This window comes from Nansenia antarctica (assembly GCF_963989245.1).
Source record: "Nansenia antarctica genome assembly, chromosome: 16".
Lineage (NCBI taxonomy): Eukaryota > Metazoa > Chordata > Actinopteri > Argentiniformes > Microstomatidae > Nansenia > Nansenia antarctica.
The window spans coordinates 9,057,119-9,128,523 of record NC_137686.1 but is presented as its reverse complement, the minus strand read 5'-3'; the positions used below and the strand labels follow the sequence as shown (position 1 = coordinate 9,128,523).

The following is a 71,405-nucleotide window of genomic DNA, read 5'->3' as shown; positions in this document are numbered from 1 at the left end:
GATCAACAGAAACCTGAAGACTATGATAGCCTCATATGTCGGGGACAACCACAAAGGCTGGGACAAACACCTGCCGGAGTTTCGGTTTGCACTGAATTCAGCTGTCCATGAATCAACTGGTGTGACACCTGCCGAAGCTAATCTGTGCAGACCGATCCGAGGACCCATGGAGGTCATGCTGCTGCCAAGGACTTGCACCCCTGATGCCCCAGCCTACAAGAAGGAAAGTCAGCTCCGTGAATTGCATGACTATGTGGATGGCAAGCTGAAGCAGGCTCGACAGAAGCAGAAACAGCACTACGACAAACATCGGAGGGAGGTGGCGTACGTGGATAAAGACAGGGTGTGGATGCGCTCTCACCCCTATTCAAAAGCCGCACGGTCCTTCTCGGCCAAGATCGCACCACGTTGGAAGGGACCTTATCGTGTCATCCAGAAAGTGGGCCCTCTCACGTATGAGGTTGTACTGGAAGAGACAGGAGAGGACCATCGAGTGGTCAATGTTGCCAGACTTAAACCCTGCTACCCGTCGGCTGCTGAAGTGGAGGAGGAAGAGCGTCGTCGGGTCCTTGAGCTTTTTGAGGACGGCAGTGATGAGGAGACCTTCATAGGTTTTCCATCCGAGGACTGTCCGCTACCAGACCATCCCTCCAGCACTGCTCTAAGCCACGTGAAGACTGACCGTCAGCGGATTTTGGACATCTTCGCTGAGGAGAGTGAGGAGGAAGACTTCAAAGGTTTTCCATCCGAGGACTGTCCGCTACCAGACCATCCCTCCAGCACTGCTCTAAGCCACGTGAAGACTGACCGTCAGCGGGTTTTGGACATCTTCGCTGAGGAGAGTGAGGAGGAAGACTTCAAAGGTTTTGAGTGAAATACCATATCCAAAGTGGATTGGAGTACGCCTACCCCATGGTCCGGCTTTTTCTAAAGGGGAGGGAGTGTGGCGATTCTGCCATGTCTCCGCCGCCGACTGTCACTTCCACGTTTTTTTCACACGCTGTCACACGTCACACGCTGCTGGGATCCAGTCGTAAATCAGCCAATCCCCGTTCTCGACAGACGACGGGAAATGATAAGGTGTCTCTCACCGAGTGCTGAGGGCAGAATAATCCCGACAAACCAGGAAGTGGATGATTCCGTCCGTTTGTGTTTGTGCCGCAGTTGGCGTTCGCTGTCTGCGTCTCGGTATGTTTTAGCCTACTCGGACCGCGAAGAGCTGGATGATACTTTTTGATACAATGCCCCGTAAGGATACACCGTAAGGATACAGTTGGATATAAGGCCGTGGAATGTCATACGCTTACACCGGAGCTGGGGAGAGAGCAGTAGAGGCTCATCTTACGCAGCGGGGGTAACCCGACACCACTAAGCTATCGGACTGACAGACTGTTAAAACTGTAAGTCTTGCGTTCGTTGTGTGGGAGCGGGGTGAGATACAATTGACTGTGATTGAGCTGAACGGAACTTTTAGGGCTTTGATGAACTGTTGAGTTGATGTTTTGAGAGTTCTTTGTTTATTGTGACAATACAGTACCTCCTGAATTGCAACACATGTCCTTGGTGTACTCATTTTCGTCTGTTGTGCAATGCTATAATATTACAATATTCTATTCACCTGTGTATAACAAAAAAGGGTTCATGTTTTGATGCATGTAGCGCTTGTAACGGTAACTTGACTAAAGACTGACTAAACCAACCCCACACTAACTAAAATTGTCAGGCCTCGCCCTGACTGGCACCCCGGACAACGAAGTCAACGAGCAAAACCGTTACAGTGTGTGTGTGTGTTTACTGTCTATTTTGTAATACAGCCTTTTGTCCGCTTTAAGGTGGTGGTAAGTTGAAGGTTGAAGGCAAAAAAATTCACATTATACTCTCCCTCTGGGCTAAGCCCCGGATCTCCTACAATCCTAAATCCGCCTCTGATGGTTACGACACCATACTTTTTGAAATAAGGGAGAGAGAACGAATTATAGTGAGTCTCAGTCGGGATATTCTGTGAGCCTTGTTTGAGTTCAGTCACGCGCACACATTTAATTGCATTCTTTTTGCTCATTTATTAATTATTACTCTGCCATTCTTTGGTGAGGTCTTATAGAAGAGCGTTTTACAGATTGTTAACATGCATTACAGGCTCCAGTATCCATGTAGATTATACATTTGGACTTTGCACAGTGGCAAGTTACAGGGGAGCTGATTGGACACTGCAGGTTGATATGCAGTTCTAAAGTGTGTGTGTGTGTGTGTGTGTGTGTGTGTGTGTGTGCACGTGTGTGTGTGTGTGTGCATGTGTGTAGGTGGAGCGCTGCGCTGCCTTGTCAGAGAAGCTGAGTTTATTCCAGGTGTTACTGGACCACCACGATGCTCTGGAGCGGCTTAGGAAGAGACCACTGAGAGACGGACGGGTGTGGCACGTTTGGCTCAAAGTGGACTGTGCCAATGGAAGAAGTGAGGGGGGGCGGGGGAGACCAGAGTGATGTGATGTCGTGGGGGGGGGGGAGACCAGAGTGATGGTATGTCGTAGACGAGTGTGTTCTGCAGGGGGTTTCAGAATGTTCTGTGGGGTTCTGTTGTTACATAGCGGGTGTGCTGCACTCTGAGCCTGAGGCTCTGCGATTGGCCCAGGCCATCTCCGCGTCCGAGGGAGTGGAGCTAACCGGCGTTTACGTCCACTGCGGGAACTCCTATAACTGCAGAGGGGCGGAGCAAATACAGGGAGTCGCCCAGGCAACCACCACACTCACAATGCAGTTCATGGAGAAGTAAGAGAACACACAATACAGGCAGATCCAGAAACAAGCATACACACACCAAATAAGGACTCTATGAATGAATGAATGAATGGTCTTTATTGTCATTGATATAGTACAGGTACCAAACAACGAAATTTGGGAGGGGGGGCTCCCCTGGTGCTAGGAAAGAAAAGAAAAACAAAAAAAACAAGAAGGGAAAGGAGCTGGTTTACATAAATAAAGGCTATACACTATCCACTATACTATACTGTACAGGCATACACGTTGTGTTCCAATAATAATTGGTTGCATTTGACCCCCCAAAGCGCTTTACATTGTAAGGGGGAGAAAACTCACCTCATCACTACCACAAAAGAAAAGCACATACACACACTTACACTTACACAAACACTCACCCTGTCTCTCTCTCCAGGCTGAAGGGCGTCGGCATCACCTGTAAGTCCAGTATAGGATCCACCCCCTCCTGTAGCCAACCAGTTGCGGACATGGCCCAACTCAGCGAGGTGCATCCTGGGAACTTTGTCTTCTATGGTGAGTGTGTGTGGTGAGAGTGTGTGAGAGTGTTTGTGTGTGTGTGTGAGAGTGTGTGTGTGTGTGTGTGTGTGTGGTGTTGATGACACAGACATACAGGACTCTTGACTGGCTGACCTGTTGAACAGCTTAAATTATGTGTTACTGTTTTATTGCCCTATAGATGTGCAGCAGTCTGTGATTGGTTCCTGTCGTCCGGAGGACGTCGCAGTCCGAGTGCTGACCAGGGTCATAGGTCACTGCCCTCACAGGAACCAGCTGCTCATTGACTGTGGCTTTGCCGGGCTCAGGTACATCAGTACAGTTATTACAACTGGTATAACCATCCATGCTGTTATTAATAGTTTTATAACTGTTTATTACTGACTACTCTCAGCCATGATGGAGCTGGAAAGCTGCCCACTGGATATGCCGTTATAGAGGGACACCCAGATCTAAGGTACTATTATTATTACCACACTACTATTACATATATCCCAGTCCCTCAATCCCTCTCCCCACAGCAGCGTGGTTATATCTACTGTTAATACTAGTGTTATAACTAACATTACTGTTTGTAACTGACTATAAGCGTCCCCCTGCAGACTGCTGTCTATGACCCAGGAGCATGGCAGAGTGGAGTCGATCTCAGGCACGCTGGACTACAGCCAATACCCCCTGGGCTGCCTGCTCACACTCATCCCCTACCACGTCAGTACTCATCCACGATCAGGCTGTAGAGCTCAAAGCAAAAATGATATCAGATTAATATGATTGTGTGTGTGTGTGTGTGTGTGTGCGTGTGCGTGTGTGTGTGCGTGCGTGCGTGTGTGTGTGTGTTCTTCATACAGGCATGTGCGACGGCTATGATGCATCCTGTTTACCATATCCACTCGAAGGGCCACCTAGTGGGGAGATGGACGCCCACGCGTGGGTGGTGATGACGATGAGCTTTCAGGGAAATAGTGTTGAGATAACTGCACTCTGTGTAACTGTAGATTACTGTAGAACACTATATGGGAATTGTAATGAAATAACACTTTTGACACGTTTAGCCTCACAAATGACTAATTTCATAGTTGTGTATTTCCTATTCCTTTATAGCCTATGCACTGGATGATTGTGTTTCTAATTGATCATATACGGTAAATCCTAATGAATGTAGTGTTTATGTCCAATGTATTAATACTGTGAAAAAGAAAACGAATCAACACAAAATGAGGAAAAATGCTGCGCACATATGACAATTGTGAATAAAACATTGTGGGTATATTTCACCAAACACCATGTCTCTTTCATTACACCCCATAGCATCCCTTATTGGGACCAACATTCACCTTCATCATGCAGACCAGCTACAGCCACCATGTAGACTAACAGCCTTCGTCACTATGGAAACCTTGAGTCAACATCATGGAGACTACAAAACACATCGCTGACACAGACTTCTTTAGCAAGCACCAAGCAGACAAGCTCATAACTATTTTAGAAACTCTACACTGGCTTCCTGTTAAGTTCAGAATAGATTTCAAGATCCTTCTGCTTGTTTATAAAGCTCTCACTGGCATGGCACCAGAATATCTGAAAGACCTTTTGCTAGCATATCAGCCCAATAGAGCTCTCAGGTCTTCTGACGCTGGCTTACACTGTGTACCACATGTACAAAAGAAGAGATTTGGTGAGGCTGCATTCTCATTTTATGTACCCAAATTGTGGAATGCACTGCCAGTTTACATTAGGGATGCAACCTCAGCAAATATGTTCAAGTCAAGACTAAAAACCCATCTTTTTAATATTGCCTTTAATCGACTAAATCATTAAATTATGATGATATAATGATTGGAGCACTTTGAGCTGCAACGTTTGCAGGAAAAGCGCTATACAAATAAAAAGTTATTATTATTATTATTATTATTATTATTATTATTATTATTATTATCTGTTTACTGTAGTTATATCAGAACTGTCCCATCTCAAAGCATTGAGATGGGACAGTTCTGGTATTTTTGCCACCAAAATGCTAACTTTGATACACTTGGGTATCCATAAACCATAAAAGAGTTTTACTGAAAAGAAAAAGGGAAACATCTAGAAGCAATATATGAAATCCGAAGCTTTATGTCTGTACACAGTAATGTATAAGAAAAAGTTATTTAAACATGTGACAATGTGCTGTATGTTTCTACGTTGAACAGTTGTTGTAGAAAATGAACAAACAAATTAGTTTAATTAATTATATTAATTAATTTCTATAATAAGTTGTTCTATGCTACTTGGACACAAGTATGTGATGTCTATGTGACATCACATGTCTGTGATGTCACAATTGACAAAGTGATGACAACCATGTAGAACATGCAGCTAGAGTACACATGCCGTTCATTTACCTGCAATTCATCTGTGAAGAGCTAGATAGATAAACGTTATTCGTTCTTTTCCCAAAAAAATTTGGAGACATGAATCCTAGTGCGCCTATTCAACGGATGGCCTCCTTGTATGTAGGAGATCTCCACAGGGATACCACTGAGGAAATGCTGCATGAGAAATTCAGCCTTTCTGGCCCGATCGTCTCTACAAGGGTGTGCAGGGACATGCTAACACAACAATCTCTTGGGTATGCCTATGTCAACTTTCAACAGCTAGCTGACGCAGAGAGTGCCCTGGACACCATGAACTTTGATGTCGTCAACGGAAGACCTATGCGCATCATGTGGTCTCAGCGTGACCCTTCTCGGAGGAACAGTGGGGTCGGCAACATCTTCGTTAAGGATTTAGTGGAGACGTTCGACAGCAAGCACCTCTACGACACGTTCTCGGAGTTTGGGAGCATCATTTCCTGCAAGGTAGGGTCTGACGCGAATGGTAATGCTAAAGGCTATGGCTTTGTGCAGTATAACACCCAGGAGGCTGCTGAGAGAGCGATTAAGAGACTCAACGGCACGTTATTGAACGGCAGAAAGGTGTTCGTCGGACACTTCCAATCGCGCAAAGAACGAGAGGCTGAACTCGGATCCAGGGCCGGAGACGGAGAGTTCACCAACGTGTACGTCAAGAACTTCGGAGAGGATATGGACGACCGACGCCTTCAGGAGAGGTTTGAAAGATTTGGACCAGTCCTGAGTGTCCGTGTCATGACCGATGACGCTGGTAAATCCATGGGTTTTGGATTTGTCGACTTCGAAAGGCATGAGGATGCCAAGAGGGCCGTTGATGAGATGAACGGCGAGGAGCTAAATGGGAGGCGGGTCTACGTGGGCCGTGCCCAGAAGAGAGGAGAGCGCCAGACTGTGCTGAAGCGCCAGTTTGAGCAGATAAATCAGGGCCACAGGACCAGATACCAGGTGTGTGTGTTTACATGAACAAACATATACTGTATCAGAAAGCTCATAGAAAGGTATAACAAAATTGGTAGATCTGTTCGACAATATCTCTTTATTCTCCTTTACACAACTTCAACACTTTTTTCACCTTCAAAAATCTGATCAATTTAAATACTTACAAATCACCCGGTTTATTATTAAGGACACCACTCTAATGACTAATAATTCTCTCTGTTTTGGAAGAGATGCTATCTCAACAACCCATCAGACGCATCAGCGCATTTTACAAAGCTCTTGCTTCGATATCTCCCCAAAATTCCCTGGCCATCAAACTGGCTTGGGAAAAAGATCTAGGGGTCACTTTTAATGAGGCGGAGTGGAAAGAAGTTTGGACCTACGCCAAAAAGATCTCAGTCTGTAATCGTACTAAGTCCACACAATATAAAATCTTACACCGTATTCATGTAACACCTGCACTCAAAAATAAAATGGACAGCAACTCCTCACCAATCTGCTGCAAATGTAAATCCAATGTTGGTAATATCTTTAATTATTTCTGGTCTTGTCTAAAAATCCAAAGCTACTGGACTAATGTTGTTAATGAACTCTCAATTATTTTCAATGTCTCGGTGGGATTGGACCCTAGGTGTCTCATTCTTGGCACTCCGGATCGCCAGATCTCGAATGCCAAACACCAAAGGTTGTTCAACCTCTTAACATTTTCCGCAAGGAAAAACATTCTGCTATACTGGATAAAGGAAGCTCCCCCCTCCAAAAAATCTTGGTATAATATCATAATGGACTGCATTCCCAATGAATATATCACTTGCATGTTACACTCCAAGACGGACAGTTTCTACCAAACTTGGGACCCCTACTTAAAATATATTGGACCTGCCTTGTCATCTTCCTTACTGCAAGGTTTCCCCTAAGGATTCTTGCTTGGCAAATGTATGCATTATCTGACCCCAGGGTACTGGTTTGGTGGGGTTTTGGGTGGGTCGCTTTGGATGAAGGCCTATGCTAGACGACAATAATGTAATGTAATGTAATGATATCTACGTCCATACCTTAATTCTATTATAAATATATCTGAGCGACATGTTTTGTTTGTTTTTTAATTTATTATTGCTTTTATTTATTTTTCATTTTCTCCAAACCCCTAGTGTATGTACTGTGACTGTTTACTGTATGTGCAGCGGGGGGGGGGGGGGGGTTGATTGGGCTTCCACGGAGTCTTCACAGTTCCAGTGGTCCTGTCTGGGTTCTGTGGGGGTTTCAATCAGCTCTGGGGTTCTTGCTGTGTATGTTTAATATTGTCCTTGTCGTTGTATTGTTTTGTTTGTGCCCTCTATATAAAATTGAAAACCCAAAAAAAAAAAAAAAAAAGAAAGCTCATTATCTTGGTAAGCATTGTTGATGTATTTGAGGCATGAAAAACATCTTAGTAAAACACAGTTTCTCTCTACCAGGGTGTCAATCTTTATGTCAAGAACTTGCACGATTGTTTGGACGACAAGCAGCTGCACAAAGAGTTCTCCCACTTCGGAACAATCACCAGCGCAAAGGTGATGACGGAGGGCGGACGCAGCAAGGGATTCGGCTTCGTGTGCTTCTCCTCCCCCGAGGACGCCACCAAGGCCGTGACCGAGATGAACGGCCGCATCGTGGCCACCAAGCCCCTGTACGTGGCCCTGGCCCAGGGCAAGGAGGAGCGCCAGGCTCGCGCAACCAACCAGCACGTGCAGAGTACGGCCAGCGGCTGCGCCGTTCCCAACCCAGGCATCAACCCCTACCAGGTTGCTCCCCCACCTGGGTTCTTCATGGCGGCCATTCCACAGGCCCAGAACTGTGCTGCACCGGACTTCACCAACCAGCTGGCTCAGCCGAGACCCACTCATCTCCTAGACACACCTCCTCAGAACTTCCAGAACACGCCCACCAACGCCATGTGTCCGTCGGCTACCAGGCCTAAGACCTTCAACGCTATGAAGGCCACGCCCTCCCTGGTTCCCCCTATGATGACCTCTCAGCGCGCGGGTCAGTATATTTAGTGAAGTAATCCTGCCCCAAAGAGCACTATCCAAACATTTGCCATAAATATCCCTTTGATTATGATTATCTTCCCTCTCAGCTACCCAGGCCTTGAGAAAGCACCCTGCCAGTGCAGACGCAGCTACAGCACGGATGCACACTGTGCCCCGTAACAAGTACACAGCTGGTGTACACCTCCGGCAGCACATGGCTCCCCAGCCACAGATCCCCATGCAGCAGCCTGCTATCCATGACCAGGAGCTTCGGACTGACTCTCTTATGACTGACATTTTGGCTGCCGTTCCCCATGAGGACCTGAAGCAAATCTATTTGTTTGTTTCAATGAAGCAAATGATAGGCGAGTCTATTTGTTTGTTTCAATGATTCCCCATTAGGTTAGTATAATTACTGTTACTGATATGTATTCTCCCCCTCCCTCCAGGTGAGCGTCTCTTCTCATCTATCCACAGCATGCACCCCAGCATCGCTCCCAAGGTCACTGACATGCTGCTGGAGATGGACAACTCTGACCTGCTCGGCATGCTGGAGTCTCCACAGTTCCTGCGCTCCAAGGTGGACGAAGCGGTCGCTGCGCTGGAGGCCCACTGGGCTGAGGAGGCTGTCGTTCCCCATGAGGACCTGAAGCAAATGATAGGCGAGTCTATTTGTTTGTTTCAATGAATCCCCCATTAGGTTAGTATAATTACTGTTACTGATATTTATTCTCCCCCTCCCTCCAGGTGAGCGTCTCTTCTCATCTATCCACAGCATGCACCCCAGCATCGCTCCCAAGGTCACTGACATGCTGCTGGAGATGGACAACTCTGACCTGCTCGGCATGCTGGAGTCTCCACAGTTCCTGCGCTCCAAGGTGGACGAAGCGGTCGCTGCGCTGAAGGCCCACTGGGCTGAGGAGGCTGTCGTTCCCCATGAGGACCTGAAGCAAATGATAGGCGAGTCTATTTGTTTGTTTCAATGAATCCCCCATTAGGTTAGTATAATTACTGTTACTGATATTTATTCTCCCCCTCCCTCCAGGTGAGCGTCTCTTCTCATTTATCCACATCATGCACCCCAGCATCGCTCCCAAGGTCACTGACATGCTGCTAGAGATGGACAACTCTGACCTGCTCGGCATGCTGGAGTCTCCACAGTTCCTGCGCTCCAAGGTGGACGAAGCGGTCGCTGCGCTGGAGGCCCACTGGGCTGAGGAGGCTGTCGTTCCCCATGAGGACCTGAAGCAAATGATAGGCGAGTCTATTTGTTTGTTTCAATGAATCCCCCATTAGGTTAGTATAATTACTGTTACTGATATTTATTCTCCCCCTCCCTCCAGGTGAGCGTCTCTTCTCATCTATCCACAGCATGCACCCCAGCATCGCTCCCAAGGTCACTGACATGCTGCTGGAGATGGACAACTCTGACCTGCTCGGCATGCTGGAGTCTCCACAGTTCCTGCGCTCCAAGGTGGACGAAGCGGTCGCTGCGCTGGAGGCCCACTGGGCTGAGGAGGCTGTCATTCCCCATGAGGACCTGAAGCAAATGATAGGCGAGTCTATTTGTTTGTTTCAATGAATCCCCCATTAGGTTAGTATAATTACTGTTACTGATATTTATTCTCCCCCTCCCTCCAGGTGAGCGTCTCTTCTCATCTATCCACAGCATGCACCCCAGCATCGCTCCCAAGGTCACTGACATGCTGCTGGAGATGGACAACTCTGACCTGCTCGGCATGCTGGAGTCTCCACAGTTCCTGCGCTCCAAGGTGGACGAAGCGGTCGCTGCGCTGGAGGCCCACTGGGCTGAGGAGGCTGTCGTTCCCCATGAGGACCTGAAGCAAATGATAGGCGAGTCTATTTGTTTGTTTCAATGAATCCCCCATTAGGTTAGTATAATTACTGTTACTGATATTTATTCTCCCCCTCCCTCCAGGTGAGCGTCTCTTCTCATCTATCCACAGCATGCACCCAAGGTGCATGCTGAACCCCAGCATCGCTCCCAAGGTCACTGACATGCTGCTGGAGATGGACAACTCTGACCTGCTCCGCATGCTGGAGTCTCCACAGTTCCTGCGCTCCAAGGTGGACAAAGCGGTCGCTGCGCTGGAGGCCCACTGGGCTGAGGAGGCTGTACAGAAATTCAAACTCCCAGTTTGAGTTTCAAGCGGCTAACGCGTAAAAAAGGAGACGCAGACTTTGAAACCTACTTCACCGATAACTATGCAAAACGAATAAATGACTTAATCACAAAATGAAATCGATTGACTCAGCTATGTCTAAAAAAAGGGTAAGCCGTACCTCGATGATGAATGTAAAAGCACTGGTTGGACCAGGCTACATAACAGTGGAGATGGTGGTGGACTTCCGTAGGAAAGCAGCCCTGCCCCCTCCCATCACGCTGGGAGGTACACCGGTGGCCTCCGTGGAGTCATGCCGCTTTCTAGGCATGACCATCTCCCGGGACCTTAAGTGGGAGCGGAACACCGAGGCCCTCACGAAGAAGGCCCAGAAGAGGATGTTCTTCCTCCGGCAGCTGAGGAAATTCAGGCTGCCGAGGTCCATGATGGTCCAGTTTTACACGGCCATCATAGAGTCCATCCTCACCCACTCCATCATCACCTGGTTCCCTGCTGCAACGACCAAGGACAAGGCCAAGTTGCAGCTGGTGATACGTTCAGCAGAGAGGGTGATCGGCTGTCCCTTGCCCTCCCTCAACTCCCTGCATGACACCAGGGCTCTGAGGAGGGCAAGGAAGACCATGGCCGACCCCTTCCACCCCGACCACGGCCTCCTCACCCTGCTTCCCTCTGGAAGAAGGTTGCGGCTGCCTAAGACATTAAAGGCCCGCCACAGGCTCAGTTTCTTCCCCTCAGCCGCCAGGCTGCTAAATGACTCTGGCTTCCCCCTCCCCCCCGCCCCCAGGACTGAACATGCACTGGACCTTGAATAACTCTGCACTGCACTATATACAGCACTATCCATGCACTGTCTGTCCTGTGTTGTCCTGTTTTTGCATTTGTATTTGTACTTGTTTTGTTCATGTGTATATGTGAAAAAAGCATAAATGCACCTTCTGTAAATGCCAAAACAAATTCATATATGTGTCAACTTCGGCGCTAGGGGGTGGCTACTTGGGCTCAAGCCCCGGATGTTTTCTGAAAAGCCCCGAATGTTTTACTTAAAAAAATATATTAATAAAAAAATAAAAAAAACTCTCGTGCAGTACCGGAGTCCAACAGAGAGGCAGCAGCTGCGCGACATTAGCCTGCGTACTGCGTAGCCTGCCCTGCCCTGAAGAAGACGTGATCTCAATCAGTGCCTGACTTTGTAAGGAATGGATATCCCAAAGTTTTTTCAACAAAACAAGCGCCAAGAACTGTTGCAGCAGCAGTATCAGCAGCTGACAACAATGACATCACCAGCAGTGATGACATAGATGATGTTTCAGGTTTGTGAATCTTATTAGAAAGGTGACTGACTCACTGACACTACTTTTCCAGTTTGCTAATGCTAGCTGGCTATCATAACATAACGTTATGTTTATAATGAAAATGAAACATAGCAAGGTACTGTTACGGTACATGGTAAGAAATCAAACAAAGGATAATACTTATACAAATAAAGTGAATAACAGGCTGATAGTCTTTGATATCTGCACTCTGGTTGACTGAGTAACAAGTGAAAAAGAATGATGTAACGTTAATGTTACAGCTAGTAAACATGAAGTAACCACATTAAGTATGCCCTTATGGTAGTATGTATGTATACAGAACATGACTCAAATCTATCCTAAGATGTAACGCTAACTAACTAAGTTTGTTTAATGTCCCAGGGGGGATTTGATTTCACAGTACTATACACAGGCCAACAATACATGTAATATATCGTCATATTACACAGGACAAGACAATCAATACAATATAAGTGGTGAGCCCAGAGTCTGCCCTGATATACATACTGTAACATAACTAGCCTCAGCCCATCAATTCTGTAATTCTATACAAATATAAATGATGGTGACTGACGTGTGTGTGTGTGTGTGTGTGTGTGTGTGTGTTTACTGTCTATTTTGTAATACAGCCTTTTGTCCGCTTTAAGGTGGTGGTAAGTTGAAGGTTGAAGGCAAAAAAATTCACATTATACTCTCCCTCTGGGCTAAGCCCCGGATCTCCTACAATTCTAAATCCGCCTCTGAGTGGTACCACCACTGGTTCCTTTCTCAAATTATGGCAAAGTCGCAGCATTTTTCATGCAAGGTGTATTTATTTGTCCCGTGTAGACAAAGACAAAGCATACATAGAGCAGACACGTGTAGACATGCATACATAGAGCACAGCATCCTGGCTGTCCCAAACTCCGACTGCCTAGGGTTTACTCTGGGGCACCGCTTAAACTCCAAGCCCCGCCCCCTTGGAACATACCAAGTTTACATACCATAATTAGTTAGTGCCAAACTAACTTCACTTGTCTACAAATACAATATTATACTATATTAACAACACAAAGTATTTTACAATACCGTACACACATCCACATACATGTCAAAACACATTAACGACAACAATACCCACAAACCGTCAGTTAACACTTGGTCTATCCTGGTGTCGAACACACCCATCCCAGCCCCATGCGCATGCGCACTATAAGACCCGCCCCCGATCTCCGCTACACCCCGGAAGACCTACAGCGGGGACAATGGACAAACAGTTTACAAACGGAGACAAACATGTAACGTACAATAAACAGAGTGCCTTACACCATGGTGTATTTGTGTGATTGTTTTTGTGTGTATATTAGTGATGGCGAGATGAAGCTTCTTGAACTGTTGAAGCTTTCCATCCAATTGCGTCACACATGGACCGAAGCTTCGTGTTGCTTCATTTGCTCTACTGCGCCATCAAGTGGACAATAAATGTCTAGCAGGCAGAGTGATAATGACACCGTGGCTTTGGTGTGTGAAGCTTTGAATTGAATAAATGTGCTTGTGTTACTAGGAACAACAACATTTTATTCATTTATTCATTTTTATTTAAAAATAACAATTTCTCCACAGTGCTGGGCTTCAGGCGGTTTCTTTTTTTTGAGACGATTTCACCTGCTTTTGAAAATATCCTTTCACAGGGCACAGATGAAGCTGGGGTACATAGAAAATTAACGGCAAGTTTATACAAATTAGGATACACATGTTTGTGTTCTTCCCAATACTGTAGGGGGTTCTGCATCCTTTCGATGTTTGGTTCAGCCAGGTAGGTATGGACCTCCACTGTTGCATCTGCAGTTCCATTTTGGGTCCTCGCCTGCACGACTGTGGTGTCTAAACGACGCCACAGTTTGTTACCTAAGACAGACAAACAGGCTGTCAGTGTCAGTGAATATAAATAATAAGACAATTAGAATGTATCCAGTATACATTACCTTGAGTCACAGAAGCTTCTGATATGGGGGGTTGTGATGAGGAGGAGGAGGAGGAGGCGGAGGAGGAGGCGGAGGCGGAGGCGGCGCTGTTTCGTATAACGGTAGCACATTCGAAAGTGAGCCTCCTTTCGGCCTCTGCTGCTTTATTGGGGCTAAAGAATCCTATCTTTTCAAAACGTGGATCAAGCAGTGTCGCCAGTGACATTACGCTCATTGATTGCAATGAGTACAGCTTATCCTTTAATTGTCTTCTTAGACTCTCAGCCATTGCTATGCTCTCTTGTGTTTGGACAAGTCCCATTTCCTCCTCCTCCAGTGTGTGGTATAGCATTGATAAAAGAGGAATAACTTTTGAACCGGACACTCTCTTCTCCTCTGACAGCTCAACTGTGGCATCATTGAATGGGGATAGCACTTTTAGACATTCTGCGATGATGTCATATTGTTCTAATGTGAGTGGGGCAATGTCAGTACGTAGGCCGGCCAAAGCTGCTGCTATAGGCTCCTTGAGGTCATACACACGCTGCAGCATATGGTACGTACTGTTCCAGCGTGTATCCACCTCTTGGATCAGCTTCAGTGCCGGCCGGCCCATTTGCTCCTGCACCTGTGTCAGCCTCTCCTATAAAATTTGCCAACAAAAAGTGATTCATTCAAGAGTCACTGCAGCAGCAACTTAAACCAAACAGCGTCATTTAGAATATTGCAATGAAAGAAAGGAATTCACCTTTGCAGTGGTGCTGCTCTTAAAATAGCCCACCATCTTCCGAGAATTTACCCGGATGTCAGCCAACACGTTGTTTTCTTTAATAGCCTTTTTTATAAGTAAATTTAAAGTGTGCGCCACACAAATTGTGTGACGCAAGTGCAACTCCTTGGCACAAGCACCCATATTTGCAGCGCCATCCGTCACCATGCAAGACACTTTGGTGGTAATACCCCACTGGGCCATAAGTGCTGCTTTGACGTTGGCCAAATTCGCAGCAGTATGTGCATCAGGGAAATGCAGCACCCCTAAAACAACAGTGTGCAAAGAGGTGCTTTCATCTATAAAATGGCAGGTCACAGCCAGATATGCATCAGTGTTGATGGAGGTCCACATGTCTGTTGTCAAGCTAACTGCAGATGCCTTCAACACAATGGCTTTGGCTTTCTCCTTGGACTCCTGATATCTGGACTCCACCATAGCTTTCAAAGCCTAAAGGAAAGAAGGGAACACTCTTGGAATGGCATATATGCGGAAATGGGGAAATGGGGAAAATGCTTAATGTGCTCACATACACACCTGCCTTGTGGGGAGAACATAGGTAGGGTTGAAACTTGAAAGCTTTAACAAGCTTTCTGAACCCTTTGTCCTCCACAATGGTGAAGGGCTGGCAATCCTCAATCACCATATTGACCAAGGCCTCATCCACATCATTCTTCAGTGCTGATGAAAAAAAATGCAGTATTCAATTGCAGATGTCATTCATTAGTCATATTTAAAATATAAATTAATGTTGTCTAATAAAAACGTACCCTGTAATTTTATGTTTGTATGCTGTCTTATCATTGCATCCTAAAAAGGCTTACCTGAGCTTGGTCCACCTTGGTTGGTCTCCTTGTTCTCATGCAGGGCTCTATAATGCCTCAGCATAGATGAAGTGTTATTGCTGTATCCAAGTTATTTTGAACACACCAGACACTTCACCTTTTACAATAGCAGAAATTAGAAGAAAGACATTAGAACAAGGGACGATACACTGTGTTGTCACATTTATTTACAGTATAGTACACTAGTTATTATTTATTACTATGTGCATAGTGCATACCTTATTAGGAGAGATCAGCTCAAAATGTTCCCAGACAGGGGAATATCGCCTCTTTCTCGCTGGTTCCATCGCAAAAAAAAAAAAAAGCTCCAAAAGATTGCAAACAAACAAACTATAAAGTCGCAAGTCAACAAACTGTGAGGGGGAATCCATTGCGTTTACCTGTCCCTTTTATGTTTTGAGTCTCGCGCCAAATCCGAGCCACTTCCCGAATCGGTCACGTGATACGGCCGGCAGGTGAAGCTTCGCTCTTACCATACGTCATCAACACATGCCTCGTTACGCGCTTCACAAAAATCTGCCTCGGTTACTCGACACACGCTACGAAGCGTCGGCATCATCTCGCCATCACTAGTGTATATAACTGTGGAGGGCTTGTAAATGGAAGGTGTAGAGTAGAGGATAAAAGGGGCCGAGGGGGGGCTACACTAGGGGGGGCTACACTAGGGTGGCCAATGGTCGGATCCCATTGATGTGTTTCAGGAGGCTGTGCAGCTGAAACCCAAGCTCAGTAACATGTCGGACTTTGTGAACTAAGAATTATTGGATGCTACTGAATAAACCAAACAGAATAGGAAACAGAATGGAAATGCATATATATTAAAAAAAATTGGATAGACATAGCTCTCAACTCGGCCAGGGGAAGCGGATGCTACTAGGGGCACCTAAAGTTCGGTCCGGGCCTGTTGAGAGGGTGTCCCACATTGTCCCACACAAACATACTCCTTGTCCCACATTTGGTTTGTTGGGACCTGGTCACCCTAGTGGTGTCCAGCAAGTGATTGCTGCTATCACAGTAGAAGGCACAGGTGAGCTGTTGTACCAGTATGGGAACAATGAAGCAAACCCATGACATAGCATCCTGTAAATGTAGAGAAGACTGTAGAGAACAGTGAGTCCGCTATTACAGACTAAAATACCAAGGTTGTAATTACATGATTTTAATATACTGTAATCGGTTGTGAACTAAAGTGGGCCGGTCTGAGGCATGAAACTCCAGAGCTGAAAATGAGTCCCACTCCGACCCTGTAAGAGTGTATCCTCTTTATATTTAGGGATCTATTTAGGGATCTTGAAAAACCCATTCTCAGCCAGGTAGAGAAAGTGTATGTATGCAACCACTAGGTGTCACTCGGGTGCAGGCAATTAAATTGTCAGTGTGTCTAAAGAGGATTATCGAAGATGTGACAGCAAACGTGTCGTTTGGACCAATCACGATGCAGAATGCAGTCTCTCCGGCAACCTTTCAGTTGTCTCCTGGTCACGCGCACAGCAGGATGCAAGCATAAATGTTTTGATTTAATTTGGCTCAAGATTAACTCCATATAAGGATGCAAGCTGCCGTTAAATTCAACAACAGAAGGTGAGCTTCCCCACAACTCGACGGTTGGACCTCGCGTTTAGTGTGAATAAAGTGAGTAAAAGGAGCAAACTAATAATATATATATATATATATATATATATAATATAAACTAATAAGCCATGAATTCATACTTTGTTTGATGCCCGTCGAAGGGGAGAACCACCCGACGACCCGGTGTAGTCGGTGAAAGAAGGATTTTATGACCTTGTCTTGACGGGGTCGTGTTTATTTCGATACATAGTGAATACTTCTCTGCCCAGAGCAAAGTGAATACTTCTCTGCCCAGAGCAAAGTGAATACTTCTCTGCCCAGAGCAAAGTGAATACTTCTCTGCCCAGAGCAAAGTGAATACTTCTCTGCCCAGAGCAAAGTGAATACTTCTCTGCCCAGAGCTGAATAGACGAGGATGCTCTCCGTCTAGCGTCCTGTTACTGTAGCCTGTAGGGCTCAGAGCAGAGACAGAGAGCTCATTACCGGTATTACATTGCTAGCTAACTTCAACACAATGACTTCATGAATTTCATAATGTGCTTTTGTTTTCTGCATGCAACTGTTTGGCCTGTTACAGTGATAGGCTAGCTGTCATCATTCTGGCGATGGCCACCCACTGTGACCACGTATACATTTCAAAACAACTCTATTATTAGCTAGCTAGAGACATGTTTATCTTACTAAAGGCCCTTGCACACCAATGCGTTTTTTTTCGGATGACGGATTAAAAAATATGCATGCGAAAACGCACGCATTGGTGTGCAAAGACCTTAACACGTTAGCTGCTTGCATCATTCTGAATGATCCTACATTCTGGAAAGTTCTGCTGCTTGCCTTTTTTTCTTCCGTAAACCCTCAATGTTTCAATAACATCTAATCTCTGTCTGTTGTGTTCATGCATTATCCTCAGATCGCTAACCTACAGATGAGATGGAGTCCAGTGAGGATGGGCTCAGTGTGGGGGGCTCAGTGGGAGATGAGAACTACTTCATGGGATATACCTTTACCGATCGCTCCCACTCCAGCCGGGTGGTGAAGAGCATCATGGACCTTTGCCTAGAGGACAGACTGTTTGCTGATGTCAACATTGTCATAGTATTGACGTGACTACAATACGTAATCTATGCACGACACAGACGTAAACAGATATGCGTGAGTTACGACAGTAGAGGGTATGTAAATCATGCTACTGTGTCTGTATGCCATGTGACTCTGAGCCGGGAGTATTGAATATATAAAGTTAACGAACCCTTGAGTTGAGTCCTCCGTGATTTATTACATGGTGTCAGAAGCGGACCATTTTTGCTAAAGTTAGTAAATCATGGCGAAATTTAACCCACCGGAGAGTTTTTCTTTTGATAAACCGACGGAGTGGACCGACTGGAAGAGGCGCTTTGAGAGATTTCGAGTAGCTACCGAGCTCAACAAGAAGACGGGAGAAATACAAGTATGTTCCTTGATATATGCAATGGGGAGTGAAGCGGATAATATCTTCAAATCGTTCACGTTTACCGTAGAAAGTCATGCGAATAGTTACAACGTTGTGATGAAAAAATGTGATGAGTACTTTTTCCCAAGACGGAACGTTATCCACGAGCGCGCAGTCTTTTACCAGAGAGTGCAGCGGCATGGTGAGCAGGCAGAGACATTTATCAGAGCTCTTTATGACCTATCAGAACACTGTGAGTTCGGCGAAGTAAGGGATGAGAACATTCGGGACCGGATCGTAGTGGGGATTGTGGATAAGGAGCAGTCTCGTAAATTGCAGCTCATGTCAGGTCTCACTTTGGCGCTAACCATACAGTCTGTTCGGCAGTCGGAGACCGTTAACATGCAAGTCAATGCACAGGAGGAGGCTAATGTAGCCACCGCAGCCGTACAAGAAGTGCGGGGAGCGCGAAATAAAAATCTAAAATGGCGGCGAAATGACCAGAGAGGAGGAAGAGCCGCGGAGCGTGGAGGGAAGTGCGGCCGATGTGGGAAAACGGAGCACATTGACCCAGAGTGGTGCCCAGCTCGAAATACGACATGCAATAAATGCAACAGGACAGGACACTGGCAGAGCCAGTGCAAAACCAAAGCGGTGAGTGAAGTAACGGATGAGACAGATGAGCAGGAAGAATACTACATGGGATCAGTGAATGCAAAAACAAGTGTTGAGCAGTGGAATGTGCAGCTTCTCATTGGTGCAACATCAGTGAAGTTTAAAATTGATACAGGAGCTGATGCCAGTGTTATGTGTGAAGAGACTTTTAACATGCTTATTCCAGAGAGGGAACTGAAACAGACCAGTGTAGCACTCACCAGCCCAGGGGGTCAATTAGACTGTCAAGGACAGTTCCAAGCTAGCACTACATACAAGAGCAAGTCATACTCGTTCCCAGTGTTCGTCATCAGAGGACAGTCTGTCAACAACTTACTCAGCAGGTCCACAGCAGCAGAGATGGGCCTTGTGAAACGTATCGAGGAGGTCCATAGTGCCTTCGGTGAGCATGGCACACTCAAGACGGAGCCTGTGAAGATACAGCTCAAGGACAACGCCACTCCATATGCGGTGCACACAGCGCGCAGGGTCCCAATACCGCTGAGGCCCAAGGTCAGAGAGGAGCTACGCCGCATGGAGGAGAACGGTATCATAGAGGAGGTAACCGAGCCAACTGACTGGTGTGCCCCTATGGTGCCTGTGCTCAAGAAGAATGGAAAGGTGCGTATATGTGTTGATCTCAAGAAACTGAACGAACAGGTCAAGAGAGAGAGATTCATCCTATTTACACCAGAAGAGATCATAGCCGAGCTGAGTGGAGCAACGGTGTTCTCCAGCCTGGATGCAGCCTCGGGGTTCTTCCAGATACCTCTGCACAGCGAGAGTAGCCGGCTCACCACATTCATCACTCCTTTCGCAAGGTACTGTTTCCGGCGCCTGCCGTTCGGAATAACGAGCGCCCCGGAGATATTCCAAAGGAAGATGACTGAGACACTCCAAGGCCTGCAAGGCGTCGCAGTCTATATGGACGATATAGTCGTGTACGGAAAGGACATGGAAGAACATGATCTCCGTCTCCAGAAGGTCCTGGAGAGAGTCGAATCTTCTGGGCTCAAGCTCAACAAGGAGAAGTGTAAGCTAAGGCAGACACAGCTCAGCTTTCTGGGACAGGTGGTCGACGCCACAGGTGTGCGGCCTGATCCAGCAAAAGTGCAAGCCATCCGGGAGCTCGCAGCACCAGAGAACGTGCATGAGCTCAAACGTGTCCTTGGCATGGTAAACTATCTCGGTAAATATGTGCCGAACCTGTCCACAGTGGGCCAGCCACTGTACGAGCTGCTCAAGTCCAAGACAGCCTGGACCTGGGGCCCAGCACAACACACAGCCTTTGAGAAGGTGAAAGAGCTCCTGATGACATCACCAGTATTGGTATTCTACGACGCCAACCGACCCACTGCAGTCTCAGCTGATGCAAGCAGCTACGGGCTCGGCGGCGTGCTGCTGCAGCTCCATGGAAAGGATTGGAAGCCAGTCGCATACTGTTCCAGGAGGCTGACGGATGCGGAAACCAGATACGCTCAGATCGAGAAAGAATGTCTGGCGAGTGTCTGGGCCTGTGAGAGGTTTGAGAAATACCTCTACGGCCTCGAGACCTTCGATCTAGTGACCGACCACAAGCCCCTGGTCCCACTAATGAACAGTAAGGACTTGGACAACGTCCCACTAAGGTGCCAGAGACTTCTCATGCGGCTCATGCGCTTTAAGCCAGTAGCTAGTTATGCGCCTGGGAAGACCCTTGTAGTGGCAGACACACTGTCAAGGAGCCCTCTGAGCCACGCTGAGAACGGGAGAGACACACACTCTGAGGTGGAGTGTTACATCGCAGCTGTCATGGACAGTGTGCCAGCTAGCCCACGAAAGATGGACAGCATACGAGCAGCTACTGCGGCCGACGAGAGGCTGCAAACGGTGATCAGGTACATCAGGTCAGGATGGCCTGAGCACGCATACCAAGTACCAAGTGACATACGTGAGTACTTCGCTACACGAGATGAACTTTCAGAGTACGACAGGCTCGTCGTCAGAGGAAGCCGCATAGTGATACCAGCGACAATGAGAGCAGACATCCTCGATAGAATCCACGATGGACATCAAGGACTCTCAAAGTGTAGGGACAGGGCGAACGCCTCGGTCTGGTGGCCCGGCATTTCCACACAGCTCAAGAACATTGTCTATTCGTGTCAGTCCTGTTGTGAGTTGAGAAGAGCACAGCAGAAGGAGCCGTTGATATCTACTCCGCTCCCCGACAGACCATGGCAGCGTATAGCTCTAGACCTCTGTGAGCACAACAAGCAGAACTACCTAGTCATCTCAGACTACTACTCAAGGTATATTGAGATACTGCACATGACGACGACAACCAGTACTCAAGTTGCTTTGAAGCTCAAAGGAACATGCGCCCGCTACGGCATTCCAGATGTGGTTGTCAGCGACAATGGACCTCAATTCTCGAGCGCTGAGTTTCGAAACCTGGCACGTAAGCTCGACTTCGAACACATTACTTCGAGCCCACACAACGCACAGGGGAACGGTCATGCAGAAAGGGCGGTCCAGGTTGCTAAGCGAATCCTGAAACAGAAAGACCCTCTCATCGCACTCATGTGCTACAGGTCGACGCCCTGCAGTACAACGGGGGCCAGCCCAGCTGAACTTCTAATGGGCCGGAAGATCCGGACGACTCTACCGACCATCGAGGGGAACCTGCAACCCTCATGGCCTGACAAACAGCAGGTCAAGCAGAAGGACGAGGCTGAAAAGAGGAAGCAAGCCTTCTACTACAACCGACGACATGGGGCGAGACCCCTACCTCCACTACAGCCTGGTGGTAAGGTCCTCACAAAACTGGACCACCAGAAAACCTGGACAGCTCCTGCAGTCGTGACCAGCGAGAGTGTCACGCCACGCTCTTATCTCATCGAGACACAGCAGGGGGTGTCACACCGCCGCAACCGACGCCACCTCCAGGCAGTTCCTGCTCCACAGCCAGCTGGGGACACAGCACCTGCCTCATCTGTTCGTGAGGACACCAGTCAGGAGCCAGGTAACGCCAGTATCAGCATACCTGCTGGTGCCGAATGACTGTCACAGACCAGGTCTGGACGGATCTCCAGACCGGTTGTCAGACTGGTCTTGTGAGTTAACAAGTCCTCTCATGACTTTCTTTTTGGGGGGGGGGGGAAGTGAAGGGAAAAGAGTTCCTGGTGGTAAAACCACAATACTGAATGTCAAAAGAGTTCCAGAATGTGAACCGTTCATTTGATAATTATTTGCTAATCCAAATGTTGATTGATATTATTGTTTATTGATTGTGATAGAATAACATTGTTTTACAGAATGTTCATCTGTTGTTTACTTCAAGGAAAGAAACGAAAAGGGGGAGATGTCATAGTATTGACGTGACTACAATACGTAATCTATGCACGACACAGACGTAAACAGATATGCGTGAGTTACGACAGTAGAGGGTATATAAGTCATGCTACTGTGTCTGTATGCCATGTGACTCTGAGCCGGGAGTATTGAATATATAAAGTTAACGAACCCTTGAGTTGAGTCCTCCGTGATTTATTACAAACATCACAGTGGATGGCAAGGAGTTCAACCTGCATCGCCTGGTGCTCTCAGCCCAGAGCAGCGTCTTCCGCTCTATGTTCACCTCCAATCTGAAGGAGGCACACAACCGCTGCATTATACTCAAGGATGTCAGTGCATCAGTCTTCCAGTTGCTAGTCGACTACATTTATCATGGAACCATCAAACTGAGGGTGGAAGACCTCCAGGACACGTATGAAATGTCAGACATGTACCACTTAACTGCCCTGTTTGAGGAATGCTCACGCTTCCTCTCACGCACAGTGGAGGTCAAGAATTGTCTGCAGGTGATTGGCTGGTAGCGATAGTTTACACATCGTGTCATACAACAAATCATTGCATTTGAATGAATGAGTTTACCATTATGCTCTATGCCTTTTCATGTAATTAACATAATTAACCTAGATGTGAAATCTGTCAAAGTGTGTTACCCTATCACCTGTCTGCCGTCTTGTTGTGGTATACATTCATCAGCACAGCTTGTGGTGTTCAGTTATTCAGTTGATCACTCTTTCCACCCTCTCCAGGTGATGTGGCTGGCAGACAGACACAGTGACCAGGAGCTGTACACTGTTGCTAAGCATTGTGCTAAAATCCATCTGGTTCAGCTGCATCAGACTGAAGAATTCCTCAACCTGCCCCTCTGCCTGCTCTTGGACATTTTAAAAGGTTTGTGATTCATCCAATAGGCTTCTCCTCCCACCTCAGCTGCATGCATACCAACAGTGTGTTCTATATGTCGACTGCTTGTCTTAATACTTGTGATCCAGCAGAGTCATGCTGTGATGTGTTCAGAAGTATTTACTTTGCTTGTTGCAGATGGCGTCCCGACCTCTCAGAACCCAACCGTGTCCATTCAGTCCTGGATAAATCACAACAGGGTGGAGAGAGAGGAATTCGCTAGTGTTCTTCAGGAGCCTAAAGGTAAATTCTATGTTTTTTAAGTAAACACACAGCTGGCCTTCTTCCTTTGTGGTACCATAGATTAAAGAGATGTTCAGTAGTATTTCCATTTAGTGATTATTTTCTTTTGTCTCTAAATCCTCTCCCCTGGGCCAATAGGAAATTGGTGAAAATGTCCACATCTACCTGATAGGGAAGGAAGAGACGCACACATTCACTGGCTGTGTCACTCCACTGCGATGAGGATGATGCCATCAGTGTGAGTGGCCAGAACAGCTTGTATCATCAGATCACTGCAGCCTGTAAGCATGGAGGGGACCTGTACGTGGTTGGTGGCTCCATCCGCCGTCGCATGTGGAAGTGCAACATGCATACCATGGACTGGGAGCGCTGTGCCCCGCTGCCCAGAGACCGCCTTCATCACACCATGGTGTCAGTGTCCAACCAGGATACCATCTACTCCTTAGGGGGCAAAACCCTGCCGGACACACTGTCCAACGCTGTCACATACTACACTGTCAAGGACAACATGTGGACAGTGACCAGCCAACTGGACACGGCTGTGTCTGGGGCGGCAGGGGTTAACCTGGGAGGGACCATCTACCTGCTGGGAGGGGAGGAACATGACATGGACTTCTTCACCAAACCCTCCCGCCTCATCCAGTGCTTTGACACAGCCACTCAGAAGTGCCAGATGAAGCCCTACATGCTGCCGTTTGCTGGCTGCATGCACGCTACGGCCCACATGGCCCTGATCTGTGTAGTGGCTGAGGGGGACTCCCTAGTGTGCTACAACCCTCTGCTGGAAAGCTTCACGCGCCTGCGCTTCCCTGAGGTGTGGAGCTGGGTGCCCTCTCTCTGGAAGGTGGCCAGCTGCAATGGCTGCATATACGTCTTCAGGGACAAGTGCAAAAAGGGCGATGCTAACACGCTAAAGTTCAACCCTGCCACCTCTGTCGTCACTGTCATCAGGGGGATAAAAATTCCCCTCAGAAACTGGCAGTTCATATTGGCCTGAACATTTCACTCATTGTTGCTGATTTCCATATTTCCCCAAACAGATATAATTTTAGTTATCATTGTGACAGTCATTGTTACTGGTCTACATAAGAAAAACAATATTGTGATTAGCACATAGCATAAAGGTGTTGTAGCTTATTGTGTCTAAAGATTAATGTAAAATCCTGTTTGTGTGCATACACAGGACCAGTGGGGATGTTTTGTAACTTTATAACTTTCCATGACTAATTCCTAAAATTTTATTTTCTTGCTGTTCATGTACATTAAATGTATCAATTATACAGTACATTTGTGTATCTCTTTTGATGAATTAGCTGTTGTAAGATGTTCTGATATTATTAAGTTACTAGCCTTGTGGACAGTGATGTTTAACTGTTACCACTGTACTGTAATACCATTTGAATGTTTTAGTGAGTTTTTAGGTTATGCTTTGTGTTAACACAAGGAGTTATGCAATGACAAAAACATGACGTTTAACCTTAGAGATTTATCTTGGGAAAGGTAACCCATCTTGTGAATGGCAAGGCGATAAAAGCGCCTATTTGTATCCCTGTAGACTCTAGAGGAACATGATAACCTACAGAACGGTAGGGAACGGGGAGTGTGTACGTGTATATGGCCTGTCCGACTTAGTCGGCAGGTCGTGACGGCATCTCCGTCACAATACACATCATTACAGACTACAACAAAACAACTGAAAACACAATGTTCAGTGTGTGAGAATGTTCTTTGTTTCACAACTGCCAAAGCACATTTTTAAAAACCTTACAGTATCTGTTCTCAGAATATATCACTGTATATCACAATTGGGCATTCATAGATTTCTGTGTTTCATATGAACAGTATGTAAATCTACAGAAAATACAGTATGTATGTTACGGTACATGTGGGAATACGGTACATGTGGGAAAACTAGGGTTAGGGTTAGGTGCTAGGGTGACTTGGTACATGCTGGCATGTCTAACCCTAACCCTAACCTTAACCCTAACCCTAATCCTAACCCTAACCTTAACCCTAGCACCCTAGCACCTAACCCTAGTTTTCCCACATGTACCGTATTCCCACATGTACCATAACATGTACACTACTGTACTGTATCACAACTCAATGCAAACACTACAGAGGATCCATTACACGCAACAATACTCACTGAAAACAATGTTCAGGGTGTGATGTTTTATTTATGGAACTATACCACACACGCACACACACACACACACACACACACCACAATCATTTGCAACAAGTGTCTTAAATGTTGAGTTGTTATGTTTAATGAATGAAGCTAGGTGTGTTCATTGTGTTCAATTTTTGCTGACTGTGGCAAGCATTTTGCATCACATGAGCTTTAATTTGAGAATTTGAGCAGAGTTTTTTGCAACTTGTGTTTTAGCAAGACAAAATGTGTTTAGATTTATGAGAAAAGGAGGATTGTGTTTTGTGAATTGTGTCTTCATGTGAAATGTGTTTATGGTTTTGGCAAATGGGAGCTAGTTTTATTAAATGTGTTTAGAGAACTGGTCATTTGGTTTAGAGAATTGGCTTTTGTGTTTTAGCAATTGGGAAAAACTGTAATAAAGATTTAAAAATGATGTTAGTATTTTTGTATTATCTATGCCATTGTATTATCTTAGTTGAATATAATTTCAATGTATTATAGACCTACTCTTTATAATAACAACAACAAAAGTTCGCTAGTATGCTGATGTCTAGCTAGCTAGCTGATTTGTGCATTTTGACACAATCTATGTCGCTTGTGCTGTACATTTGGGTCTCTGATGACATTACTAACACAGAAATTGTAAAATAAAACATATTTCAATTCAGTATATGAATGTATAGGTTATATAGGGTGGATAACAGACACCTACTAGATTACTAGATAAGTTGACAGTGGTGGCCCTTGCACAACAACAGAGACATAGGATCCCCGACTTGTTTTGCTCGATTGCAAGGTTTCACAATTCCCAACATTAGGACCGTGTCACACATATGTGTATGTGTATATATATTTTTTTTTTTTTACAAATATTTTTTATTTTATTTATTTTTTACTATGAGTGGGCCCCCCCCCCCTGCCTTTCGGGGCCCCAATCGACCGCCTGTATGGCCTGTAGGACGGGCCGGCCATGGTGGTAGTGCTACAAGGCCCTGCACACTGAGCTTTTTCAGAGGCACACTCCAAATGTAGTTGTTTCACATCTCCCAGAATGCCTTGCAAATCATCGACAATCGTGGGAAATGCACAAGCAACAAAAGATAACAATTGTAATTATTTTCTTCTTTGCTTTGTCGCATATAAAAATATATATTTTTCGACCTCAAGGATCAGCCGTTCGTCGTCCATTCCTGCAACAAGCTTTCAAGCACCTGTGGTGAATAGCAATTCGCAATAGCTGAGTAGTTGGCTACAAGAATGTTCAATCTGGTATTATCTCTATTAACCGCTGTGGTGATTTAACAGCTGATAAAAAAATACCAAAATAATATAATAATATCAAGTAGACTACAAACAGAGCAAAACAATAAAACAACGCCAGAAAACAACTAATAGGCTATACAATTATAACCAACAACTACAATTGTAAATATACAATTTATCTCATTATGACGCATGCGTCCGCCGTCCAAAATCAATTTTTACTTTTGACGCAGCCATCGGACGCGACGCAACGCAGCAAGTGGAGCACCTTTCATTGATTACAATGCATTTGATCCCAATTCCGGACGCAACGCTCGATGGCCATGGTGGAGCTTGGCCGTTACAGGCTCAACATCCCCCATGTAGGAGGCCTCTACGCCACAAGTCAAAACTGTCTTGCGCCTTTGTGATGTCACAGGCGGATGACGGCATACTAGCATGGGTCGATTATAAATAGAGGTGAAACCCGGGATCACCTCAGTTAGAAAATAACATTTGATGCATGCACATGCTCTTTGTATATACAAAGATATATCTACTCTTGTTGAAGAGAAAGATGATACTGGAGAGCATTGGCAAGCCAGGTGATGGCACAGAAAATAACATTTGATGCATGCACATGCTCTTTGTATGTCTACTCTTGTTGAAGAGAAGAGCATTGGCAAGCCAGGTGATGGCACAGACATCCATATGTTCACCAGAATACTGTAGGATTCACGGATGACGGCGTACTAGCATTCGTAGACTATACATAGAGGTGAAACCTGGGATCAGGTCAGTTAGAAAATAACATTTGATGCATGCACATGCTCTTTGTATATACAAAGATATATCTACTCTTGTTGAAGAGAAGATGATACTGGAGAGCATTTGGCAAGCCAGGTGATGGCACAGAGACAGTCAGGTCTACCCCGACACAGGGGTCGACAATAACATTTGATGCATCCACATGCTCTTTGTATATAGCATATCTACTCTTGTTGAAGAGAAGATGATATCTACTCTTGTTGAAGAGAAGATGATCAGGGGTGCAAACTTGTCACCTTTTAGACGTTTTTTTTTTTTTACCTCAAAATAGGTCAACAATGTTCCTATGTTGTCACCTTTTTGGGCCATCACCAGTTTGCATCCCTGATGATACTGGAGAGCATTGGCAAGCCAGGTGATGGCACAGAGACAAGTCAGGTCTACCCCGATACAGGGGTTCGACCGAGGAGTTCATTTCACAGATAACAGGTCTCCTCTCTTTTTCAGGTCCCAAGGTCCTTCTGCAGTGGCCTGATGTCCTACCAGCAGCAGAGAGGCAGTTCTGATTGTGGGCTGTTTGCTGTTGCGAACAGTCTCCCTCTCTGCAGAGGTGAGGACCCAGCAAGCATGGAATATCATCAGTCTGCTATGCGTCACCACCAACAACAAAAGTTCGCTAGTATGCTGATGTCTAGCTAGCTAGCTGATTTACTACATTGTTTTAAGGCACATTTTCCTGCTTTCAGGCTGGGCACCTCCTGACCCCATTCCCCAGCTCCATATGGATGTCCAAGCACAGCCCAGTCAGTGGGACCCAGACGAGCCCTGTTAGCCTGATGGGAATAGATGAGCTCCAGACCTCATGGATGAGCAGCTCTGATTGGAGGATGGAGAAACAGACAGCTGGTGGAATGAGTGAAAGAGACACCCTCCGTGCCGCTGTGGACCGCAGCAAAGGCTCCAAAGATCAGTACCAGCTTCGCCAGAACCCCGCCAGGCACAGCGGGAGGCGCTCACACGCATCCACTTCCAAAGAGGCGGCGAGGGGGACAGCAGGGAAGAAGAGCCCGCCCGGCCGTGCCGCTCAGGTGGAACAGAGCTCCACGCGGAGGAGCGCCTCCCTGCCCGGCGTTACCCCCTCCGCTGCTCACTCCGACACTCTGCGGAGAAGCAGTAAGCAGGCCACCCTCACTGGGATGTTCCGAGGATGAAAGGCAGGGAGAAACACTTCCATGGTGCCAGTGGGCCAGACGACAACTGCCCAGTTGTTTTTGTGTTGGTGTTGTGTGATACAGCTGTAGTATGGTATCTTAGTTTTGTAGGTTGTGTTTGTTAATCTGATTTGATCTGTTAGTTAGGGTTAGAGTTAGGGTTACCACTTGGTCAGTTAATTAAATTACTTTATCATTCATTTATACATTAGATTCATTTCGCTCTTCTTTTATAGAGTAGTTTTCAGTTCATGTGTTTCTAGGAAACCTGTTTGTGTTTCTATTTTACAATAAATCTTGTTTTATTTATATTCTCCCACCTGAAAGAGAGATGGGTGGCCTAAACCATCTGCAGAGCTCCTCTAATCCTTTGTCGAGGAAACACACTAGGTTGTTGCTGTGTGGAGCGAAGGAGAGAACTCAGAGACGCTCCCTCCAGCTGCTGCCCTCCTGGCCCCCTCTTGGCATTGGGGTGGGAACGGGGCCCCCCAACCCAGATCTACCCGGCCCTGTCCGCAGCTATAGGCCCTGCCTTGCTGTAGAGGAGGCAGGAAAGGAGAGCGATCGGGAGCGTTACCATAGTTACAGACGATTGGTGGAGATGGTGTCTGAGAACTACAGCAAGAACCAACCTCTTCCCTTCACCCGAACTAAACCACAGGGTCGTACACTTCCACAAGACACACACAAAGCAGCCATCTTGGGAAGGACCTGTGAGACTATGACCAGAGAGGCCGGACCCCTAAGAGCTAACTCCAATGTGTTTAAGTGGAGAGATGTGTCCTCAACCAAACAGGTCAAAGACAGGAGAGGGGAGGTGGTTCTTCGTAAGCCACTTAGTGGAGCTGTGGACACACAACCTACCAGTGATGCAACAAAGCAAGCAGAGGAGATGGACCTCTCTGCGGAGGTTGCCGCCCGGCTCAATTTGGTAGACAAAGAGTCAACCATCCCAACCCAGACCAACGCATACACCACACACACACGCCACAGTGATGAGGACTTCCCCCGACTAAGCAAAGAGATGGTGGTAGAGGTGAGCCCTGCTTTGGGTCAAAGGGACCCTAACCTGGTCCTTAGTTCTGCCTTTAAACTACGCATTACACAGAGAGACCTGGCTACACTACAGGAGGGCAGCTGGCTCAACGATGAGGTGATTAACGTCTACCTGTCCCTAGTGATGGCACGTACGCCAGGGCAAGAAGGGGGGCTCAGGGTCTACTCATTCAGCACCTTCTTCTTCCCCAAGCTGCATGGTAGAAGAGGGGGACAGGAAGGGGGCCATGCGGCTGTGAGACGCTGGACAAAGGCTGTTGACCTCTTCCTGTATGACGTCATCCTGGTTCCATTACACCTGGGAGTCCATTGGTCTCTGGCTGTGATTGACTTTAAATCCAGAACAGTAAGGGCCTATGACTCTATGGGCCAGAGACATGACGATATCTGCAATTTGTTACTGTTGTACTTGAGAGAGGAGCACAAGGCCAGGAAGGCCAGAGAGCTGGACATCTCTAAGTGGACCATAGGCAGTATGAGGGCAAGTGAGATCCCCCAGCAGAAGAATGGCAGTGACTGTGGAGTTTTTGCCTGTAAATACGCTGACTACATCGCTCAAGGACGGCCTCTCACCTTTAGACAGTGTCACATGCCTCTCTTCAGGAAGCTGATGATCTGGGAGATCCTCAACCAGAGGCTGCTCTAGAACTACACACCACTACAAACGACTACAGAAACGACAGCTAGATGACCAACAACAACAGAAGGACTACTTCTCAACAACCACAACCGGCTCGACAACTACATTTAAGCAAGAATAAGCACAACAGCAATAAACAACAACCTACAGGACCAAATCAGGGGACCACAGAATGCTCTCCCTCTCTCTGACCCAGTGAACACCCCAACAGTATAAAAATAAAAAATAAAAAAAGAGCAATGGAAGAGAGGGTTAGTCTGTCACATGTATACCATTAACAACTAAACGTAAGTCTTAATGCTGGCTGTCAGGCTTTTCCCTCTAGAATGTCTTTAGAATGTCTCTACATAGGAGTTATCCTCAGCCTCTGAATATATCCCTAGCGCAGTTATGATCAACGGGTGCGTGTGCGCCATGGTCAAGCATCAGTAATGACAGAATATGTCTAATTTTGCCCTTATTATTTTGACTCTTGATTGTGTCTGTTGTTCTGCCCAGATACAGCCTGTGCCTTGACTAGGGGTGCATCAGAAATGCAGGACACTACATGCGGAATAACACATTTCGAGAAGCTTTCGGACTGAGATCATTATAGAGAATGGAGGTGAGGTTGACATTATATCTGCTACAGGGCTTTGAGGAAAGTCACCCCACCTCTGTCATAAAATAACCCAGCATCACTGAATGTGTTTCTGTGTTGGTCACAGGTTATGAATGTGTTTCTGTGCTGGTATGAACCAGTCTGGGTCTTTGCTCCATGTGATAGGATCACCAAGGTGTCACACTCCGGCCAGCAGGACTTCAAGATGGCGGGGTTGTACTTGTTGTACAAATTTCGTTGTATGGTACCTGTACTATGGTGTATGGTGGCGTTGGATTTGATGAACCGACGTTGGTGTGAAATGGTCAACTCTTGGGCGCCGTCCGGCATGTCGTGTTTACGATGAAGATGCCTGCTATAGTAGCAGATAGAGCCTCCCCTTCCTAATGTTGTTTCTCTATTGCTATTTAGATCAGAGCGAGTAAGACAGACAGTGGGAGAGATTAGGGATGTTGACGTCCCCCCCTTGACTTGCTCCCCAAACAATCTGTCCAATGGAAGGAGATGCCGAGATTACCCCAATCCCTCTTTGTAGTGCTCCCCCTCACAGTGAACCTCAACCTCACCTCCTCCCCCTTTCCCCGGGCTCCCCCAGCTGTGACGATGGGAAAAATCCTGCTAACAGGAGGAGTAGGCGCATTCAAGCGGTCAAGGAGAAGACCCAGAAGAAGCAGGAGCCCAAGGACAGAGTGGCAGCTCAGAGACCGTCCAGACAGAACACATCCCCCACCAGAAGAGAGAGGGAGAGTGCCATGACTGGTTTGGATCTCACTGTTGCTTCTGAATATGAGAATAAAGGAGGCAAGGACCCAAAATGCACAAGCAACAAAGTGACAATCTCCTCTCCCATACAAAATTCTGAGTTCCAGTAATGGCTGCATAGACATGGAGGCAACTGAGAAACCCACTGGGCCTTTCATGGAGGATGTGAGGGCAATAAGAAGAGGACGTAAGGGACGTCCTAAACGAAATCATCCTCTCATAACAGAGTCCTCTTTAAGTATGAAAGAGTCAGTAGATCCCTCAGTTACCATGATACATTCTTCACTGTATAGTAGTGAGGGTTTATGTGAGGGCAGCTCAGGAGGTGATGGTAAGGGTGCCTTGAGTTACGTAGAACACAACCCCCTCCCTCGCAATAAAAAACAGAAAAAATACAGCAACTTTGTTTGTCTCAGTGAATCTTACACTGTTAATGTTAATGTTGATCTGGAAACTACAGTGACAACTACATTGATGAAAGAAAAACAGGAAGAGTGTCTATCTGAAATCACAGCACAGAACTTGGATACTGAGGATCAAACAACATCCCTAAAATCTGTCTGTAAGAAGAGGAAAGTTTCCCCAATTGTTGAAGTGGAACCTTCTCAGAATCAAAGGAAGTGCTTAAACTTTAATAGGATTGCTTCAGAAGATTCTCCACTGAGATATCCACAGACATTGCCAAAGCAGAAGACATGTTCTCCATCCCACAAGCTTGGGACATCTTCGGAGCCAACTGATGTCAGTGGCAACCTGTTGCACAATGGATCTAATGGATCCTCTGGTACTGATGGAATACCAGTGGCTGAAAGATTTAAAAATACACAAGAACCTAAGACGGTCATGGGAGGCTCTTTAGCAGAGGACAACGATGAGAGAATACCTGAGCCTTTGTCCATGGAACTTGATCAAATACCAATCCTGTCCTTCAAGAACAGATACACCCTGCAGGCGTCAACCTTCCAGATGGCCATCCTGCTGCAGTACAATGCGGAGGACGTGTACACGGTGCAGCAGCTGGCCGACAGCACGCAGATCAATATTGACATATTGGTGCAGGTGTTGCAGATCCTGTTGAAGTCCAAACTGCTTGTCCTGGAGGATGAGAACGCCAACGTGGACGAGGCAGACTTCAAACCTGACACCTTAATAAAGCTGTTCCTGGGATACAAGAATAAGAAGCTGAGGGTCAACATCAACGTGCCGATGAAGACGGAGCAGAAACAGGAACAGGAAACGACCCACAAGAACATCGAGGAGGACAGGAAGTTGTTAATACAGACGGCCATTGTGAGGATCATGAAGATGAGGAAGGTCCTGAAGCACCAGCAGCTCCTAGCCGAGGTCCTCAACCAGCTGTCCTCCCGCTTCAAACCCCGCGTCCCCGTCATCAAGAAATGTATCGACATCCTGATCGAGAAGGAGTACCTGGAGCGCGTGGACGGAGAGAAGGACACGTACAGCTACCTGGCTTAACAACAACAACAACAACAACAACAAACAAACGTTTCCATTCTTCTCCTCCACCTTCCCCCTCTTTTTCTTTCTTCTTCATCATCAGTTCTCAATCAGTTCATCAGTTCTCGAGTAATAAACAAAACAAAAACAGAAACACACCGTTCGTTTCTCCTCCTGACACCCTGCTGCTGCTGCCGCCGCTGTCGTCGGACGGACAGATAAGGAGAGGAGAGGAGGGGAAAGAAACACACGTGAAAGAAAGAAAGAAAGAAGGAAAGAAAGAAAGAAAGAATGAATGAAGCCCCAGTCTTGGGAGGAGAGGAGAGGAGAGGTGAGGTGGAGGTGTTTTAGTCAGGTTGTGTTGCTGAAGCTGGACTTTGACCTTTGACCCCCCCCCCCCCCGGAGGACCCCAGCTGCTCCCCGCAGCGCCGGGCCGATCAGAACTGCTCAGGATCGACCAGACGCTCCTCTGTGACCTGTACATAACACACACAGACCTTTGACCTTTATCTAACTACGTTAATAACATCACCCAACCCCCCCCCCTCCTCCCTGTCCCCTGGCTCCCCCAATCAGAAAACAAACCAACCCCCCCTCCCTCCCCCTCTCCCCAAAACATAAATAAATCAGAAAACCAACCCCCCTTCCTCCTTGGAGCCCAGGCTGCATGCTACTGTCTCTCTCTAAAGGTTTCTGTAAAAAAAAAAAGAAAAAAAAAAAAAGAAGAAGAACAGAGCAATGTGTCTTTGCTCTTGCAAGCTGATCAACAATGTATTCGAGGGTTGATAAAGCACAGGGAGGAGAAGAAGGTAGAGGAGGTTTGTAAAGGTGTACCATCTGAAACGAGGCAAAGGACAAGGAGGCCAAGAGAGAAGCCGAAGAAAGCAGAGAAGAAAAGGAGGAAGCCCAGGCCTTTGTTAATAAAGAGAGAGGAAGAGCAGGATGAGGATCAGTTGGACTTGGCCAGAGCAGGAGCACACGCAGCAGATGACAGCCCCAGGTGTCTCTTGTGTTTGGACAAGTCCCATTTCCTCCTCATCCAGTGTGTGGTATAGCATTGATAAAAGAGGAATAACTTTTGAACCGGACACTCTCTTCTCCTCTGACAGCTCAACTGTGGCATCATTGAATGGGGATAGCACTTTTAGACATTCTGCGATGATGTCATATTGTTCTAATGTGAGTGGGGCAATGTCAGTACGTAGGCCGGCCAAAGCTGCTGCTATAGGCTCCTTGAGGTCATACACACGCTGCAGCATATGGTACGTACTGTTCCAGCGTGTATCCACCTCTAGGGCTGCAACTAACGATTATTTTGGTAGTCGACTAATCTGTCGATTATTTTTCCGATTAGTCGCGATTAGTCGTGTGGCTTTTCGCTGCGCGTAAATGGCGATGCAGAAGCATAAATCCGGCTTAACTAGCTATCTAACCTAACGTTACGCCAAGCTACAGCTGCTCACAGAGCTAGTTGACTGGCTAGCTAGCATTGCTGGCTAGACTACAGACAGCTCACGTTAGTAGGCTACGCTTGGCGCTGTTTATCTTACAGACAGCTCGCTGGTGGACTCAACATAATTGAAATAGCATTCACTTATCAAGCATCATTCATGATCATCCACCATGACTACCTGGTATTTTAATAGCGACCACCCCTCACTTCATTTCATCTCGCGTTCTCCTGGCTTCAACATGGAAAACCCCTGCTACGTAACGTTACATACAAGCGCCTCTGTCTGTCACATGCGTGCCACAGGGCAAATAAATTAATAGCACAAACGCTCATAGCATGTACAGCCCTGTCCATGAGACGTTGTTTTCCAACATGTAACAGTAAAGCTAACATAAACATTACGACCCTAACAATATAACGTTAGCCAGTTGGCTAACAACGTTAGCTAAAACTTACCCAGCTGATTCTTGCATGGCTCCCGTAAAAATAAAAAAAAAATAAAAAAAAATCCCGTTTTTTTAAATATAAATTTTTATGTGATTAGTCGACAACAACATTTCACGTCGACGAATTTTCGTAATCGATTAGTCGTGACTAGTCGACTAATCGTTGCAGCCCTATCCACCTCTTGGATCAGCTTCAGTGCCGGCCGGCCCATTTGCTCCTGCACCTGTGCCAGCCTCTCCTATAAAATTTGCCAACAAAAAGTGATTCATTCAAGAGTCACTGCAGCAGCAACTTAAACCAAACAGCGTCATTTAGAATAATTGCAATGAAAGAAAGGAATTCACCTTTGCAGTGGTGCTGCTCTTAAAATAGCCCACCATCTTCCGAGAATTTACCCGGATGTCAGCCAACACGTTGTTTTCTTTAATAGCCTTTTTTATAAGTAAATTTAAAGTGTGCGCCACACAAATTGTGTGACGCAAGTGCAACTCCTTGGCACAAGCACCCATATTTGCTGCGCCATCCGTCACCATGCAAGACACTTTGGTGGTAATACCCCACTGGGCCATAAGTGCTGCTTTGACGTTGGCCAAATTCGCAGCAGTATGTGCATCAGGGAAATGCAGCACCCCTAAAACAACAGTGTGCAAAGAGGTGCTTTCATCTATAAAATGGCAGGTCACAGCCAGATATGCATCAGTGTTGATGGAGGTCCACATGTCTGTTGTCAAGCTAACTGCAGATGCCTTCAACACAATGGCTTTGGCTTTCTCCTTGGACTCCTGATATCTGGACTCCACCATAGCTTTCAAAGCCTAAAGGAAAGAAGGGAACACTCTTGGAATGGCATATATGCGGAAATGGGGAAATGGGGAAAATGCTTAATGTGCTCACATACACACCTGCCTTGTGGGGAGAACATAGGTAGGGTTGAAATTTGAAAGCTTTAACAAGCTTTCTGAACCCTTTGTCCTCCACAATGGTGAAGGGCTGGCAATCCTCAATCACCATATTGACCATCATTCTTCAGTGCTGATGAAAAAAAATGCAGTATTCAATTGCAGATGTCATTCATTAGTCATATTTAAAATATAAATGAATGTTGTCTAATAAAAACGTACCCTGTAATTTTATGTTTGTATGCTGTCTTATCATTGCATCCTAAAAAGGCTTACCTGAGCTTGGTCCACCTTGGTTGGTCTCCTTGTTCTCATGCAGGGCTCTATAATGCCTCAGCATAGATGAAGTGTTATTGCTGTATCCAAGTTCTTTTGAACACACCAGACACTTCACCTTTTACAATAGCAGAAATTAGAAGAAAGACATTAGAACAATAGACGATACACTGTGTTGTCACATTTATAAATGGAAGGTGTAGAGTAGAGGATAAAAGGGGCCGAGGGGGGGCTACACTAGGGGGGGCTACACTAGGGTGGCCAATGGTCGGATCCCATTGATGTGTTTCAGGAGGCTGTGCAGCTGAAACCCAAGCTCAGTAACATGTCGGACTTTGTGAACTAAGAATTATTGGATGCTACTGAATAAACCAAACAGAATAGGAAACAGAATGGAAATGCATATATATTTTTAAAAAATGGATAGACATAGCTCTCAACTCGGCCAGGGGAAGCGGATGCTACTAGGGGCACCTAAAGTTCGGTCCGGGCCTGTTGAGAGGGTGTCCCACATTGTCCCACACAAACATACTCCTTGTCCCACATTTGGTTTGTTGGGACCTGGTCAGTAGAAGGCACAGGTGAGCTGTTGTACCAGTATGGGAACAATGAAGCAAACCCATGACATAGCATCCTGTAAATGTAGAGAAGACTGTAGAGAACAGTGAGTCCGCTATTACAGACTAAAATACCAAGGTTGTAATTACATGATTTTAATATACTGTAATCGGTTGTGAACTAAAGTGGGCCGGTCTGAGGCATGAAACTCCAGAGCTGAAAATGAGTCCCACTCCGACCCTGTAAGAGTGTATCCTCTTTATATTTAGGGATCTATTTAGGGATCTTGAAAACCCCATTCTCAGCCAGGTAGAGAAAGTGTATGTATGCAACCACTAGGTGTCACTCGGGTGCAGGCAATTAAATTGTCAGTGTGTCTAAAGAGGATTATCGAAGATGTGACAGCAGACGTGTCGTTTGGACCAATCACGATGCAGAACGCAGTCTCCCGGCAACCTTTCAGTTGTCTCCTGGTCACGCGCACAGCAGGATGCAAGCATAAATGTTTTGATTTAATTTGGCTCAAGATTAACTCCATATAAGGATGCAAGCTGCCGTTAAATTCAACAACAGAAGGTGAGCTTCCCCGCAACTCGACGGTTGGACCTCGCCTTTAGTGTGAATAAAGTGAGTAAAAGGAGCAAACTAATAATATATATATATATATATATATATATATAATATAAACTAATAAGCCATGAATTCATACTTTGTTTGATGCCCGTCGAAGGGGAGAACCACCCGACGACCCGGTGTAGTCGGTGAAAGAAGGATTTTATGACCTTGTCTTGACGGGGTCGTGTTTATTTCGATACATAGTGAATACTTCTCTGCCCAGAGCAAAGTGAATACTTCTCTGCCCAGAGCAAAGTGAATACTTCTCTGCCCAGAGCAAAGTGAATACTTCTTGTGATATTCTGACGTGTAGCAAGAATATAATGTATAAATGATGAGACACACACTGGATATCAATTGGACTCTTTAGTTATTCGATGTGCCCGCATTACAGCATATGCATTCACTGACTCTCGACTGCGCATGACCGGGTCTTGACTCTTGACAGTGTATCGAGTCTACCACCGGGTGGCAGTAGGTGGTCTAAACATTACATCACTCCTTTTTTTTTACTAAATGATAAAGTGCATAACATTCAAACAGTCCATTAACTTGGAACATTGTTAACTCGGAAGAACATGTTAACAGTCCTTTGGTACTCCTGCTCTTTAATCGAAGTCACGCAGGTATGCGGGAGGTTGTCTGTTCTCCCTAACTGGATACCTCGGCGGAGGTGCGGGTGGAGGCGTAGCTGGGCCTACTTCCTCACTGACCTCTGAACTTAAGTCCATTAGAGTGTCTGGGTTGTCTCGGACAATCTTCTTAAAGAATGAACTGTTCCTAGTGGTGGTGTAACCACTTCTTCCAGCTGTTATCATGGAACCTTTGACATCGATTACTGTGAGCGGCTCTGCGTTGTAAGGCGTAGTAAGCTTGTTCTGTTTTGGTTGACGACACAGGACGGTGTCTCCTGGCTTGATGTCAGAAGGCGTAGCGTGTCGTCGAGCATCTGAGAGAGCTTTCATCTTTGCCTTGGCCTCTCTGTCGATTCTGCGTATCTCTTCGTCAGCAGGGATGGTGATTGTGTCTGCTGAGGGTAGCTTGGTGGTCATCTTCCGTTGGAATAGCAACTCGGCAGGTGACGTGTTCGTCGTGCTGTGGGGAGTGGACCTGTACTCACGCAGGAAGACGTGCAGCTGTTGTTTCCATGGCATCCTCTGCATCTGGGCGATTCTGAGTACTTTCCCGACGGTGCGCATGAATCTCTCAGCTGTGGCATTAGCTTGTGGCCATAGAGGTGTTATCTTCCTGTGCTTGAACCCTAGGTAGTTGGCAAACTCAGCGAACTGGTTGCTGTTGAAAGGAGGTCCGTTGTCAGTCTTAACAATTCTTGGGATTCCAAACATGGAGAAGACTTTGTCCATGACTGGTATGACTGTGTTTGCTGAGGTAGATCGAATTGGCTCAACAATTGGGTATCGTGTGTAGTCATCGACTATAACTAACAGGTATTCTCCCGATGGGAGTGGGCCATAAAAGTCAGCACTAACACTGTGCCATGGTGCGTCTGGCAGCTCAGACATTTTGAGTGGTTCGGTCCGGGTAACTGGAGTGTTCACTTGACATGGGAGGCAGGTCTTGGTGATGGTCTCTACCTGTTGGTCTATGGTAGGGAACCATACCTTTTCTCTGAGTAGGGCCTTTGTCTTAGCTACGCCCTGGTGGCTTTCATGAGCAATCTGCAGCGCCCTCTGCTGTAGAGCTGCAGGTATGACAATCCTGGTGCCTCGCAGTATGATGTCGTTACCTGTGGACACTGTGAGTTCATCACTGACGAGCTTGTATGGTTTCAGTGCAGCAGCACCTGGTGAGCGGTCTGTGATTAAACGCCATGAGTTATTTCTGATGTGTGCACTGACCTGTTGCAGGAGTGTGTCTTTCAATGTCTCTCGCTGTATCTCTTGTAGTGTCATCGCCTTGGGTGTTGCTTGAAGTGCTACGAAGTTAACGTACTCCTCTGCAACCTTGGATGCTCTTGTGTTCTGTGACGACTGTACCGGGAGAGGGTGTCTAGACATGTAGTCAGCTGGATTGTCAGCTCCTTTTCTATATTCCACTCTGAAGTTGTACGGCTGTAGTCTGAGGCCCCATCTCTCGATCCGTGCAGGTTGTTTTGATCTCGGGTTATTCCATATCATCTCCAATGGTTTGTGGTCGGTTACCATGGTGAATGGATGTCCATACAGATACAGGTGAAAATGTTCGCAGCTCCAGATGATGGCTAGGGCCTCACGTTCTGTTTGCGAGTATCTCGTTTCTACATCACTGAGTGCGCGGCTGGCGTAGGCTATGATGCGCTTCTCTCCCCCTCCTCCTTTCTGACAGAGGATGGCGCCTAGCCCCACCGGACTTCCATCAACAATGAGCTCCGTCTCCTTCCTGGGATCGAAATATGACATTGTTGTGTCGCTCGTCAGGCTGTCCTTGAGCGTCTGGAGTGCCGTAGCTTGATCACTGCCCCACTGCCACGGAGCGTCCTTCTTCGTGAGCCCACGGAGCGGTGCAGTGATGGTTGAGTAGTCCTTTATGAACCTGGCGCAGTAGTTGGCCATGCCCAGAAGACTTCTGATCTCACCTGGATCTTTGGGGTCGCTGGCGTCGTGAATGGCTGACACCTTCTTTGGATCTGCAGAAATCCCGTCGGCAGAAAAAATGAACCCAAAGAATTCAAGGCGCTGCTTGTTGAATTCGCATTTGTTGCGATTGAGTGTCAAACCACTGTCTTTCAGTCTTTTAAACACTGCTCTCAGAGTGTCGTCGTGTGCTTCCTGAGAGACGCCATAGATGATGATGTCATCGCTGAGGTTCTTCACGCCCGGTATACCTTGCAGCGTCTGGCAGATGGCGTTCTGGAACACTTCAGCGGCGGATGATATACCGAAGTTCAGGCGTTTGTATCTTCTTAGCCCGAGGTGTGTTGTGAACGTTGTGATGTAACGACTCTCTGGATGCAGCTCGAGCTGGTGGTAGCCTGCTGTGAGGTCCAACTTCGAGAATACCTTGGCACCGTTCAGCTCGTGTATTACATCGTCCATTGTTGGGGTGATATGTCGTTCTCGCTGAATTGCTGTGTTCGCCTGACGCATATCAACGCAGATTCGGACTTTATCAGGGTCTTTTGGCTTCGGTGGTGTGACGATCGGGGAAACCCAGGGTGTTGGTCCAGATATAGTTTCAATGATACCGTCGTTCTCCAGCTTCTGAAGCTCCGCCTCGACCTTCTGACGGACATGGAAAGGGACCCGTCTGTGCGGCTGGCACGTCGGTTGGATGTCGGGGTCTATATGCAGTTTCACCTGGAAGTCTTTCAGCTTTCCGATTCCGGTGAAAAGCTCTGGGTAGCTCTGCACGAGCTCATCTGCGACAGTACGCCCACTGGGTGGCATCACTGGCGGCGTGTTCACCATATTGATGATCTGGATCAGCCCTAGTTCACTGGCAGTTGCGTAGCTGAGCAGAGATTGTCCGGCGTCGCCTCTGAGAACGTAGAACACACTCTCTGTCCGCTTGTTAGTAGCCTGTACTTTGCATGCAAATTTACCAATGATAGGTAGAGCGTTGTTGGACCCATATGGAAATATTTTGATCATGGCTGTGCTGAGCATAGGCTTTGGGTCAAGTGTGTTTAACACATCTTCATTAATTATGTTGACAGCTGCTCCTGAATCAATCAGTATTTTAACACTGACACCATTCAGCTTGATGTTGGTCTGGGGTTGCTGTATACTTGTGCTGTTGATTACATACACATACCTTTCGTCTCCACTTGATGAGTCTCTTGATTTGGTCTCGGAGCATGCTGTCACCTGGTTCACTTTCTTAGTGCTCCGCTGCTTGTAGTGAGCTGGGTCTTCCTCTTGGCTTTGATGTGCAAATTTCTGACCACGGCAGTGTTTGGCATAGTGGTTAGGCTTTCCACAGGCCCTGCAGTCCTTCCCTCTGGCTGGACAGTCACCCTCGTGTGGATAATTTCCTCCACAGTTTCTACATTGCAAGCTCTTCTCTTTGTGCCTGTATGCTGCATGTTGCTGTTTGGCGCCCTTGAGATGCAGTGCATTGATTGCGGTGACAGCCTTCTCTTCTATGCTTTCTGCCTGTTGTTCAGAGATCTCTAACATTCTCCCTAGGTCTAACATATTAGTCAAAGTCATGTTTGGCTCTCTGAGCGCTCTCCTGCGCAGCCGTGATGAGGTACAGCTCTGTATTATTTGCGCGACTATTTCTCTGTCTGCATCTGCAAATTCACAATCTTTAGCTAGCATCCTCAGTCTGGTATGAAATGTGTCTAAAGACTCACCGGGAAGCTGTATGGCTTGTCTGAACTTGTACACAAGGTAGTGTGTGTTCTTTTTCGGTGAGAAATATCCGTGGAGCTTCGTCTTTGTGTTTTCATAGTCATCACTGTCGTCAGCCAGCGTGTCGTAGATATCATGGACTCTCTCTCCAGCTAAGTGAAGCAGCAGTGCCCTTTTCCTTATTTCTTGAGTAATGTTTGTGGCTACGGTGTAGTTTTCAAATCGGTTGATCCATTTGTTCCATCGCGTTCCAAGCGAACTGGGATCGGTTTCTGTGTCGAATGGCTGTATGGCCATGTGGCCCGAAAATGCCGACTGCATGATACTAGCGTTAGCCTGGGTAGCTTAGCTTAGCTTCTTGCTAGCTAACTACTCACTTCGACTTTTCCGGACGGATTCTTCTTCTTCCTCCTTCAAAAATCGACACTGGTGGCGTTTCCACTTTGAATCCTCGTCGCCATTGTGATATTCTGACGTGTAGCAAGAATATAATGTATAAATGATGAGACACACACTGGATATCAATTGGACTCTTTAGTTATTCGATGTGCCCGCATTACAGCATATGCATTCACTGACTCCCGACTGCGCATGACCGGGTCTTGACTCTTGACAGTGTATCGAGTCTACCACCGGGTGGCAGTAGGTGGTCTAAACATTACACTTCTCTGCCCAGAGCAAAGTGAATACTTCTCTGCCCAGAGCAAAGTGAATACTTCTCTGCCCAGAGCAAAGTGAATACTTCTCTGCCCAGAGCAAAGTGAATACTTCTCTGCCCAGAGCTGAATAGACGAGGATGCTCTCCGTCTAGCGTCCTGTTACTGTAGCCTGTAGGGCTCAGAGCAGAGACAGAGAGCTCATTACCGGTATTACATTGCTAGCTAACTTCAACACAATGACTTCATGAATTTCATAATGTGCTTTTGTTTTCTGCATGCAACTGTTTGGCCTGTTACAGTGATAGGCTAGCTGTCATCATTCTGGCGATGGCCACCTACTGTGACCACGTATACATTCAAGATTCAAGATTCAAGAATGCTTTATTGTCTGTCACAGAGTGACAGAAATTCTCCTTTGACAGGCAGAAGTGCAGCTCAAGAATACAGTTTCCACATTAAAACACACATAGGTCACATACATTAATACAATAAAGACAGACAGATATAACAGTGTTTATGTAGTGCCTATTTAAAAAGTCTAGTCATTTAAAAATAATAGTAATAAAAACAGTATTATGATTTAAAAAGCTAAAATGCTCAAATGCAGTGTGCTTCCTATTTTAAAATGTTCAGGGCGGTGGTTGCAGTGGGAATGAATGATTTTTTATATGTGTTTTTCCGGGCCAGTGGAGTTCTATAACGGCGGCCTGATGGAAGTGGCTGAAATGATTGGTGGAGGGGGTGAGAGGGGTCCTGTGTGATTTGTGTGGCTTTTCTGATTAGTGACCGGTTGTAGATTTCAGACAGGGGGGTTTGAGGTGAGCCCATGATTTTACTTGCCTGATTGACTATACGGGAGAGTTTGGTTTTGTGTTTAACAGTGAGGGAGTTGTACCAGGATGTGTTATTGAAGGTGAGAATGGATTCAATAAGTGATTTGTAAACCAGGGTTAAAATGTCCTTGCTGACGTTAAAAGCCCTGAGCTTCCTCAGCAGGTGGAGGCGCTGCTGGGCCTTTTTGTAAACTGAGTCAGTATGCTGGGAGAAGGACAGAGAGATGTCAATCTCTGTCCCCAGGTACTTGAAAGACTGTACCTGTTCAACCAGCTGGCCGTTGATGCTGAGGGGCTGGAAGAGGTGGTGACAGTCTGCCTTCTCCCTGTTCCCAAAGCACAGCTCCTTAGTTTTGCTGGTGTTGAGCTCCAGGGAGCTTTGCTGGAACACCAGGGCTAGGTCTTCTGCTGCCTGGTGGTACTTGGCCAGGGCGTCGGCCCCAGTCAGGTGGGCCACCAAGGCCATGTCGTCTGCATATTTCAGCAGCACCATCCCTTCTGTGCTGCAGGTGATGTGGTTGGTGTAGACAGCGAAGAGTTGGGGGGATGAGACGCAGCCTTGGGGGAGGCCTGTGTTTAAAATCATCTTGCTGGATGTGAAGCCGTTTACCTCCACCTGCTGTGGTCTGTCTGTTAAAAAGTTCTTAAACCATAAAATCAGTGTGGGGCTGACGTCAAGCTCTGCTAGGTGGTGTAGCAGAATGTCAGTTTTTACAGTGTTGATCATTCAGAATGTGTTTCAAAACAACTCTATTATTAGCTAGCTAGAGACATGTTTATCTTACTAAAGGCCCTTGCACACCAATGCGTTTTTTTCAGATGACGGATTTAAAAATATGCATGCGAAAACGCACGCATTGGTGTGCAAAGACCTTAACACGTTAGCTGCTTGCATCATTCTGAATGATCCTACATTCTGGAAAGTTCTGCTGCTTGCCTTTTTTTCTTCCGTAAACCCTCAATGTTTCAATAACATCTAATCTCTGTCTGTTGTGTTCATGCATTATCCTCAGATCGCTAACCTACAGATGAGATGGAGTCCAGTGAGGATGGGCTCAGTGTGGGGGGCTCAGTGGGAGATGAGAACTACTTCATGGGATATACCTTTACCGATCGCTCCCACTCCAGCCGGGTGGTGAAGAGCATCATGGACCTTTGCCTAGAGGACAGACTGTTTGCTGATGTCAACATGACTACAATACGTAATCTATGCACGACACAGACGTAAACAGATATGCGTGAGTTACGACAGTAGAGGGTATATAAGTCATGCTACTGTGTCTGTATGCCATGTGACTCTGAGTCGGGAGTATTGAATATATAAAGTTAACGAACCCTTGAGTTGAGTCCTCCGTGATTTATTACATGGTGTCAGAAGCGGACCATTTTTGCTAAAGTTAGTAAATCATGGCGAAATTTAACCCACCGGAGAGTTTTTCTTTTGATAAACCGACGGAGTGGACCGACTGGAAGAGGCGCTTTGAGAGATTTCGAGTAGCTACCGAGCTCAACAAGAAGACGGGAGAAATACAAGTATGTTCCTTGATATATGCAATGGGGAGTGAAGCGGATAATATCTTCAAATCGTTCACATTTACCGTAGAAAGTCATGCGAATAGTTACAACGTTGTGATGAAAAAATGTGATGAGTACTTTTTCCCAAGACGGAACGTTATCCACGAGCGCGCAGTCTTTTACCAGAGAGTGCAGCGGCATGGTGAGCAGGCAGAGACATTTATCAGAGCTCTTTATGACCTATCAGAACACTGTGAGTTCGGCGAAGTAAGGGATGAGAACATTCGGGACCGGATCGTAGTGGGGATTGTGGATAAGGAGCAGTCTCGTAAATTGCAGCTCATGTCAGGTCTCACTTTGGCGCTAACCATACAGTCTGTTCGGCAGTCGGAGACCGTTAACATGCAAGTCAATGCACAGGAGGAGGCTAATGTAGCCACCGCAGCCGTACAAGAAGTGCGGGGAGCGCGAAATAAAAATCTAAAATGGCGGCGAAATGACCAGAGAGGAGGAAGAGCCGCGGAGCGTGGAGGGAAGTGCGGCCGGTGTGGGAAAACGGAGCACATTGACCCAGAGAGGTGCCCAGCTCGAAATACGACATGCAATAAATGCAACAGGACAGGACACTGGCAGAGCCAGTGCAAAACCAAAGCGGTGAGTGAAGTAACGGATGAGACAGATGAGCAGGAAGAATACTACATGGGATCAGTGAATGCAAAAACAAGTGTTGAGCAGTGGAATGTGCAGCTTCTCATTGGTGCAACATCAGTGAAGTTTAAAATTGATACAGGAGCTGATGCCAGTGTTATGTGTGAAGAGACTTTTAACATGCTTATTCCAGAGAGGGAACTGAAACAGACCAGTGTAGCACTCACCAGCCCAGGGGGTCAATTAGACTGTCAAGGACAATTCCAAGCTAGCACTACATACAAGAGCAAGTCATACTCGTTCCCAGTGTTCGTCATCAGAGGACAGTCTGTCAACAACTTACTCAGCAGGTCCACAGCAGCAGAGATGGGCCTTGTGAAACGTATCGAGGAGGTCCATAGTGCCTTCGGTGAGCATGGCACACTCAAGACGGAGCCTGTGAAGATACAGCTCAAGGACAACGCCACTCCATATGCGGTGCACACAGCGCGCAGGGTCCCAATACCGCTGAGGCCCAAGGTCAGAGAGGAGCTACGCCGCATGGAGGAGAACGGTATCATAGAGGAGGTAACCGAGCCAACTGACTGGTGTGCCCCTATGGTGCCTGTGCTCAAGAAGAATGGAAAGGTGCGTATATGTGTTGATCTCAAGAAACTTAACGAACAGGTCAAGAGAGAGAGATTCATCCTACCTACACCAGAAGAGATCATAGCCGAGCTGAGTGGAGCAACGGTGTTCTCCAGCCTGGATGCAGCCTCGGGGTTCTTCCAGATACCTCTGCACAGCGAGAGTAGCCGGCTCACCACATTCATCACTCCTTTCGCAAGGTACTGTTTCCGGCGCCTGCCGTTCGGAATAACGAGCGCCTCGGAGATATTCCAAAGGAAGATGACTGAGACACTCCAAGGCCTGCAAGGCGTCGCAGTCTATATGGACGATATAGTCGTGTACGGAAAGGACATGGAAGAACATGATCTCCGTCTCCAGAAGGTCCTGGAGAGAGTCGAATCTTCTGGGCTCAAGCTCAACAAGGAGAAGTGTAAGCTAAGGCAGACACAGCTCAGCTTTCTGGGACAGGTGGTCGACGCCACAGGTGTGCGGCCTGATCCAGCAAAAGTGCAAGCCATCCGGGAGCTCGCAGCACCAGAGAACGTGCATGAGCTCAAACGTGTCCTTGGCATGGTAAACTATCTCGGTAAATATGTGCCGAACCTGTCCACAGTGGGCCAGCCACTGTACGAGCTGCTCAAGTCCAAGACAGCCTGGACCTGGGGCCCAGCACAACACACAGCCTTTGAGAAGGTGAAAGAGCTTCTGATGACATCACCAGTATTGGTATTCTACGACGCCAACCGACCCACTGCAGTCTCAGCTGATGCAAGCAGCTACGGGCTCGGCGGCGTGCTGCTGCAGCTCCATGGAAAGGATTGGAAGCCAGTCGCATACTGTTCCAGGAGGCTGACGGATGCGGAAACCAGATACGCTCAGATCGAGAAAGAATGTCTGGCGAGTGTCTGGGCCTGTGAGAGGTTTGAGAAATACCTCTACGGCCTCGAGACCTTCGATCTAGTGACCGACCACAAGCCCCTGGTCCCACTAATGAACAGTAAGGACTTGGACAACGTCCCTCTAAGGTGCCAGAGACTTCTCATGCGGCTCATGCGCTTTAAGCCAGTAGCTAGTTATGCGCCTGGGAAGACCCTTGTAGTGGCAGACACACTGTCAAGGAGCCCTCTGAGCCACGCTGAGAACGGGAGAGACACACACTCTGAGGTGGAGTGTTACATCGCAGCTGTCATGGACAGTGTGCCAGCTAGCCCACGAAAGATGGACAGCATACGAGTAGCTACTGCGGCCGACGAGAGGCTGCAAACGGTGATCAGGTACATCAGGTCAGGATGGCCTGAGCACGCATACCAAGTACCAAGTGACATACGTGAGTACTTCGCTACACGAGATGAACTTTCAGAGTACGACAGGCTCGTCGTCAGAGGAAGCCGCATAGTGATACCAGCGACAATGAGAGCAGACATCCTCGATAGAATCCACGATGGACATCAAGGACTCTCAAAGTGTAGGGACAGGGCGAACGCCTCGGTCTGGTGGCCCGGCATTTCCACACAGCTCAAGAACATTGTCTATTCGTGTCAGTCCTGTTGTGAGTTGAGAAGAGCACAGCAGAAGGAGCCGTTGATATCTACTCCGCTCCCCGACAGACCATGGCAGCGTATAGCTCTAGACCTCTGTGAGCACAACAAGCAGAACTCAACTCAAGTTGCTTTGAAGCTCAAAGGAACATGCGCCCGCTACGGCATCCCAGATGTGGTTGTCAGCGACAATGGACCTCAATTCTCGAGCGCTGAGTTTCGAAACCTGGCACGTAAGCTCGACTTCGAACACATTACTTCGAGCCCACACAACGCACAGGGGAACGGTCATGCAGAAAGGGCGGTCCAGGTTGCTAAGCGAATCCTGAAACAGAAAGACCCTCTCATCGCACTCATGTGCTACAGGTCGACGCCCTGCAGTACAACGGGGGCCAGCCCAGCTGAACTTCTAATGGGCCGGAAGATCCGGACGACTCTACCGACCATCGAGGGGAACCTGCAACCCTCATGGCCTGACAAACAGCAGATCAAGCAGAAGGACGAGGCTGAAAAGAGGAAGCAAGCCTTCTACTACAACCGACGACATGGGGCGAGACCCCTACCTCCACTACAGCCTGGTGGTAAGGTCCTCACAAAACTGGACCACCAGAAAACCTGGACAGCTCCTGCAGTCGTGACCAGCGAGAGTGTCACGCCACGCTCTTATCTCATCGAGACACAGCAGGGGGTGTCACACTGCCGCAACCGACGCCACCTCCAGGCAGTTCCTGCTCCACAGCCAGCTGGGGACACAGCACCTGCCTCACCTGTTCGTGAGGACACCAGTCAGGAGCCAGGTAACACCAGTATCAGCATACCTGCTGGTGCCGAAGGACTGTCACAGACCAGGTCTGGACGGATCTCCAGACCGGTTGTCAGACTGGTCTTGTGAGTTAACAAGTCCTCTCATGACTTTCTTTTTTGGGGGGGGGGGAGTGAAGGGAATAGAGTTCCTGGTGGTAAAACCACAATACTGAATGTCAAAAGAGTTCCAGAATGTGAACCGTTCATTTGATAATTATTTGCTAATCCAAATGTTGATTGATATTATTGTTTATTGATTGTGATAGAATAACATTGTTTTACAGAATGTTCATCTGTTGTTTACTTCAAGGAAAGAAACGAAAAGGGGGAGATACGTAATCTATGCACGACACAGACGTAAACAGATATGCGTGAGTTACGACAGTAGAGGGTATATAAGTCATGCTACTGTGTCTGTATGCCATGTGACTCTGAGCCGGGAGTATTGAATATATAAAGTTAACGAACCCTTGAGTTGAGTCCTCCGTGATTTATTACAAACATCACAGTGGATGGCAAGGAGTTCAACCTGCATCGCCTGGTGCTCTCAGCCCAGAGCAGCGTCTTCCGCTCTATGTTCACCTCCAATCTGAAGGAGGCACACAACCGCTGCATTGTACTCAAGGATGTCAGTGCATCAGTCTTCCAGTTGCTAGTCGACTACATTTATCATGGAACCATCAAACTGAGGGTGGAAGACCTCCAGGACACGTATGAAATGTCAGACATGTACCACTTAACTACCCTGTTTGAGGAATGCTCACGCTTCCTCTCACGCACAGTGGAGGTCAAGAATTGCCTGCAGGTGATTGGCTGGTAGCGATAGTTTACACATCGTGTCATACAACAAATCATTGCATTTGAATGAATGAGTTTACCATTATGCTCTATGCCTTTTCATGTAATTAACATAATTAACCTAGATGTGAAATCTGTCAAAGTGTGTTACCCTATCACCTGTCTGCCGTCTTGTTGTGGTATACATTCATCAGCACAGCTTGTGGTGTTCAGTTATTCAGTTGATCACTCTTTCCTCCCTCTCCAGGTGATGTGGCTGGCAGACAGACACAGTGACCAGGAGCTGTACACTGTTGCTAAGCATTGTGCTAAAATCCATCTGGTTCAGCTGCATCAGACTGAAGAATTCCTCAACCTGCCCCTCTGCCTGCTCTTGGACATTTTAAAAGGTTTGTGATTCATCCAATAGGCTTCTCCTCCCACCTCAGCTGCATGCATACCAACAGTGTGTTCTATATGTCGACTGCTTGTCTTAATACTTGTGATCCAGCAGAGTCATGCTGTGATGTGTTCAGAAGTATTTACTTTGCTTGTTGCAGATGGCGTCCCGACCTCTCAGAACCCAACCGTGTCCATTCAGTCCTGGATAAATCACAACAGGGTGGAGAGAGAGGAATTCGCTAGTGTTCTTCAGGAGAGCCTAAAGGTAAATTCTATGTTTTTTAAGTAAACACACAGCTGGCCTTCTTCCTTTGTGGTACCATAGATTAAAGAGATGTTCAGTAGTATTTCCATTTAGTGATTATTTTCTTTTGTCTCTAAATCCTCTCCCCTGGGCCAATAGGAAATTGGTGAAAATGTCCACATCTACCTGATAGGGAAGGAAGAGACACGCACACACTCACTGGCTGTGTCACTCCACTGCGATGAGGATGATGCCATCAGTGTGAGTGGCCAGAACAGCTTGTGTCATCAGATCACTGCAGCCTGTAAGCATGGAGGGGACCTGTACGTGGTTGGTGGCTCCATCCGCCGTCGCATGTGGAAGTGCAACATGCATACCATGGACTGGGAGCGCTGTGCCCCGCTGCCCAGAGACCGCCTTCATCACACCATGGTGTCAGTGTCCAACCAGGATACCATCTACTCCTTAGGGGGCAAAACCCTGCCGGACACACTGTCCAACGCTGTCACATACTACACTGTCAAGGACAACATGTGGACAGTGACCAGCCAACTGGACACGGCTGTGTCTGGGGCGGCAGGGGTTAACCTGGGAGGGACCATCTACCTGCTGGGAGGGGAGGAAAATGACATGGACTTCTTCACCAAACCCTCCCGCCTCATCCAGTGCTTTGACATTGTGTTCTCTCTGCAAGGATGGAGTCAGTCAGCTGCGAACAGTAGCAGCGCGTTAACCCCGGGTTTATACATAGTTTTAGTTTTTTTAAGTAGTTTTTTGTTTTTTAAAGTAGTTTTAGTTTTTTACAATCGAAACGATGGGAGTGGAAGAGTTCGACAGCGCCTTGCTGTACCTGATCTACCAGCATCTGAAGGACCAGGGCTACCAGAAGGCAGCCAGCGCGCTGAAGAAGCACGTGACTCAGGTTGAAACGCCCTCTGAGACCTCCTCCTTACACGAGATATACGCCAGTTGGACTAAGGTCTCAGACCAATGCGAGAACCCCAAACAGGAGCCCGAGGTGGACTCCACCACCCTAAAGAAGACCATCAAACCAGACCCCTGCGACCCCAAGCACACCCAAGAAGAAGACCTCGATGTGAAACCAGTCGCCCCGCTGCCTCTGAAGGCGGAGGCGGCCCCCACCCCACCCCCCGGCAGCGACACCCCCCCCACCACCGTGAAGACCCAGAGCCCAGACAGCGAGAGCACAGACCCCTCGGAAGAGGAGGAGGTCCTTAAGACAGAGAAGGCGCCCCCTCCCACCCCTGAAGATGCCCCCCCCTCAGCCGCCCCCGCCAGTAAAGCTCCTGAGGCCCCCGAACCAGAGGAGACCCCGGTATCAGCAGCCACGCCCTCCAAACCAGCTGACACCTCAGACAGCCAATCAGAGAGCGAGGAGGAGCTTCCTGCAACACAGACTAAAGCCATAAAATCCACAACAACCGCCAGTAAACCTGCAGCCAGTAAGGCAGAGAGTTCGGCAGCAGCTGCCCCCGCCATACCCACCGCCACGCCCTCCAAACCAGCTGACAGCTCAGACAGCCAATCAGAGACCGAGGAGGACCTTCCCCTGACGCAGAAGCCTGCTAAAGCCGTGAAGGCCGCTCCCAGCAAGACCGCAGCTCCCAGTAAACCTGCAGCAGCCAGCAAGACCGCAGCTCCCAGTAAGCCCGCCACGCGCAGTAAGGCTGCAGCCAGCCAGGCAGACAGCTCAGACAGCGACGATTCAGACAATGAAGAGAAGACCCTTGTAAAGAAAGCTGCACCTGCTGCACCCAAACAGAAGGTCACCCCAGCCCCGGTCAAAGCCGCCCCCGCCAAGGCCGACAGCGACTCCCCGGACTCTGAGGATGACGAGGCCCCCGCCAAGAAGGCCCCCGCCAAGAAGGCCCCCGCCAAGAAGGCCCCCGCCAAGCCCAAAGCCGCACCCAAGGCCCCTGCTGCAGCCCAGAAGGCCCCGGCCGCAGACAGCGACTCCTCAGACAGCGGGGAGGAGGAGAAGCCGGCGAAGAAGGCTCCGCTGAAGAAGAAAGGGGCTAAGAAAACCAAGAAGGCCCCTGCTGCTGCCCCTGATGCGACCCCTGACCCCGACCCTGCCCCCGAAGCTGCCTCAGTAGAGAAACCTAAGAAGAAGAAGAAGAAGGAGAAGAAGGAGAAGAAGGGCAAGAACAAGGAGGAGGCGACAGCGGTCGAGGTTGAAGAGACGGAAACGAATGTTGAAGCTGCTCCGGTCGCCACGGTGACCTCTGAGGCCCCGCCCAGCGAGGACGCAACAGCTGCTGAAGCCCCTCCCCTTGAGGCTCCTGACGTGCCCACCCCACCTGCCTCTGCACCAGAGAGCCCCAAGGAGGAAGAGGAGGAGGAGGAAGAGGAGAATGCCTGAAATTATTTTCTTCATCTAGTTTCAGATCCCGCTAAACCGTCACCATGTCAGGAAGAGGCAAAACTGGAGGCAAGGCCAGAGCAAAGGCAAAGACCCGCTCTTCTCGCGCCGGACTTCAGTTCCCTGTGGGCCGTGTCCACAGGCTCCTACGCAAGGGCAACTATGCCCATCGTGTGGGCGCCGGCGCACCGGTTTACCTGGCCGCCGTGCTCGAGTACCTGACTGCTGAGATCCTGGAGTTGGCCGGCAACGCCGCCCGCGACAACAAGAAGTCTCGTATCATCCCCCGTCATCTGCAGTTGGCCGTCCGTAACGACGAGGAGCAAGCTCCTCAACACTGCATGCACGCTACGGCCCACATGGCCCTGATCTTTGTAGTGGCTGAGGGGGACTCCCTAGTGTGCTACAACCCTCTGCTGGAAAGCTTCACGCGCCTGCGCTTCCCGGAGGTGTGGAGCTGTGTGCCCTCTCTCTGGAAGGTGGCCAGCTGCAATGGCTGCATATACGTCTTCAGGGACAAGTGCAAAAAGGGCGATGCTAACACGCTAAAGTTCAACCCTGCCACCTCTGTCGTCACTGTCATCAGGGGGATAAAAATTCCCCTCAGAAACTGGCAGTTCATATTGGCCTGAACATTTCACTCATTGTTGCTGATTTCCATATTTCCCCAAACAGATATACTTTTAGTTATCATTGTGACAGTCATTGTTACTGGTCTACATAAGAAAAACAATATTGTGATTAGCACATAGCATAAAGGTGTTGTAGCTTATTGTGTCTAAAGATTAATGTAAAATCCTGTTTGTGTGCACACAGGACCAGTGGGGATGTTTTGTAACTTTATAACTTTCCATGACTAATTCCTAAAATTGTATTTTCTTGCTGTTCATGTACATTAAATGTATCAATTATACAGTACATTTGTGTATCTCTTTGATGAATTAGCTGTTGTAAGATGTTCTGATATTATTAAGTTACTAGCCTTGTGGACAGTGATGTTTAACTGTTACCACTGTACTGTAATACCATTTGAATGTTTTAGTGAGTGTTTAGGTTATGCTTTGTGTTAACACAAGGAGTTATGCAATGACAAAAACATGACTTTTAACCTTAGAGATTTATCTTGGGAAAGGTAACCCATCTTGTGAATGGCAAGGCGATAAAAGCGCCTATTTGTATCCCTGTAGACTCTAGATGAACATGACAACCTACAGAACGGTAGGGAACGGGGAGTGTGTACGTGTATATGGCCTGTCCGACTTAGTCGGCAGGTCGTGACGGCATCTCCGTCACAATACACATCATTACAGACTACAACAAAACAACTGAAAACACAATGTTCAGTGTGTGAGAATGTTCTTTGTTTCACAACTGCCAAAGCACATTTTTTTAAACCTTACAGTATCTGTTCTCAGAATATATCACTGTAGAGTATTGGGCATTCATAGATTTGTGTGTTTCATATGAACAGTATGTAAATCTACAGAAAATACAGTATGTATGTTACGGTACATGTGGGAATACGGTACATGTGGGAAAACTAGGGTTAGGGTTAGGTGCTAGGGTGACTTGGTACATGCTGGCATGTCTAACCCTAACCCTAACCTTAAAAAAAACTCCAATGTGTTTAAGTGGAGAGATGTGTCCTCAACCAAACAGGTCAAAGACAGGAGAGGGGAGGTGGTTCTTAGTAAGCCACTTAGTGGAGCTGTGGACACACAACCTACCAGTGATGCAACAAAGCAAGCAGAGGAGATGGACCTCTCTGCGGAGGTTGCTGCCCGGCTCAATTTGGTAGACAAAGAGTCAACCATCCCAACCCAGACCAACGCATACACCACACACACACGCCACAGTGATGAGGACTTCCCCCGACTAAGCAAAGAGATGGTGGTAGAGGTGAGCCGTGCTTTGGGTCAAAGGGACCCTAACCTGGTCCTTAGTTCTGCCTTTAAACTACGCATTACACAGAGAGACCTGGCTACACTACAGGAGGGCAGCTGGCTCAACGATGAGGTGATTAACTTCTACCTGTCCCTAGTGATGGCACGTACGCCGGAGCAAGAAGGGGGGCTCAGGGTCTACTCATTCAGCACCTTCTTCTTCCCCAAGCTGCATGGTAGGGGAGGGGGACAGGAAGGGGGCCATGCGGCTGTGAGACGCTGGACAAAGGCTGTTGACCTCTTCCTGTATGACGTCATCCTGGTTCCATTACACCTGGGAGTCCATTGGTCTCTGGCTGTGATTGACTTTAAATCCAGAACAGTAAGGGCCTATGACTCTATGGGCCAGAGACATGACGATATCTGCAATTTGTTACTGTTGTATTTGAGAGAGGAGCACAAGGACAGGAAGGCCAGAGAGCTGGACATCTCTAAGTGGACCATAGGCAGTATGAGGGCAAGTGAGATCCCCCAGCAGAAGAATGGCAGTGACTGTGGAGTTTTTGCCTGTAAATACGCTGACTACATCGCTCAAGGACGGCCTCTCACCTTTAGACAGTGTCACATGCCTCTCTTCAGGAAGCTGATGATCTGGGAGATCCTCAACCAGAGGCTGCTCTAGAACTACACACCACTACAAACGACTACAGAAACGACAGCTAGATGACCAACAACAACAGAAGGACTACTTCTCAACAACTACAACCGGCTCGACAACTACATTTAAGCAAGAATAAGCACAACAGCAATAAACAACAACCTACAGGACCAAATCAGGGGACCACAGAATGCTCTCCCTCTCTCTGACCCAGTGAACACCCCAACAGTATAAAAATAAAAAATAAAAAAAGAGCAATGGAGAGGAGGAGAGGCTACAAATGGCTCTGGAGGAGAGTAAGAAGGCTGATGGAACCCCCCTGGTTGCTGGGGCAACTGGCTCAGGCAAACTGGCCAAGAAGAAGAGAAAGCATCAGCCTCAGCACCAGCACCAGCCACAGGCCCAGTCTTCCCTGATTGACCTGACTGACGTTCCTGACTGTGACTCGGGGGCCGACCCCTGGGTGGCAGGAGGAGCAGCGGCCGCCCCAGACCCCTGGCACTCCTACGGTGCATGTACCGATAGTGGCCTGTAGGGGCGCTATACCAGCTACTGCATGTTGAATGTACAACGTGACCAATAAAGCAGTTTGATGAATGGCGACCAAGTGTGTGTGTGCACATTGATACATGGTACCAGGAGTGGGGTGACACTAGCCTACAAAGATGAATAACATTCGGTCGCCGGACGAGTTGAAGTTAAGTGGAAATGTCCACGAGAACTGGAAAGCTTTCAAGCAAAGTTTTGAGCTGTACGTGTTGGCAATCGGTCTGGAAGAGGCGAAACATGAACGTCGAAGGGTAGCACTGCTTCTCACAGTGGCAGGCAGAGCCGCGAGGGACGTTTTCAACACGTTTCGGTTTCCTGAGGGCGATGACCAAAAGTATGCAGCAGTGCTAGCAAAGTTTGAGGAATATTGCACACCTAGGAAAAATGAGACGTACGAACGGTATGTTTTTCGCAACAGAGTACAGGCCGAGTCAGAATCCATTGAACAGTTTGTCACGGACTTGCGTCTGAAAAGCCAGTCGTGCAACTTTGGCACATTGTGTGACTCGCTAATAAGGGATCAGGTCGTCATCGGCGTTGTCGACAAGAAGGTGAGAATGCAACTGCTCAGAGAATCCAATTTGAGCCTGGAGAAGGCAGTACAAATCTGCCAGGCGTCAGAGAGCGCCAAGATGCAGCTCAAGTCATTCGAGCCCGAACCAGCATCGGTGGACGCGGTGCATGAGAGAGTGCATGAGAGGGCCGCTAGCAGGTGGAACAGCAAAGGAAAGTCCCGCGCGCCCAGGCCCACAAAGGACACAGACTGTGACAGATGCGGGGGCAGACATGCAGCGAATAACTGCCCGGCTTACGGTGTGGACTGTCGCAAATGCGGTAGGAAGAATCACTACGCCCGATGCTGCCTGTCAAAGAAAGTACAGGTGGTGCAACAAGGCAGCGACACGACCGACACAGACGAGGATGACGAGAAGTGGTTCGTGGGAACTGTGGAGAACGAGGACAATAAGGAGGAGTGGATAGCCAATCTGGAAATCAATGGAACGACAATTCCTCTGAAATTGGACACGGGGGCTCAGGTGAACATACTGACGATGAAAGACTTTAATAAACTGTACAAGAAGCCAAAAGTGCATGTGAAAAAGGTTAATCTGAGAACGTACAATGATGAACCGATTCCTACAAAAGGGGTATGTAGGGTCACACTGTCAAGGAAAGGGCACTCTGTTAATGCTATGTTTGTGTTGGTTGAGGGTGATAGACAGACCATATTAGGTCTGAAATCCTGTGAGAGATTGGGCCTCATCAAAAGAGTGCATGTAATTGACAGGTCTGTAGTGACACCTAGTGGTGCAGCTGAGGAACAGCATGAGACTGTAGCTGACACAGAAAAAAATAAGGAAGCAATATAGAGACGTCTTCGGTGGTATAGGATGCCTACCTGGGCAGTACAGAATCCAGTTAAAAGCAAATGCGGAACCTGTCATCCACCCGGCAAGGAAGGTGCCGGTGACCCTTAAAGCTAGGCTGAAAGCAGAACTACAAGCCCTTATAGAGAAGGGCATAGTGAGGAAAGTAGAGGAACCGACTGAGTGGGTCAGTTCTCTGGTGATAGTTGAGAAAAAGAATGGTGACTTGAGGCTCTGTATAGACCCAAAAGACCTGAATAAGTGGATCAAAAGAGAACACTACAAACTACCAACTAACTCAGACATAACTAATGCTATGGCAGGCGCGCGTTTCTTTTCTAAGTTAGACGCATCATCAGGGTTCTATCAGATCGTTCTAGACGAAGACAGCTCCAAACTGTGTACCTTTAACACACCATTTGGAAGGCATTGCTTTCTCCGCTTACCGTTTGGGATATGCTCAGCTCCAGAGGTGTTCCACAAAACAGTGCAGCAGCTGTTTGATGGTATGGAGGGTGTGGGTGTGTTTATTGACGACATAGTGGTCTGGGGCACAACAAATGAAGAACACGACGAGAGGCTACGCGGGGTGCTAGAACAAGCACGTAAAGCAGGGCTTAAACTGAACAAGTCGAAATGTGAGTTTGGGGTGACAGAGGTTACTTACCTAGGTGACAAGTTGTCCGCGGAAGGGATACAGCCTGATCCAGAGAAAATAAGGGCAATAGTAGAGATGCCAGCGCCAAAAGATAAAACAGACCTGCAAAGAGCATTAGGGTTAGTCAACTACATGGGGAAGTTCATACCAAATCTGTCTGCAAGCTCAAAGGCCCTCCGTAGTCTACTGGAAAAGCAAAACGAATGGCAGTGGGAACACGAACATGCAAATGAGTGGGAGGTGTTAAAGGCCAACCTGATCAAAGAGCCGGTGTTAAAGTACTATGATGTTGACAAACCGGTCAAAGTCTCTACTGATGCATCCAAAGAGGGTCTCGGAGCGGTGCTGCTCCAACGACACGGCACAGAATGGTTTCCCGTCGCTTACGCATCCCGAACGATGTCATCTGCAGAGCGCAACTATGCGCAAATTGAGAAAGAGACATTAGGCGCGGTTTTCGGATGTGAAAAGTTCCATGAATATATCTACGGCAGGGAAATAATACTAGAGACTGATCACAAGCCGCTTATTGCCATTTCCAGAAAGCCACTTGGAGATGCACCGCCACGCATCCAGCGTCTCATGTTACGGCTACAGAAGTACCACATGACGCTCGAGTTCACTCCAGGAAAGTACTTAATAGTGGCAGACGCTCTCAGCAGAGCGAGTTTGAGTGACACGGGCCCGAGCAGCACCGAGCAGGAGGTGCAAATCCATGTGGACTGTGTGAAGGCCCAGCTGCCTGCATCAAATGAGAAATGGGCCCAGTTCGCGCAGGAAACAGCAAGCGACAGAGAGTTGCAGGAGGTCATAGCGGCCATCCTCTCACCAGGAGATGAGGCCAGGATACTGCCAAGTCCGTATCGTCACACTAGAGATGAACTGACAGTGATCGACGGGGTACTCCTTAAAGGTAACAAAATAGTAGTTCCCGGCTCCATGAGACCAGAGATGGCTAAGTTAGCACATGAGGGCCATTTGGGAATAGAGAAAAGCAAGAGGCGGGCTCGTGAGGTACTGTTTTGGCCATACATGAACAGAGATATTGAGACTGTAGTACAGCGATGTGGGATTTGCCAACAGCATAGATATATGCAGCCTAGAGAGCCGCTTCTGCCTCATAGCAAACCAACCGAGCCATGGGAAAAAGTAGGTGCAGACTTATTTCAGCTGAAAGGGAGAGACTATTTAATCATAGTGGACTACCATTCAAACTATCCAGAGTATGCGCTGTTGTCTGATACCACAGCAAAGCAAGTGATCGCTCATTCTAAGTCTATTTTCGCAAGGCACGGTATTCCAGTGACTTTAGTAAGTGATAATGGGCCGCAGTTTAGCTGCCAGGAGTTCGCAGAGTTCGGAAAACAGTATGGATTCAAGCATGTAACCTCAAGCCCACTGTACCCGCAGTCAAATGGTCTAGCGGAAAAGGGAGTGCAAATCGTGAAACGACTGCTAAGGAAAGCAGCGGAAGCGGGTGAGGACCCGTACCTGGCAGTCCTCAACTACAGAGCATCACCGCTGGAAGGTGGCCGCTCACCAGCAGAGTTGCTGATGAACAGGAGGCTCAAGACAAAGCTGCCGTCAGCAGAGCACCTGCTCCAGCGCGCTGACCACCGCACACAGAGAGAGCACCGGTCCACACAGAGAGAGGACCGGTCCAAACGTGCCTATGACAAAAGAGCACGGCCCTTGGGACCTCTTGAACGAGAGGACCTAGTGAGAGTCAGATGCGAAGGAAGATGGGGACCGGTCGCACAGGTCCTTAAAGAGACTGCTCCAAGATCATACGAGGTACTTACCGAGAATGGCAATACAATCCGCAGGAACCGGAGACACCTGTTGAAGATTCCACGCCCAGAACCACAGCCTGCAGAGAATGGCAATGACAGGGAGACTCCGGGAGAGCAAATAGAAGGGGGGCATACTCAATCAGACACGGACAGCCCTCCTGTCGAGTCACCCTCCCCTGGGGTGGAGCGGGTTCAAAGGCCGAGTAGGTCCATTGTCAAACCTAGGAGACTTGTAGAGGAGTGCTAATAACACGCACAGAAAGGGTGGGTTTATTATTTTTATTTAATTTTTTATTGCGGACTTGGAGTTCTGTTCTCAGGGTCATTACTGTTTGTTTCTGGACTCAGGTTATTTGTGAATTGATGCTGTATGGTTCCATTACAGTTTGTTTTCAATGAAAAAAAAAAAAAAAAAAAAGGGAAGAGTTAAGAGAAGTGTAATAATTGTACTGTTTAGAGTACCGTTACATTGTTTATTTGTACAAGCTGGAGAGTACATCTTGAGAATTCTAGTACGTATGCTAAGCTATAGATATAGACTTGTAATATCTGTGAACTGTTATTCTCTGAGATCAACTTCATCTTAATCCTTAGAAAAAGGGAGATGTACCGATAGTGGCCTGTAGGGGCGCTATACCAGCTACTGCATGTTGAATGTACAACGTGACCAATAAAGCAGTTTGATGAATGGCGACCAAGTGTGTGTGTGCACATTGATACAGTGCAGCCCCTAAGCCGGCGGCCCCTGTGGACCCGTGGGTCATGACCTACGGCAGGTCATGACCTACGGCAGCACCAACTACCCCTACCCCGCTGGCGCCACGCTGCCGCCCATGTACAACCCCCAGCGTCTCCTCCTCCAGCAGCAGCAGCAGAAGGCACAGCAGCAGCAGAGCCAGAGACCCATGCCTGTAGGACGCCAGCAGGACCAGGGCCGTCCGATTGGCTCGTCCCAGTCGATGATGCAGCCCCCGAGGCACCTCGACCCCTCCCTGCTGAAACAGGCCACGCCTCCCCACCAGCCCCTCAAGTCCTACATGGACAACTACATGCCCCAGAATGCACCCGAGCTGCAGAAGGACCCCAACTCCATGGGCTCCTTCACCAACTTCCCTTTAGGCTTGAACTCTAACATGAATGTAAACATGGACATGGGGGGCTACAAGGAGCCTCAGTCTCGTCTGAAGAAGTGGACGGCCATGGACATGTCTGTCAACTCCCCTATGGATCACAACCCCAGCAAAGCTGGTGCTATGTCTTCTGGGCTGCGTATGGAAGACTCTCCCTTCGGTCCCTGTAACTTCCTGTCTGCTGGCCCCTCCCCCCTCAGCCCTCCCGGCCAATCAATGGGCTCAGTGGGTGACGGCTGGCCACCCCGTGCCAAATCCCCCCATGGAAACACCAATGTCACCTGGCCCCCAGGCCTGCACCCCCACCCGTCGGGGGCGCCCATGCCCAACCCCGCCCTCTACGCCGCCCCCCCAGTCTCCATGTCCCCGGGGCAGCCCCCCCCTCAGCAGCTGCTGGCCCCGCCCTTCTACCCCCCCCCGGGGGTCATGACCTACGGCAGCACCCACTACCCCTACCCCGCTGGCGCCACGCTGCCGCCCATGTACAACCCCCAGGTGTATGGAGGAGTGACGTACTATGACACCATGCAGCAGCAGGCCCAGCCCAAGCCCAGTCTTCCCTGATTGACCTGACTGACGTTCCTGACTGTGACTCGGGGGCCGACCCCTGGGGGGCAGCTCAGTTTCGTGAGCACTGTGTTTGTGTACAAGGAAACTACATCAAGGACCTCAACATTCTTGGAAGGGATCTTTCAAAGACGATAATAATTGACAATTCACCTCAAGCCTTTGCTTATCAGGTAAGCATTCAATCACTTCTTCTTTTTAATGTCCCTCTAGCCTCTCACAGGACTGGTTATTTGATTGAAAGTCAAATCTACTTTGTTTTGAACCTTTACAGCTCTCCAATGGGATTCCAATCGAGAGCTGGTTCATGGACAGAAATGACAACGAACTCCTCAAGCTGGTTCCCTTCCTGGAGAAGCTTGTGGAGATGGTGGGTACTCAATTTAAATCCGTCCATCTACCATATCCCATTTTGTGTCACACTTCACTTCATAAGTGATGAAGTGGGAGTGAGTTGGCATGGTGACTGGCTGTAAAAGTATTCTTTAGTTTGACTTCCGTCTCTCATCGGTCCGCCGATAAGAGGTCATAAGAGGTTTATAAATAAAATAAATAAATAAAATTAACAATTAACATAAAGGATAGGCCTACATGGTGCCACGTCCTCTCAGCCGGGCTCAGAGTTGGAGCAGGCCCGCCCCCAGACCAGCAGGGAGGAGGAGCTACAGCTGCAGCTGGCCCTGGCCATGAGCAGAGAGGCCGCCGAACAGGAGGAGAGGCTACAAATGGCTCTGGAGGAGAGTAAGAAGGCTGATGGAACCCCCCTGGTTGCTGGGGCAACTGGCTCAGGCAAACTGGCCAAGAAGAAGAGAAAGCATCAGCCTCAGCACCAGCACCAGCCACAGGCCCAGTCTTCCCTGATTGACCTGACTGACGTTCCTGACTGTGACTCGGGGGCCGACCCCTGGGGGGCAGGAGGAGCAGCGGCCGCCCCAGACCCCTGGCACTCCTACGGTGCAGCCCCTAAGCCGGCGGCCCCTGTGGACCCGTGGGTCATGACCTACGGCAGGTCATGACCTACGGCAGCACCAACTACCCCTACCCCGCTGGCGCCATGCTGCCGCCCATGTACAACCCCCAGCGTCTCCTCCTCCAGCAGCAGCAGAAGGCACAGCAGCAGCAGCAGAGCCAGAGACCCATGCCTGTAGGACGCCAGCAGGACCAGGGCCGTCCGATTGGCTCGTCCCAGTCGATGATGCAGCCCCCGAGGCACCTCGACCCCTCCCTGCTGAAACAGGCCACGCCTCCCCACCAGCCCCTCAAGTCCTACATGGACAACTACATGCCCCAGAATGCACCCGAGCTGCAGAAGGACCCCAACTCCATGGGCTCCTTCACCAACTTCCCTTTAGGCTTGAACTCTAACATGAATGTAAACATGGACATGGGGGGCTACAAGGAGCCTCAGTCTCGTCTGAAGAAGTGGACGGCCATGGACATGTCTGTCAACTCCCCTATGGATCACAACCCCAGCAAACCTGGTGCTATGTCTTCTGGGCTGCGTATGGAAGACTCTCCCTTCGGTCCCTATGACTTCCTGTCTGCTGGCCCCTCCCCCCTCAGCCCTCCCGGCCAATCAATGGGCTCAGTGGGTGACGGCTGGCCACCCCGTGCCAAATCCCCCCATGGAAACACCAATGTCACCTGGCCCCCAGGCCTGCACCCCCACCTGTCGGGGGCGCCCATGCCCAACCCCGCCCTCTACGCCGCCCCCCCAGTCTCCATGTCCCCGGGGCAGCCCCCCCCTCAGCAGCTGCTGGCCCCGCCCTTCTACCCCCCCCCGGGGGTCATGACCTACGGCAGCACCAACTACCCCTACCCCGCTGGCGCCACGCTGCCGCCCATGTACAACCCCCAGGTGTATGGAGGAGTGACGTACTATGACACCATGCAGCAGCAGGCCCAGCCCAAGCCCTCGCCCCCCCGCCGCTCCTCCCAGCCCGTCACCGTCAAGCCCCCCCCCCAGAGCTGTCCTACGCCCCCCTCCTCCTCCTCCGCTCCCCCCATGAAGAGCAGCGACCCCTGGGGAACTGCTCCTGCCCCGGACCCCTGGGGCTCTGGAGACACCCGCCCCAAGACCACCAACACAGCCACGTCCCCTCAGCCGGGCTCAGAGTTGGAGCAGGCCCGCCCCCAGATGAAAACAGAAACTTTAGTGAAACTTTATTTCTCAGAAAACTACCAAATGGGAAAAAAACTCTCAAAAACGGGACATGTCTTTTTGCTTTTGCTGTAAGCTTTTCAACATAAAGGATAGGCCTACATGGTGCCACGTCCCCTCAGCCGGGCTCAGAGTTGGAGCAGGCCCGCCCCCAGACCAGCAGGGAGGAGGAGCTACAGCTGCAGCTGGCCCTGGCCATGAGCAGAGAGGCCGCCGAACAGGAGGAGAGGCTACAAATGGCTCTGGAGGAAAGGACTACTCTCCTGGAGTCTGAATCCAATCTGAAGGCAGAGGTTGCCTCTGTTTGCATCCAGTAAGGCAGAGAGTTCGGACAGCTCCAGCTCGGACAGTGAGGAGGAGGCACCTGTGAAGAAGGCTGCAGCGGCGACGCCCAAAGCCAAGCCTGTAGCCCCGCCCACCACCGCCGCCCCCCCGGCCAAGCCAGCTGACAGCTCCGACAGCCAATCAGACAGCGAGGAGGAGACCAAGGCGACAGCCCCAAAGCCCACAGCAGCAGCTGCCCCCGCCATACCCACCGCCACGCCCTCCAAACCAGCTGACAGCTCAGACAGCCAATCAGAGACCGAGGAGGACCTTCCCCTGACGCAGAAGCCTGCTAAAGCCGTGAAGGCCGCTCCCAGCAAGACCGCAGCTCCCAGTAAACCTGCAGCAGCCAGCAAGACCGCAGCTCCCAGTAAGCCCGCCACGCGCAGTAAGGCTGCAGCCAGCCAGGCAGACAGCTCAGACAGCGACGATTCAGACAATGAAGAGAAGACCCTTGTAAAGAAAGCTGCACCTGCTGCACCCAAACAGAAGGTCACCCCAGCCCCGGTCAAAGCCGCCCCCGCCAAGGCCGACAGCGACTCCCCGGACTCTGAGGATGACGAGGCCCCCGCCAAGAAGGCCCCCGCCAAGAAGGCCCCCGCCAAGAAGGCCCACGCCAAGAAGGCCCCCGCCAAGCCCAAAGCCGCACCCAAGGCCCCTGCTGCAGCCCAGAAGGCCCCGGCCGCAGACAGCGACTCCTCAGACAGCGGGGAGGAGGAGAAGCCGGCGAAGAAGGCTCCGCTGAAGAAGAAAGGGGCTAAGAAAACCAAGAAGGCCCCTGCTGCTGCCCCTGATGCGACCCCTGACCCCGACCCTGCCCCCGAAGCTGCCTCAGTAGAGAAACCTAAGAAGAAGAAGAAGAAGGAGAAGAAGGAGAAGAAGGGCAAGAACAAGGAGGAGGCGACAGCGGTCGAGGTTGAAGAGACGGAAACGAATGTTGAAGCTGCTCCGGTCGCCACGGTGACCTCTGAGGCCCCGCCCAGCGAGGACGCAACAGCTGCTGAAGCCCCTCCCCTTGAGGCTCCTGACGTGCCCACCCCACCTGCCTCTGCACCAGAGAGCCCCAAGGAGGAAGAGGAGGAGGAGGAAGAGGAGAATGCCTGAAATTATTTTCTTCATCTAGTTTCAGATCCCGCTAAACCGTCACCATGTCAGGAAGAGGCAAAACTGGAGGCAAGGCCAGAGCAAAGGCAAAGACCCGCTCTTCTCGCGCCGGACTTCAGTTCCCTGTGGGCCGTGTCCACAGGCTCCTACGCAAGGGCAACTATGCCCATCGTGTGGGCGCCGGCGCACCGGTTTACCTGGCCGCCGTGCTCGAGTACCTGACTGCTGAGATCCTGGAGTTGGCCGGCAACGCCGCCCGCGACAACAAGAAGTCTCGTATCATCCCCCGTCATCTGCAGTTGGCCGTCCGTAACGACGAGGAGCAAGCTCCTCAACACTGCATGCACGCTACGGCCCACATGGCCCTGATCTGTGTAGTGGCTGAGGGGGACTCCCTAGTGTGCTACAACCCTCTGCTGGAAAGCTTCACGCGCCTGCGCTTCCCGGAGGTGTGGAGCTGTGTGCCCTCTCTCTGGAAGGTGGCCAGCTGCAATGGCTGCATATACGTCTTCAGGGACAAGTGCAAAAAGGGCGATGCTAACACGCTAAAGTTCAACCCTGCCACCTCTGTCGTCACTGTCATCAGGGGGATAAAAATTCCCCTCAGAAACTGGCAGTTCATATTGGCCTGAACATTTCACTCATTGTTGCTGATTTCCATATTTCCCCAAACAGATATACTTTTAGTTATCATTGTGACAGTCATTGTTACTGGTCTACATAAGAAAAACAATATTGTGATTAGCACATAGCATAAAGGTGTTGTAGCTTATTGTGTCTAAAGATTAATGTAAAATCCTGTTTGTGAGCACACAGGACCAGTGGGGATGTTTTGTAACTTTATAACTTTCCATGACTAATTCCTAAAATTGTATTTTCTTGCTGTTCATGTACATTAAATGTATCAATTATACAGTACATTTGTGTATCTCTTTTGATGAATTAGCTGTTGTAAGATGTTCTGATATTATTAAGTTACTAGCCTTGTGGACAGTGATGTTTAACTGTTACCACTGTACTGTAATACCATTTGAATGTTTTAGTGAGTGTTTAGGTTATGCTTTGTGTTAACACAAGGAGTTATGCAATGACAAAAACATGACTTTTAACCTTAGAGATTTATCTTGGGAAAGGTAACCCATCTTGTGAATGGCAAGGCGATAAAAGCGCCTATTTGTATCCCTGTAGACTCTAGATGAACATGATAACCTACAGAACGGTAGGGAACGGGGAGTGTGTACGTGTATATGGCCTGTCCGACTTAGTCGGCAGGTCGTGACGGCATCTCCGTCACAATACACATCATTACAGACTACAACAAAACAACTGAAAACACAATGTTCAGTGTGTGAGAATGTTCTTTGTTTCACAACTGCCAAAGCACATTTTTTTAAACCTTACAGTATCTGTTCTCAGAATATATCACTGTAGAGTATTGGGCATTCATAGATTTGTGTGTTTCATATGAACAGTATGTAAATCTACAGAAAATACAGTATGTATGTTACGGTACATGTGGGAATACGGTACATGTGGGAAAACTAGGGTTAGGGTTAGGTGCTAGGGTGACTTGGTACATGCTGGCATGTCTAACCCTAACCCTAACCTTAAAAAAAACTCCAATGTGTTTAAGTGGAGAGATGTGTCCTCAACCAAACAGGTCAAAGACAGGAGAGGGGAGGTGGTTCTTAGTAAGCCACTTAGTGGAGCTGTGGACACACAACCTACCAGTGATGCAACAAAGCAAGCAGAGGAGATGGACCTCTCTGCGGAGGTTGCTGCCCGGCTCAATTTGGTAGACAAAGAGTCAACCATCCCAACCCAGACCAACGCATACACCACACACACACGCCACAGTGATGAGGACTTCCCCCGACTAAGCAAAGAGATGGTGGTAGAGGTGAGCCGTGCTTTGGGTCAAAGGGACCCTAACCTGGTCCTTAGTTCTGCCTTTAAACTACGCATTACACAGAGAGACCTGGCTACACTACAGGAGGGCAGCTGGCTCAACGATGAGGTGATTAACTTCTACCTGTCCCTAGTGATGGCACGTACGCCGGAGCAAGAAGGGGGGCTCAGGGTCTACTCATTCAGCACCTTCTTCTTCCCCAAGCTGCATGGTAGGGGAGGGGGACATGAAGGGGGCCATGCGGCTGTGAGACGCTGGACAAAGGCTGTTGACCTCTTCCTGTATGACGTCATCCTGGTTCCATTACACCTGGGAGTCCATTGGTCTCTGGCTGTGATTGACTTTAAATCCAGAACAGTAAGGGCCTATGACTCTATGGGCCAGAGACATGACGATATCTGCAATTTGTTACTGTTGTATTTGAGAGAGGAGCACAAGGACAGGAAGGCCAGAGAGCTGGACATCTCTAAGTGGACCATAGGCAGTATGAGGGCAAGTGAGATCCCCCAGCAGAAGAATGGCAGTGACTGTGGAGTTTTTGCCTGTAAATACGCTGACTACATCGCTCAAGGACGGCCTCTCACCTTTAGACAGTGTCACATGCCTCTCTTCAGGAAGCTGATGATCTGGGAGATCCTCAACCAGAGGCTGCTCTAGAACTACACACCACTACAAACGACTACAGAAACGACAGCTAGATGACCAACAACAACAGAAGGACTACTTCTCAACAACTACAACCGGCTCGACAACTACATTTAAGCAAGAATAAGCACAACAGCAATAAACAACAACCTACAGGACCAAATCAGGGGACCACAGAATGCTCTCCCTCTCTCTGACCCAGTGAACACCCCAACAGTATAAAAATAAAAAATAAAAAAAGAGCAATGGAGAGGAGGAGAGGCTACAAATGGCTCTGGAGGAGAGTAAGAAGGCTGATGGAACCCCCCTGGTTGCTGGGGCAACTGGCTCAGGCAAACTGGCCAAGAAGAAGAGAAAGCATCAGCCTCAGCACCAGCACCAGCCACAGGCCCAGTCTTCCCTGATTGACCTGACTGACGTTCCTGACTGTGACTCGGGGGCCGACCCCTGGGTGGCAGGAGGAGCAGCGGCCGCCCCAGACCCCTGGCACTCCTACGGTGCAGCCCCTAAGCCGGCGGCCCCGGTGGACCCGTGGGTCATGACCTACGGCAGGTCATGACCTACGGCAGCACCAACTACCCCTACCCCGCTGGCGCCACGCTGCCGCCCATGTACAACCCCCAGCGTCTCCTCCTCCAGCAGCAGCAGCAGAAGGCACAGCAGCAGCAGCAGAGCCAGAGACCCATGCCTGTAGGACGCCAGCAGGACCAGGGCCGTCCGATTGGCTCGTCCCAGTCGATGATGCAGCCCCCGAGGCACCTCGACCCCTCCCTGCTGAAACAGGCCACGCCTCCCCACCAGCCCCTCAAGTCCTACATGGACAACTACATGCCCCAGAATGCACCCGAGCTGCAGAAGGACCCCAACTCCATGGGCTCCTTCACCAACTTCCCTTTAGGCTTGAACTCTAACATGAATGTAAACATGGACATGGGGGGCTACAAGGAGCCTCAGTCTCGTCTGAAGAAGTGGACGGCCATGGACATGTCTGTCAACTCCCCTATGGATCACAACCCCAGCAAAGCTGGTGCTATGTCTTCTGGGCTGCGTATGGAAGACTCTCCCTTCGGTCCCTGTAACTTCCTGTCTGCTGGCCCCTCCCCCCTCAGCCCTCCCGGCCAATCAATGGGCTCAGTGGGTGACGGCTGGCCACCCCGTGCCAAATCCCCCCATGGAAACACCAATGTCACCTGGCCCCCAGGCCTGCACCCCCACCCGTCGGGGGCGCCCATGCCCAACCCCGCCCTCTACGCCGCCCCCCCAGTCTCCATGTCCCCGGGGCAGCCCCCCCCTCAGCAGCTGCTGGCCCCGCCCTTCTACCCCCCCCCGGGGGTCATGACCTACGGCAGCACCCACTACCCCTACCCCGCTGGCGCCACGCTGCCGCCCATGTACAACCCCCAGGTGTATGGAGGAGTGACGTACTATGACACCATGCAGCAGCAGGCCCAGCCCAAGCCCAGTCTTCCCTGATTGACCTGACTGACGTTCCTGACTGTGACTCGGGGGCCGACCCCTGGGGGGCAGCTCAGTTTCGTGAGCACTGTGTTTGTGTACAAGGAAACTACATCAAGGACCTCAACATTCTTGGAAGGGATCTTTCAAAGACGATAATAATTGACAATTCACCTCAAGCCTTTGCTTATCAGGTAAGCATTCAATCACTTCTTCTTTTTAATGTCCCTCTAGCCTCTCACAGGACTGGTTATTTGATTGAAAGTCAAATCTACTTTGTTTTGAACCTTTACAGCTCTCCAATGGGATTCCAATCGAGAGCTGGTTCATGGACAGAAATGACAACGAACTCCTCAAGCTGGTTCCCTTCCTGGAGAAGCTTGTGGAGATGGTGGGTACTCAATTTAAATCCGTCCATCTACCATATCCCATTTTGTGTCACACTTCACTTCATAAGTGATGAAGTGGGAGTGAGTTGGCATGGTGACTGGCTGTAAAAGTATTCTTTAGTTTGACTTCCGTCTCTCATCGGTCCGCCGATAAGAGGTCATAAGAGGTTTATAAATAAAATAAATAAATAAAATTAACAATTAACATAAAGGATAGGCCTACATGGTGCCACGTCCTCTCAGCCGGGCTCAGAGTTGGAGCAGGCCCGCCCCCAGACCAGCAGGGAGGAGGAGCTACAGCTGCAGCTGGCCCTGGCCATGAGCAGAGAGGCCGCCGAACAGGAGGAGAGGCTACAAATGGCTCTGGAGGAGAGTAAGAAGGCTGATGGAACCCCCCTGGTTGCTGGGGCAACTGGCTCAGGCAAACTGGCCAAGAAGAAGAGAAAGCATCAGCCTCAGCACCAGCACCAGCCACAGGCCCAGTCTTCCCTGATTGACCTGACTGACGTTCCTGACTGTGACTCGGGGGCCGACCCCTGGGGGGCAGGAGGAGCAGCGGCCGCCCCAGACCCCTGGCACTCCTACGGTGCAGCCCCTAAGCCGGCGGCCCCTGTGGACCCGTGGGTCATGACCTACGGCAGGTCATGACCTACGGCAGCACCAACTACCCCTACCCCGCTGGCGCCATGCTGCCGCCCATGTACAACCCCCGCCATGCAGCCGCCCATGTACAACCCCCCATGTACAACCCCCAGCGTCTCCTCCTCCAGCAGCAGCAGCAGAAGGCACAGCAGCAGCAGCAGAGCCAGAGACCCATGCCTGTAGGACGCCAGCAGGACCAGGGCCGTCCGATTGGCTCGTCCCAGTCGATGATGCAGCCCCCGAGGCACCTCGACCCCTCCCTGCTGAAACAGGCCACGCCTCCCCACCAGCCCCTCAAGTCCTACATGGACAACTACATGCCCCAGAATGCACCCGAGCTGCAGAAGGACCCCAACTCCATGGGCTCCTTCACCAACTTCCCTTTAGGCTTGAACTCTAACATGAATGTAAACATGGACATGGGGGGCTACAAGGAGCCTCAGTCTCGTCTGAAGAAGTGGACGGCCATGGACATGTCTGTCAACTCCCCTATGGATCACAACCCCAGCAAACCTGGTGCTATGTCTTCTGGGCTGCGTATGGAAGACTCTCCCTTCGGTCCCTATGACTTCCTGTCTGCTGGCCCCTCCCCCCTCAGCCCTCCCGGCCAATCAATGGGCTCAGTGGGTGACGGCTGGCCACCCCGTGCCAAATCCCCCCATGGAAACACCAATGTCACCTGGCCCCCAGGCCTGCACCCCCACCTGTCGGGGGCGCCCATGCCCAACCCCGCCCTCTACGCCGCCCCCCCAGTCTCCATGTCCCCGGGGCAGCCCCCCCCTCAGCAGCTGCTGGCCCCGCCCTTCTACCCCCCCCCGGGGGTCATGACCTACGGCAGCACCAACTACCCCTACCCCGCTGGCGCCACGCTGCCGCCCATGTACAACCCCCAGGTGTATGGAGGAGTGACGTACTATGACACCATGCAGCAGCAGGCCCAGCCCAAGCCCTCGCCCCCCCGCCGCTCCTCCCAGCCCGTCACCGTCAAGCCCCCCCCCCAGAGCTGTCCTACGCCCCCCTCCTACTCCTCCGCTCCCCCCATGAAGAGCAGCGACCCCTGGGGAACTGCTCCTGCCCCGGACCCCTGGGGCTCTGGAGACACCCGCCCCAAGACCACCAACACAGCCACGTCCCCTCAGCCGGGCTCAGAGTTGGAGCAGGCCCGCCCCCAGATGAAAACAGAAACTTTAGTGAAACTTTATTTCTCAGAAAACTACCAAATGGGAAAAAAACTCTCAAAAACGGGACATGTCTTTTTGCTTTTGCTGTAAGCTTTTCAACATAAAGGATAGGCCTACATGGTGCCACGTCCCCTCAGCCGGGCTCAGAGTTGGAGCAGGCCCGCCCCCAGACCAGCAGGGAGGAGGAGCTACAGCTGCAGCTGGCCCTGGCCATGAGCAGAGAGGCCGCCGAACAGGAGGAGAGGCTACAAATGGCTCTGGAGGAAAGGACTACTCTCCTGGAGTCTGAATCCAATCTGAAGGCAGAGGTTGCCTCTGTTTGCATCCAGTAAGGCAGAGAGTTCGGACAGCTCCAGCTCGGACAGTGAGGAGGAGGCACC

At 49.0% G+C, this 71,405-nt stretch overlaps 5 protein-coding genes and 1 pseudogene across 7 annotated transcripts; all 6 read left to right on the top strand.

Moving 5' to 3' along the window:
- Nucleotides 1–957: 957 nt before the first annotated feature.
- On the top strand, nucleotides 958–4,528 carry LOC308171928 (D-serine dehydratase-like; the record flags this gene model as incomplete). Its single annotated transcript, XM_080546841.1, has 8 exons — nucleotides 958–975; nucleotides 2,301–2,451; nucleotides 2,585–2,765; nucleotides 3,169–3,287; nucleotides 3,451–3,577; nucleotides 3,664–3,726; nucleotides 3,872–3,977; nucleotides 4,118–4,528. 8 exons carry the CDS (start codon nucleotides 958–960, stop codon nucleotides 4,205–4,207), a joined length of 855 nt encoding a protein of 284 aa, XP_080402967.1. The 3' UTR covers nucleotides 4,208–4,528.
- A 13,601-nt stretch (nucleotides 4,529–18,129) lies between these two features.
- Nucleotides 18,130–24,755, top strand: LOC308171563 (kelch repeat and BTB domain-containing protein 4-like; annotated as a pseudogene). Its single transcript has 5 exons — nucleotides 18,130–18,294; nucleotides 22,828–23,121; nucleotides 23,362–23,503; nucleotides 23,654–23,758; nucleotides 23,897–24,755. The product of its transcript is annotated as a kelch repeat and BTB domain-containing protein 4-like (transcript).
- A 4,713-nt stretch (nucleotides 24,756–29,468) lies between these two features.
- Nucleotides 29,469–30,868, top strand: LOC308171927 (sentrin-specific protease 2-like; the record flags this gene model as incomplete). Its single annotated transcript, XM_080546840.1, has 1 exon — nucleotides 29,469–30,868. One exon carries the CDS (start codon nucleotides 29,469–29,471, stop codon nucleotides 30,837–30,839), a length of 1,371 nt encoding a protein of 456 aa, XP_080402966.1. The 3' UTR covers nucleotides 30,840–30,868.
- Nucleotides 30,869–44,723: 13,855 nt separating this feature from the next.
- Nucleotides 44,724–53,242, top strand: LOC308171490 (kelch repeat and BTB domain-containing protein 4-like; the record flags this gene model as incomplete). 2 transcript variants are annotated; one of them, XM_080546356.1, is made up of 6 exons in its annotated part: nucleotides 44,724–44,892; nucleotides 49,314–49,609; nucleotides 49,850–49,991; nucleotides 50,142–50,248; nucleotides 50,387–50,905; nucleotides 52,910–53,242. In XM_080546356.1, the coding sequence occupies 6 exons, from the start codon at nucleotides 44,724–44,726 to the stop codon at nucleotides 53,240–53,242; spliced, it is 1,566 nt and encodes a 521-aa protein (XP_080402482.1). The 2 variants fall into 2 exon arrangements, with proteins under 2 accessions (XP_080402482.1, XP_080402481.1); XM_080546355.1 differs by having other exon boundaries at nucleotides 52,880–53,242.
- Nucleotides 53,243–54,194: 952 nt separating this feature from the next.
- On the top strand, nucleotides 54,195–55,355 carry LOC308171926 (sentrin-specific protease 2-like; the record flags this gene model as incomplete). The annotated part of the gene is made up of 1 exon (XM_080546839.1): nucleotides 54,195–55,355. The coding sequence occupies one exon, from the start codon at nucleotides 54,195–54,197 to the stop codon at nucleotides 55,173–55,175; it is 981 nt and encodes a 326-aa protein (XP_080402965.1). The 3' UTR covers nucleotides 55,176–55,355.
- An 11,034-nt stretch (nucleotides 55,356–66,389) lies between these two features.
- On the top strand, nucleotides 66,390–67,550 carry LOC308171925 (sentrin-specific protease 2-like; the record flags this gene model as incomplete). The annotated part of the gene is made up of 1 exon (XM_080546838.1): nucleotides 66,390–67,550. One exon carries the CDS (start codon nucleotides 66,390–66,392, stop codon nucleotides 67,368–67,370), a length of 981 nt encoding a protein of 326 aa, XP_080402964.1. The 3' UTR covers nucleotides 67,371–67,550.
- Nucleotides 67,551–71,405: the final 3,855 nt, after the last annotated feature.